General features: G+C 36.0%; 1 long non-coding RNA gene across 1 annotated transcript; it reads left to right on the top strand.

Annotated features, from left to right (window-relative positions):
* The first annotated feature begins 13,925 nt into the window (after positions 1 to 13,925).
* Positions 13,926 to 71,740, top strand: LOC130231575 (uncharacterized). The gene is made up of 3 exons (XR_008838060.1): positions 13,926 to 14,125; positions 26,649 to 26,769; positions 71,581 to 71,740. It is a non-coding gene; the product is annotated as an uncharacterized LOC130231575 (long non-coding RNA).
* The last annotated feature ends 349 nt before the right edge of the window (positions 71,741 to 72,089 follow it).

Here is a 72,089-nt window from a genome sequence, read left to right as displayed (position 1 = left end):
TGACGTCATTATTGGACATCAAAATAATGTTGCTCTTAAATGCTGACTAGACGTTGAATTTTGGTCACCTAATATCACAACCTAAATTTAACCTAATATTAATGTCTCATGACGTTGTGTGCCCGCTGGTCAATAACTAAATGCACTACAGAATGTTATGTTTACACACATCCACAAATTACATGTAAATGCATCAGGTTTTCACAACGTTATACTCATTACTCACTACTCTTGAAAGGGCTGCTTTTTGCTCATACTTTGAGTAATATTTACAACAGATACTTTTACTCTACTTGTACTACAATTTTAGGCAAGTAATGGTACTTTTACTTAAGTATGATTTTTCAGTATTTTTTCCACCACTGCAATTAAGTGAATCTAAACTTTTATGAATGTCTTTCTTCTGTTGAACACAAAACTAAATATTCTGAAAAATTATTGACATTCATAGTAGAAAAAATCCCAGTGGTTGCTACTATCCCAAAATTTGTATTATTTCTTCTTTTGTGTTCAACAGAAGGAAAAAAATAAAAAAAATAAAACAGGTTTGGACCAAGTTATTTTTGGTTGAACATCTAACAGTGACTTTTATCATAATTTAATTTAATTTAATTTAATTTAATTTAATTTAATTTAATTTAATTTAATTTAATTTAAATTTTTTTTTTTTTGTCATTCATTCTAGCACATCATGAAGCATTTTAAACATTAACTATTCGCTGTCAGATCAATTATTTTTAAAAGCATTTCTGGATTCTTCAACGTTCCTTTAAAGCCTCTTTCTGTAATTCCATATTTTCCTTTTAAGCAGTTTTAAAGTGTGTCTCTGTAAGAGATACGGACTGCTTGCTGAAGCTGCAGAAGTAAGAAAGAGGTTTCCATTTTTTTGATCAGCTCTGTGTGCTCTGTTACCATCCTGAAGGATTTCCAGAAAGTTTAATATTGGCTCATACATTTACAGCTTCTCTTTATATGAAAGAAAATCCTCTCAGAGTTCTATGTGAACTGTTCACTGACAGTATACACTACAGTAATGAAATCAACTAAATAGGAAAACAAACTTTGATAGTGACAATGTTCTGAAGCCAAAGCTAAATCTGTGCAATTAACACTTTTTATAAGGATGACAATTATTTTCAAGTAGAACAATTTATAGCATATGCAGTATCAGTGTTAATATACCGGTACCTTCACAGCACAGATGTTAAAAAAAACATCCACACGCTTTTAGGAAGATTTGTTATTCCATTGTTTATATTGCATTCTTACCCAGCATAACTGAGGTCATTTCACTGGGGAAATAAGATATTGACATAAACAAAAGTCAGCTGCTTGGGAGGGCAACACCGATAACTGTGATTTCAATAATTCACAATGCATAATTGATAACAGACAATTTGCTCTCTCTCCACTTGCACAAGAGTTAATAATTCATATAATTCTGAGGAATAAATTATACAAAAATGTTTTGAAATCCACAAGGATCCTGCCTTGTTGCAACTATTGAACTCTAAATTGTGTTTTATTATCATTTCATGAACGTCATTGACTTCAAGTTGGAAAGATTACCGACAATAAATTTGCTGGGCAAATAAGCATAGCCCTCCCTGGCCCATAGCCCATAGCCCATCTCATGCTGTGGCAGAGCTCATCCAATATCCTGAAAAAATACAAATAAATAAAAAGCAACAGCTCCATGGTAGCTCATGGACAAACTTCTAAAATTTAATGTGATGCACCGTCGATGTTTGTAATGCATTAAAACGTTTTTTTTTTTCCAAGTTTTCATCCTTTACTTCATTCTCAAAATGAAGAGTTCAGATGCTACAACCTGTAAGTGCCATCTGAAATTTCTGTTAAAAATGAGCCTTATTCTCAGCCTCCTTTGTTTATGTTGAGTTATTTCACTTCGAAGACCATGAAAAGAACTTAATCTTTGTCATAAAAGTGAAAATACTGATCCTACACACAGGAGCCTGATAAAAATGCTAATAAATAAATAAAAAAAAACTATTTCAGACAGCATTTAGAGGTTTTTGCATCTGAACTCTTCAAATGTATAGTCTGTCTGAAGTGATACAAACTACAGTATATAATATACAATAATATCTGTATACTGTATATAATATGCAATGATATACAGACATACAGCAATACACTCAACCAGCATAGCTTTTCCTCCTCCAGGAGTACTGTATGAATATATTCATGCACATAAATTCTGACCAATCAAAAAGCTTTGATTGAAAGTTTAAGGAATATGTTTAATGACATATCTGGCCAACTAATGATGTGTATGTTGTAACATGATTGCATTTTGTATCACAACTGAATGTGAAAGTACCCTAACAAAGTAAAGGCCCAGAATATGCACAAACATATTGAAAAAAAAAATGTTCGGAAATGCTTCACATTGTTTAATTTATCCACATTAGATAAGTGCAATACTTCAGGGGAAATTATTGTTTTTATAATTTATCTTACAGTCAAGAAAAAATAAATAAACAAACAAAAACAACAACAAAATTATTTGATTATATTATCATTTATATATAAATAATACTTTTAACAGCTATATGTTGGAATCCATTCATAAAGCAAATAATGTTACGTTTACCACACAGAATGATAAAAAGCCACCACACATTTTGCAGGTATATTAGAGGAAATTATCATTGCTTTGCATGAATAGTGAAGGACCACCTAAAAATCTTTAATGTTCTCTTTAAAAGAGAACTTTAATCTTTAAAAAAACGACCCATCTTGAGTGGCCTCAGGGCAACCCAGTTTTATTCTGAAAACATACCTCTATATACATTTCTGGAGACCTTTAAATTCACCCCAGGAGCTATGTTTTTTGCAGATTTTGTTTTTGCAAATCCACCAGAGGTCGCTGAGTACGCTTTTTGAGATCTTAAATTTCTCTTGCGAGTGCCATTCGTGCCTGCTGTTCGACTGACTGACTGATCGACTGACCCACCCTCCTTCACTAAAACCAACCAATTGTTTTTATTGACCCACCCACCCACTGACCTAAACCCAACCAACTGTTTTGATTGACCCACTCACCCACTTCCCTAAACCCAACCAACAATTTTCAATGCAATCCAGAAAAAGAAAAGTCCTCGTTCGATTTTCTACCGCGTTCCCAGCATTTACCACATTCTAATCCTGTTTTATACTTATTTATTTAATTTTTTGGCTTCTGTTTTTGTCTTACCTACTTTCTGGAACCGTTCTTCACCAGACTCGAACACCGTCATTGTGGTCAACTCCTCTTTGTGTCTCAAGTCTGCAGACGTACATAGCAAGCTAACAGGACAAACTGGTAACAGCAGGAAAGCTGTTCATATGAAGGTAAGCAGTCAGCTGGTAAGCGCGAAAAGGAACGGCATCATAGTAGCGTTCATTTTAAAATGAAATGCAGCCATACGTACTTCTGGCTATATAATTTGCGATCTCCAGAAACATATATAGGGCTACCATTTTAAGAATGAACCTACGTTGCCTGAGGGTGAGACAATTAACAACAAATGTTTGTTTTTGGGTGAATTATGTGGTAATGGTAATGTTGAGTGAGTATCATGGGAACTCTATTTCTTGGAAAGTTGGTTTATAAGTTTGTCTCTTAGCTGAATGAATTTTTTGTAACAACAGAAATACTTATGGTTTGTTAAATAAGAGTTTTTCTGCACATTTATATATACTTTGTTTCGTTATTCAACACTTTTCAGGAGGAAACATGTTAATCCACTTAAAATTCAACCATTCAGAAGAGGTCTTCTACATAGATATACCTCTAAAAACTAGTAAAATTCAGACACACTCCACTTTCACAGCATTACAGCTGGCTTATATGTCAAGATTAAACGCTTTTGCTTAAATGCAAGAGAAATTTCCTATCAACATCCATCCTTGTCATCCAGTAAAAGCTGTCTGCTCCACAGATCAGAGTGTAGAAAGACATTCTAAACACTGACTTTCAAGCACATACTCGCTCTAACCTTTTGTTCGCTTCAGACTTGGCCATTTCCCCAGACTTTTATATATAGTTCCCAGGAGTGCACTTGTTGCTCTGGCTTCTCTGGTCCAACCTGAGGGTCAAGGAAAGGAGAGACCAGTTCAACCTGGATCTCTGCCCAAAACCACACTATACCCTTTTCTCTATGAAAGCAGCTCCAACATGCCACATAATCACCTTTTTAATCTCTGCAGGTCAAAAGAAGTTCACTTCATTCTGAGACTCTGAGCTGCTCTTTGACAGATAGTGCCACCAGGTCTAATTGAGGGCTAAAACACTTTTATCTTTTTTTATTCAGTATAAAGTATCAAAAACATGTTTGATCAGAATGGAAGGCATCCAACTTAAAAGACTTTTTTCATTGGAGGAGGTGAGCAGCAACCTAAATAGATCTGAGGGATGAAGAATTTATCTTTTTTGTGGAGAAAAAAAGAAGAGGGATGCATCAATTGAGACGAGGACAAGGTATAAAATGGCATTAGTATGAAAAATTATGGCTCTTTTAAACATCAAACAAATCATAGTGTCATGGTTGTTTGCAAGAAAGTGGACCTAGTTGCAGCAATGAACAAAACAAAGGTGTTTATTGACAGAATTAATGCACAAGTAGACAGACAAGTGGATGACAAGATCCAAACAGTAGTGGACACAACCGGAGCTAGATACTGGGAGCATAAACACGACTGGCAGGCTAGGAAAGTCAAGACACAAGACAGGACGGGAAAAGTATAGTGATAGTTAGAAAGAAGACTAGACTACTTAGAAAAAGGTCTAGACTGACTTGGTCAAAACGGATAGTTAAAGTTAAAGAGGACTACATTTACATTTAGTCATTTAGCAGACGCTTTTATCCAAAGCGACTTACAAATGAGGACAAGGAAGCAATTTACACAACTATAAGAGCAGCAGTGAACAAGTGCTATAGACCAAAAGTCCCTTTAAGGCAAGTAATTTCACTCATCTTTTAAACACCTCTCGGGCAGTATGCGTCATTCTGTCTGAATGGGAAAACATCAAATTCTCCAAAACTGTTTGCCAAGCTTATGGTTACATTACATATTTGGAATCACCCATAAAATTACACAAAAACTGTCTCTTAAGTTTAATTCCAAACGTTCGAACCAAACTAATTCTGCATATTTTCAGGTTGCCTGAGCTAATGCGCATGCACACTCGAGAGAAACAAGATCACGACACCAACCTCATTTATGACCGTGTTGCGCATTATCATCCTTTGAATAATGTTTCGTTTGATCAACTTTTGTTTTCAAGTGTAGTTTGTTAATTTAAAAATACAGATTTCAAGCTTTGTGTGGTTATATTTCTTGTCTGTAAAGCAAATATTCGATGAAATGTTGACCACAAAAAAAGCACAAGTTATAAAAGCACACGTCTAGTTCGAGCTTCTCCCCTGGAGAATCGCCAGTCTATAGCGATTGATGATTGGCTCTTGTACTATACCATTCAAAACTATGCGAGTGACATGTCTTGTGTATTCTACAGTTTTTGACTAGATTGCCTTGGTCAATATGGATGAAATAGAAAATGGAAATAAAGACTTCTATAATCTAGAATCTAAAATAAAGAGAGAAATTAAACAATCAAAAATACAACTAATATTCAATTACTAAAGGCTGATTTATAGTTGCACGTGTATGGTCCAGTGCAGCCTTCATGCAGTTGCATAGCCCTCGCCGTGGCTGACACCAATGCGCACCTCTCAAAAAATGTAACCACACTTCACATGATGCATAGCTCAAGCTTTGTGATTGGTCGGCTTGGTAGCAGTGACAACTGTGGGCAGTGCTGAGAGCCCCGAGCCTGATGGAGCTTCTGAGTTTCGAGTCCCGTGAAGGAGCTCCAGATGAAAACTTTTGTTTTATTTTTATCTTATGATTAAAGTTGTTGCACGTCTGCCAGTTCCCGCCTCTGAATGATGTGTTCAGAAAATTCTGACAGAACAATTGAACAAAACGGTTATAAGGATAAAAGCAAGACAATGATTAGAACACAAAATTAAGTAAACACTAGGAAACAACAAAGGAAAGTGGTAGCTATACAAACAAACACTAAATAGACAAGAGAACTAGAAGAAAAGGCTAGATGAAATACTAGGTAAGGATACAAGATAAGCGAAGACAAGACCACATGGAACAAACCAGCAAGGAATGAGAACACACAGCACAACATACAAAACAAAGCACACGAGAGACAGGTGAAAACAATCACGATAACAAGGTCTAATTAAAAGGGTGGGTAACTGAAAACAATGATGAAAGACAAGAGTAGCACATGGCCAACACAAATGAAGGCAATGCCATGTAAACTAGCGCAGGACGAACATGAAAACATCAAACATTGCATCCGAAATTGAAATTTCTAGTACTCTAAAATCAGTAAGTAGTAACTCATAGAATTCGAAAAACAGCATATGAGAAGTACCCAGATGACCTATTACTTCCGCCGAGATTCTGAAGTGCGCATCAGATGGACGCTACGCTATCCTATGATGCACCATTAGAGAATTCATGAATGGGAGTGAAGCGACGCAACTAACATGGATAGGCCACGTGATGATGACAAAATGGCGGATGTAGTACATCTGAGTTCCATTCTTTCAACTGTATGGAACGTACTTTTAGAACGACCGAGTACGTTAAAATTCAAATGCAGTACCTATTGAGTAGTAGGCAATTTCAGACACAGCCATTGACAGGACAGATAAGACGGTCAGGTCAGGACCTTGACCTATATATTAGCTGCAGCATGTTATTTGTATGGTTAAAAGCCATCTGTTATACAGTCTAGAAACAAAATTAGCAATTGTGTGCATTTTAATTATGGATATACAGTTGAAGTCAGAATTATTAGCCCTCCTTTGAATTTTTTTCCCTTTTTTAAATATTTTCCAAATGATGTTTTACAGAGCAATGACATTTTCACAGTATGTCTGATAATATTTTTTCTTCTAGAGAAAGTCTTGTTTGTTTTATTTTGGCTAGAATAAAAGCAGCTTTTAATTTTTTAAAACCCATTTTAAGGTCAAAATTATTAGCCCCTTTAAGCTATCTTTTTTCGATAGTTTACAGAACAAACCATTGTTATACAATAACTTGCCTAATTACTAGCCTGCCTAGTTAACCTAATTAACCTAGTTAAGCATTTAAATGTCACTTTAAACTGTATAGAAGTGTCTTGAAAAATATCTAGTCCAATATTATTTACTGTCATCATGGCAAAGATAAAATAAATCAGTTATTAGAAATAAGTTATTAAAACTATTATGTTTAGAAATGTGTTGAAGAAATCCGCTCTCCTTTAAACAGAAATTGGGAAAAAAATAAACAGGGAGGCTAATAATTCAGGGGAGCTAATAATTCTAACTTCAACTGTACATTGCACAATGAACAAAGAAACAAATTAACCAATGAACAAACAAACAAACAAACCAACGGACGAACAAACGAATCAATCAATCAATCAATCAATCAATCAATCAATCAATGTTTCAGTTAACGTATAATTAAAACCATAAAAATGTTTAAAAATCTCAATTTCAGATACTTCAACAAATGTACATAATTATAATGTTTAGCAAATGTTTAGCATAATAGTGGAAAATATATTACTATTACTAAAAAATAATAACAATAATAATATTTATTATTATTATTATTATCACTATTATTATTATTATTATTATTATTATTATTATTATAGTAGTAGTAGTAGTATAGTGTATTTTGTAATGCAGGTTTGTGTAATTAAAAAGGCAATTTAAGGTTATACTGACATTATTTTCCTGTTCTGCATATGTGCAGAGATTGGATGGTGAGATTGAATGTGCTGAGATTGGATCTGCATAACCAGATCTGCATAATCACTTTTTCAGTTAAAAAAAAAATCTTCTTACTTCATCTTTCTTGTTATTCTTTTTCTTTCTTCCACTCTCCCAAACTAAAGTGTTTAATAGTGTTCATCTTGCTTCAGAGCTGGGCAGACCATCTGTGCATCACTAAGATCTGTGCATTTCTCTGTTTTTCTCTAATATATTTGTGTTTAAGTGGATACGAGTGAACCTGTAATAAGAAGCTCAATCTGTTATGACAGCAACCATTTTTCATTCATTCATTTCTTTTCGGCTTAGTCTCTTTATTAATCAGGGGTCGTCATAGCGTAATGAATCGCCAACTTTTCCAGCATATGTTTTACCCAGCAGACGCCCTTCCAGCCACAACCCATCACTGGGAAAACCCACACTCTCTCATTCACACACATATATACGATGGACAATTTAGCTTAGTCAACTCACCTATAGTGCATGTCTTTGGACTGTGGGGGAAACCGGAACACCTAAAGAAAACCCACTCGAACATGGGGAGAACATGCAAACTCCACACAAAAATACCAACTGACCCAGCCGAGGCTCGAACCAGCGACCTTCTTGCTGTGAGGGGATCGTGTTACATCCTGCACCACCGTGACACTCCATATTAGATAATTATTCATACGTTCATTTTCTTTTCGGCTTAGTCCCTTTATTAATCCGGGGTCGCCACAGCGGAATGAACCGCCAACTTATCCAGCACATTTTTTATGCAGCGGATGCCCTTCCAGCCACAACCCATCTCTGGGAAACATCCATACAATCTCACTCACACTCATACACTATGGACAATTTAGCCTTCCCAATTCACTTGTACCGCATGTCTTTGGACTGTGGGGGAAACCGGAGCACCTGGAGGAAACCGACAGGAACACTGAGAGATCATGCAAACTCCACACTGAAATGCCAATTGACCCAGCCGAGGTTTGAACTAGTGACCTTCTTGCTGTGAGGCGGTCGTGCTACCCACTGCGCCACGGTGACACCCCATATTAAATAATTAATAAATTATAAATCATATTATTAGATATCTCCCAAGCACATTGTTTTCCTAAAAGATACTGTCTGTGAGGGTTTTGCTGACAGATCAAAGTGAGTGTGTTTTTGCGTTTAAATCTGTAAAACTTTGTTAATAAAAGCTAATGCATCTCTTGCTATTGTTTGAGCTTGAAAGTAACTGGCAGATTTCAATATACTGCTTTTAATGAATATAATTCATCAATAATTTATATTTCTCAAACTTATCAAAACCTCTTTTTGCCCATTCATGCCCATAACACTTTCAGGCCTATAACTTTGCCATATAAGAGCTTTCCAAATAGCCTTTATGCTATTAATTATATGTTCAATGCAGATAAACCATTATCTAGTGAACATAGTAGTCATTGGCCTGCTTATAAAGTAAGGAAAAATTATTAAGACCAAAAATATTTTCACCCTGTGCTGCCTTAAGAAGAAACAATGTGGAAAAAAGCTGTCATTATCAATGGGTCATGCTGGTCACTGGAAGAATGTTCGAGTTTGATTCTTTAAAACAGTTTTTTTTTGTGATAGTCTTTGTGCCTTTCAGCTTGGCCATTGTGTCCTTGAGAGAGGCACTTAACCTCTAGTTGCTCCACTGCAATTGTGTGTAATATACAGTAAGTGCACAGTAAGTTCCTCTGAATGAAAAAGTTTTCAAAATGTAATATGAAAAGATACAGAAAGATCTTTTCAATGATGACGCCAGTTCATTCTATACATTTTCTTGGTAACGTTTTAACTGAATGATCAGTTTTTATCTGGTTTCTGAATATAATTCCGGATGGTATTTTGTAACAACTTGCAAAATAAATGTAAAAAAAGGAAAACTGAGTGAGTTACAATATTTTATGTTGTTTTATGCATAAAAAACAATGAAGATGTTTATTTAAAAAAAAAAATAAATATATATATATATATATATATATATATATATATATATATATATATATATATATATATATATATATATATATATATATATATATATATATATATATATATATATATATATATATAGGGCCAGATAAAGATAAAGTGTTCCATTCTCAATAAGTGTTCTATTCTGCAGAAAATTCTGGCTTTTTAGATTTAGACTGTTATGGTTAGCAGATTAAGTTGACATGTTGGGAGACCATTAACATTTTTTAAGAAACTGAAATTACTAACCTCAAATTACATCAAATAAAAAATCTATATTTGATACCTCATAAATGATTCTACACAAAAAGGGCAAAATTTTGGCACTTTTTAATTTTACTTGTGATGCACTTACTTTCTGCTCTCAGAAATAAATGCATGTTTCTGTATGCATGCAAAGGCAACAGTGCTTTCTGTCAACTTTAATGTTTAAACTGACAAAATCTAAAAATTCACATGGAGCTTGCAGTTTCAGCTATAAACTGTGCTGCTGAAAACACAATAAAGGAAACTGTAATCGAAATTGAGGTGGTGGGTCACATTAAATTGTGGAAACCTATAACCCCAAAATGCTTCAACTGGACAAAATGTGTCATCTCTTGAGACCATTTGTCTTCGGCTTACTTCCAAAACCCTTTCCTTTATTTCGTCACAGTCAAAATTACTTTCACAGGAGCACACAATGGGGACACATGAGTACTCAATAAACAAACCCATGTTATGTGGCTTCAAAATAAGCAAGAAAGTAAGCAAAAGAAAATGATATCCAATTTAATTTCAATCTGTATGATTTTGCACAATGCAGTGAATGAAGAATACCTTGTTTTGATAAACTTTCTCACACACATACCATAATGATCATTGAGTTTTGATAAGTCCCTCAGATGAATTAGATTCTTGGATAGACCCTCCTATGATAGTTATTTAACACTTAGCGAGCTGTTTATTAGTAATGAAACAAAGCATTTTGATTTCTGTAATATATGCAAACATTAACTTTACAATTAACTAATTATTTATTTTTTTTAAAAAAATCACCAATAGGATTCCACTATAAATGCCTTCTTTCAGTTATTGTCACATGTGTAATTTCATCTGGTGTGTGTTGAGTGCATGATTTATTGTGGTATTGACTGAGAGCACTTCAGAAAGTCCACTATGTTTTTGGACACCGTTACAAATGGCTGCTACCTTGTTGATGCCGGAGGTCAGAGGAGAATGGCCAGACTGGTCTGAGCTGATAGAAAGGCAACAGTAACTCAAATAACCACTCGTTACAACTGAGGTATGCAGAAGAGCAACTCTGAATGCACTACATGTCAAACCCTGAGGCAGATGAGCTATAGCAGCAGAAGACCACACCAGGTGCCACTCCTGTCAGCTAAGAATAGGAAATCGAGGCTACAATTCACACAGGCTCACCAAAATTGGAAAATAGAAGATGTTGCCTGGTCTGATGAGTCTCGATTTCTGTTGCAACATATGGATGGTATAGTCAGAATTTGCCGTCAACACCTTGAAAGCATGGATCCATCCTGCCTTGTATCAACGATTCAGGCTAGTGGTGGTGTAATGTTGTGGGGGATATTTTTCTTGACACACATTGGGCCCATTAGTACCAATTGAGCATTGTGTCAACGCCACAGCCTACCTGAGTATTGTTGCTGACCACGTCCATCCCTTTATGACCACAGTGTACCCATCTTCTGATTGATACTTCCAGCAGGATAATGCACCATGTTATAAAGCACGAATCTTCTCAGACTGGTTTCTTGAACATGACAATGAGTTCACTGTACCCAAATGGCCTCCACAGTCACCCGAGCTCAATCCAATAGAGCAGATTTGAAATGTGGTGGAATTTGAGATTTGTGTCATGGATGTGCAGTCGACAAGTCTGCAATTGTGGAGGGAAAAGGGGGTCGAAGCCGAAACTAGTAAGGTGTACCTAATAAAGTGGCCATTTATTTAAATGCATTCCACCACATGAGCATTTAAAGCTACTTGATTAAATGGGATTTTGAGTATCACAGGAAAAAGTAAAAAGAATCAGAATCATTTTTTAGAATCATTATATTGTGTGGTCCACTTGTCATCAGACTGACGAAAATGCATCATAATTCCAGGTCTAAAAGGTGCTCAGACAAAATAGTGAAAAGAAAACTATTACCATTCATATTCTTATTATTAAAGTGCTGATATTTAATGTCACATACAGTGTTTCATTAAAAAAAACAAACGTTAAAAAAGTTTAAACCAATGAACATCTTAATAGCATTCATCAACCACCCGCTGCGTGCACTGAGGCATAGATTCAATCTGTCAGTGTCAATGAAATCATCACTCAAACAGCATCATTTTCTCTTTTCCACAATCTATTACACAGATAACCACAAACAAATTCAGTCCCTACTACACAAACTCACATTCTCGGTCAATAATATCCTGCCAAATGTCAACATGTAGGCTAAAATTAAAATCCTTGTAAAAGCTTTTATGGTCAAATGATTAAAGGCCCTTGTAACACTCCATAACCACGCCATTTATGTAAATCAGGCTTGACAGTTGCACTTGATCACAGAAAATGGTAAATTATTGTTTGTCTTTGTTAAAAGTGATCGCTGTCAGTGGTATATGTAATTAGCCAGCATGAATCCCCTCCTATTGGACTGTATCTGATTTCTGTCAACAGGCCTTTTTACATAGTTATATCCTGGCTACTGCTTTGAACTGCTGGTAAAAGGCTAATAGTGCTCTGGAGAGAATGAATGCTATAGAATTAGTAGAAGAGAGAGTGTATGTGAAGTTTGGTCAGTCATGAAGAGGAGTAATGAACATCTTTCAGCACTGTTGATATGAGAAGCAACATTTAGAGCCCTTTAAGGGAACACAGGTGCAGAGAACATGACAAAAATATTTGTTTGAAGAATATCCGTGTCACTGCTTATTCATATCATTCATTTGTGCATTGCATTTCAAAAATGACACCTGTTTAACCCTTTAACTGCCTGCTCTACCAAATGGTTGACCACATTTTGACTGTTTTATATAATGACTGTTAAAGTAATTTAAAGAATGACTGTTTTAAATATTAGTTTGCACTATACAGCATTGTTGGTTTACAAAAAAAAAAATCAAACAAACATATTCTTGTTGCACTACTACACTTGATTTTGGTTTTATTGTTAAAAAATGAACACGTTAAATGAGAATCTGAAATATTTCATGCCATACTTTAAAAAATAAAGTCAATTTAGTATTCAAAAATGTTTTATTTTGATTATTTTTTTTAAAATAAATTGGTTCTACACTTCATATTTTCAGAATTTTCATAGTATATGCATTAATTCCAGTACTTTTACATTAGGAGTTAATAAATGCAATACAATTTTTTTTCTTAGTGGGGCAGTTAAAGGGTTAAATTGATAGTTCACCCAAACGGAATATTCTGTCATTTGCTCACCCTTCAAACCTATTTGAGTTTCTTTTTTCAAAACACAAAAAAAGTTGAACACAACATGTTTTTGCTTTATGAGGATTGACTTCCATATTTGTTTTTCTTACTATATTAGTCAGTGGTTACAAGTTTCTAACATTTTTCAAAATATCTTCTTTTGTGTTTAACAGAAAAAGAAAACTCATGGAACCACTAGAGAGAGAGAGAGAGAGAGAGAGAGAGAGAGAGAGAGAGAGAGAGAGAGAGAGAGAGAGAGAGAGAGAGAGAGAGAGAGAGAGAGAGTAAATGGAGAGGAAATTAATGTTTGGGTGAACTATTGTAGCGCTGCCACATAATTGAGTTATGCTGACTGTAAAATTCATTAAATGTGTGAATAGGCCATGCGGTTAAGCATACTCGCACTTAGTTTTTGTAGCCTAAATATATAATTGAGTAATGGTCTTATTTTACAGTCTTTATTTTGAAGTGATAAGGTGAAGTGAATGTGTCTGTAGTCTATTTCCTGTTCTAACTGTTGCCGTTTTTTTTTTATAAATATACATTTACATAACATACACACCACAAGGGGGAGATAGTGGGCACATGGACACTGCTCAGTGTGTCATCTGAAGAAGCCAGAGGAGCACATGGAGTAGGAGTTTGCCAAATCTACCTTGCATTTTTTTTCTTGATTCGTGGGCAAAGGACAATTGTTTTGCGTGGATTTTTTGCTCTTTTAGGACTCATTAGTCTTGCAGACCCACAGTCAAGACTATCCTTGGAGGACCTTTGAGGTACAGCAACAAGGCATGGTTCCTATTATCTGGACTCAAACTTTGGGGTAAGCGCGACCCATTTTGCACGTACACTCATCCACGGACTTTTGGACTTTACACTCACACACACACACACACACACACACACACATGGGGATTCACCATTTTTGTATTGTGTTATTGTATGAATGTTGTTTGTTTTTATGTTTGATTGTAAGGACATTTTCAGAGAACTGTGTATCCTTTATCAATCCATGATAAAATTTGAAAACAGGAACTAGAGAATTGAACCATTTTTATTTTTTATTCTTGTGTATCCCGTTGATTTAAAGACGAGCGTTACACTATCCCTTTTATACAACCCAGTCTTATTCTGAAAGCCTACCATTATATACATTTAAAGTATTTACATACATACATTTTTTGCAGTTTTTGTTTTCATGAATTTACAGAGGCCGCTGTGTGCTTTTTGAGATCTCAAATTTCTCTCGCGAGTGCCATTTGGGCCTGCTCTTCTCACGTAAATTTACCAGAGGGCATGTCGACTTGTCGACTGACTGACTGAATGACTGATTCACTGACTGACTGACTGACCGACCGACCGACTGACCCACCCTCCTCCTTCTCTAAACCCAACCGACAGTTTTAAAAAGCAATCCAGAAAAGAAAAGCCCTCGCCTGATTTTTACCACGTTTTCAGATTTTACCACATTCTCACCCAGTCATTTACTTGTTTGTTTTATTTTTTGGCTTTTGTTTTTGTCTTACCTGCTTTCTGGAACTGTTCTTCGCCAGACTCAAACCTCTCTGCATCTCAAGTCCACCGATTTAAATAGCAAGCTAATTGGACAATCTGCTAACAGCAGGAAAGCCATCCATATGGAGTTAAGTGGTCACCTGGTAAGTGAGAAAAGGAATGGTGTCATACGTAATGTTGTTTAATAAATAAACGCAATCTCCAGAAATCGCAATCTCCAGAAATGTATATAGAGCTACGTTTTCATAATGAGCCTCAATATATGTATGAGTTCATAATATACAGTAAGAACTAATATGTATCATCTGCAATTCAATGCACAAATAAACATGAGCACTTTAACATTTGTACCAGAAAACAGATGTTAGTATTTAGTTTGTTGAAGTACAAATGAAAATGAATCAACTAACCTATGCCTAAAATATCCAATTTCAAATTTAGATATTATATTCTACATACTTTTTGATTACATTATATTAGACATGTAATAGACCTTATGGCAACTTTATGGCAAACATTATGGCAAATGATTTACATACTAATCATCACCTTAAATCAGGGGTGTCAAACTCAATTCCTGGAGGGCTGCAGCTCTGCAGAGTTTAATTCAATTTAATTCATCTTTATTTTTAGAGCACTTTTACAATGTAGCTTAACATAGAAGTTCTACAAAATTGAAATTGAAACTGTCAGTCCAGTTTTCAGAGTTTAAGTTCAGTTTAGTTCAGTTTAGTGTGGTTTAATTTTCACTGCTGAAAATCCAAACACTGAAGAGCAAATCCAGCAGCTCCACAAGTCCCAAACCAAGCAAGCCAGTGGCGAGGAACAAAACTTCATCAGTTGACGAAGCGAAGGAAAAAGCCTTCAGAGAAACCAGGCTCAGTTGGGAACAACCATTTATCCTCTGGCCAGTTCCAGCCTTGCTTCAACACATCTATCTGTAGGAATCAAACAAGACTAAAACACTCATTTAGTTTGATCAGGTGTGTTTAATTAGAGTTGGAACTAAATTGTGCAGAGCTGCGGCCCTCCAGGTACTGAGTTTGACACATGTGCCTTAAAGCATAACATTAAGCTACAGCTCCTAAGTTTGTTTACATACATCCAATGTTGAAATACACTTCTAATGTTGTCATAATGTAACATTGTGCATAATCTGAAATGGTTCATGTAATTAATTAGTCTTTGTAAACCCATCCTTTCTAATAGTTTGCTCTACTGTGATTGGTCAGATTGCCAGGTCTGTTGTGATGCAGTTCCAAAGACTTCCTCAGTACTTTTATACAGTGATGTTAAATAGTAGCAATAGTTCCAGTTTCTCTGTGACAGTTGTTACAAGAGTTCTTATCCTGCGGAAGTGCACATGCAAGGATGATTTGCTTACAAGAGGGCTGAAAACGTTGTTTTTTCAACATGTCGACAACTCTTCCAGGTCCAAGATTCATTAATTTATTTTCCTTTGACTTAGTCCCTTATTTATCAGGGGTCGCCACTGCGGATTGAACCGCCAACTATTCCAGCTTTTTTTTTTACACAGCAGATGCCCTTTCAGCCAAAACACAGTATTGGAAAACACCCATACACTCTTACATTCACATGTACAGTACATACACTACAGCCGATTTAGTTTATTCAGTACACCTATGCATGTTTTTGGACTGTGGGAGAAACCCAAGAACCTGGCGAAAACCCACACTAACACGGGGAGAACATGTAAATTCCACACAGAAAAGCCAACTGGCCCAGCCGGGACTCAAACCATTGACCTTCTTGCTGTGAAGCAACATGGCTAACCACTGAGTCACCGTGTTGTCTAGGTCCAAGATAATAATGGTTAAAGCAGATAATTTTGTGGTGACAGACTGGCATTGTGCTAATATGTTTGTTTCTTTGTTTCTATAACATCATCAACAATAAAAAAGTGTTTAAAGGCATGAGGTTTGTGTCATGTTTTTTGGTTAAACAAGCTCCACTTATTTTTTTAAACTTTGCAGATTTTTTAAATTCACAAACAGCTATGCTAAACACCAATGGTGTAAAGTAACAAATTACAAGTACTACTCAATTACTGTAATTTAGTAGTTTTTCTCAGGAATTAGAATTTACTAAGTAGTATTAAAAATGTGAACTTTACTTTCCCTTAAGTACATTTTTAGAGTTGTATCGGTACTCTATTATTTTCCTTCAACCTACAGTCACTACTTGTCTATGGGATTGGCTAAGTGGAAAAATCAGTCCTTTGTTTCCCGTCCAATCAAATCACACATATAAGTAACAACCTCAAGACATGGGCACTTTATGAATGCAGCAAAGTGTTTGGAAGCATTAAAATTGTCTAAGAAGATGTCCAAATTCTTAAAACGAACTAACTCAGAGACTGTTTAGGCACTGATGAGAAGATTAAGGATTTAAGTTAAATTAAGTTTACTGTATGATGACTAAAAAACATGGCTAAATGGCCCTAAACAATAACTAAATCCACTACAGAATGTTACGTTTACACATGCTTGCACAAATTGCATGTTAACGCATTAGCCACAGCATAATACTCTTAAGTACTTTTAAAAGGGCTACTTTTTACTCATACTCTGAGTAATTTTACAACAGATACTTTTACTCTACTTTCACTACATTTTTGGCCAATTATTGGTAGTTTTACTTGAGTTTGATTTTTAGTACTCTATCCACCACTGCTAAACACTACATGAAAAGTAATATGGATAGAAAAAGAATAGATATCCAACAAAACATTCAAACATTTTTTTTTCTGAAAAATCCAATCATTTAACTTTCCAAACCTGTACATACACAGAATTTTTTTTTAAGAAGTACTGTACTACATGTTTCTGTTCACACATTGCAAATCAGTAGAGTGGAATTACATTTTTTAAGAATGCATTACAATAAATGAAATACATTTGAGAATGACCATCGCAACAGATCAAGGTAAAAAAAAAAAAAATTATCAAAAAATAAAGGTTAAAAAGATAAACATTTATAATAAACACTCAACAAACTTTGAGACTACTATTAAAATTTAAATATTCATTATATTCATGAGCATATACAGTGATTAAATATTCAACTCTGTTTATTTAAAGTATAGGTAGGCCTCATTTGCTGTGCACTAAATTTGAAAAGCCAATACAACCAAAATGACTTCTGAGAGAACTCATCTAAACTTCTGATTTCTCATTATGATACAGTCATGCATAATTCACGTGACCATTGTTATATGCAACAAGCGCCGCTAAAGTAATGAGCGCAAAACTTCTTGACACAAATCATATATCTAGACATTTCTAGACATCCAGATGCATTTATTCACCAATAACTCTTTCATTTTAATAACAGATTTCAGATACAGATATCAAATGATGCTCATAGGTCATATGAGTTCACAAGCCCCTGTGGTATAAACAGATTTTAGATTTACATAAATTGTATTTGATGTGAATTGGCATGGACAGTTTTTCTGTTTTCATCTCAAAAACATGACAGGAACCTCACGCCTTGAAACACTTTTTTATTGTTGCAGTTAAATAATAGATGATATGTATACCTGAAGGCAGAGGTGGAAAGTATTCTAAGCTCCCGGCGCCTTATTATCGATCCCGCAATAGTTCAGTATTCAACGCTCTGGTAAACAGTCCCAAAGGAGATCTAGTCATCTCATGAATTTGTATGATTGAATTCCCTGTGAGATAACATTGATCTGCTATATTAGATGGACTGCAGCCTGAGTAATCTAATGTAGAGCCGAGGCCTGACAGGTGGAAACGCAAGATAATTCTAATCTTTTCTCCGCTTAACAATGGCTGCAAGCTATTTTCGTTCTGATCTTTAATAATGTTAATATTTGCAAAGCGAAGGAGTAGGGGATTAATATATAGTTTTGTGTCCATGTGGAGTTCACCCAAAAATGATAAATCTGTCATTTAAATACTCTGACATTGTTCCAGAGTTGTATGCTCTTGTTTATGTTTTATATATATATATATATATATATATATATATATATATATATATATATATATATATATATATATATATATATATATATATATATATATATATATATATTCATTCATTCATTCATTTTCTTTTCGGCCTAGTCCCTTTATTAATACGGGGTCGCCACAACGGAATGAACCACCAACTTATCCAGCACGTTTTTACGCAGCAGATGCCCTTCCAGCCACAACCCATCTCTGATCTTGAACCCATCTCTGAACTCAAATCTTGCAGTGTGGCATAGAACATTACCTATAAATAATGGCAATCAGCAGCAGGGAACGCAGTTGTCTTGAATGGATGAAGTGTTTAGATACATAACAGATGTCATACTGCTACTGGAATAATGGGTCACACTTTACAATAAGGTTTCACTAGTTAATGTATTTACTAGCAAGAACTAATTATACACAATACTTGTATCATAGTTCAATGTATACTGTAATTAATATATTGTTCATTGTTCATGTTAGCAAATGCATTAACTAACATTAACTAGTACAATCTTATTGTAAAGTGTTACTGAATAATGTAACCTAAAGTGTTCTATATGCAATAGTACATTCATGTGCTATAGCCTCTTTTGGTAATAGGCGTATCTGCATACTGGCATTGATGCAATGCGCCATGAATCTTGATTCATCAGTCAGGACACTATCTTCTAGTTATTCACAGTTTTGATGAAATTTGGTTCAGTTCACTCATTGTTGGCAATGTGAGCAGTTGCCATGTAGACGTGGCTGGGTCATTGGTAGGGCCAGACAGAATCTGCAGACATTTATTTTTTATATTTCTGCTGGGAATTTAGCAAAAATCTGCAGATATATGTGAAATTATTTTGGGAGTGTCGTAACTAAAAACTTAATATATGAAAAAAATAATAATTACCTTAAAAAAATAATAAAAACCTTTTTAACTTTAATTGAATGTTTACAATGCCAATTCATCTAGATCCACTTATTTGGTAAGCAAAGCAAGTCTATCATATAATACATCTACTAAAAGACTAAAAATATTACTTTACAAACTGTATTGTAAATAAATCAAATGAACACTTTTATATTAGCCAATATTATTACTGAAATTAATTTAAAAACTGAATAAACATAAATTTAAACCCATTTACAAAAGTAAATAAATAGACTCAACGATGGGCTAAAAGTCTGAGGAAATCTGCAGATTTCTGCACGTGCAGATTCTTTGTATACAGTTTTTTTTTCACAAATATCTGTGATTAATTGTGTGCTATTTGATACTGCATTGCCCTGGTCACCACTGTTGTAGCTGCTGGTGATTTGTTGAACTTGGCAATGCATTTACTGTGAATAATGCTTAAATGTGTGGATGACACACAGCTGGACGTTTGGAGATCAGTACACCGCTTTTAATACATACTCACTGCAGCAGCACAAGAACAACTCACATGGTATCACAGTCTGTCTTTTATCAAACTCTGATAAATAAGAGGTTTTCCCATTCTGACACCAAGCACTCTACTGACTGCAAGCCAGTTCTCAGGTGTTAAATATCTTGTTCTGTGAACCTATGGCACTCTTTAGTTCCTGGTAAAGTCATTGCTTTAGGATGTAATCTAAAATCGATTACATACTATTTTAAACCAGCAGGCATGTCTGAATATAGACGCATGTTCTTTTAAAAAAACATTTACATTTTCTGTTTGTTCAAACTACATATTTAAAATGAGCTGAATCAACACAATTCTTGAGTTTTTTTTGCAACAACTTAACATAACGTAATGTAAGCTCATTCGACACACTTCCCACATAGCAAAATTTCTCTGGCCCAGATCTGGCCCACACAATCAGCTTTTGCTTGGCCCACATGCTGCAGTAAATTATTGTACATGATTGAACCAAGTCTGGCTTTCATAGAAGGGCCAAACATGGACCATATCTGGGCCAAGTCTCAGCCAGATTAACAACTGAAAATTGGGTCTGAACTGGGTCAGATATGTTGGTGTGTCACGACTGCAATGAATTGGAAAAACCCATGAAGTATTTTACTTTAGGCGCGCTATGAGTGTGCTTTTTCTCAAAGCGACTTGATTGGTAGAATTTTTTTCTTCATTAAAAAATAATTTAAATGTATTTCAAAAGTGGGTCAAGATAGGTCAAACTTACGTGGCCCACATATATATTTTTAACATCAGGGCCAAATACTACATTTCATCTGGCACAAGTCTTATGTGCTGCCTTAAAGACGGTGCCACCTCTGCCAAACTGGGGCCGTGTTTGGCCCACATGCTGTATGCCAGTGCAGGACAAATGCCTGCTGTGCCAGCTTTATGCCAAATCTGGGCCAGAATTCTTTGCTACCTCAGTGTTGATGCATCCCACATAGCAAAATTTATCTGACCGAGATCTGGCCCTCACAATAAGCTTTTGCTTGACCCACATGCTGCAGTGAATTAAAGTACATGATTGGACCAAGTCTGGTTTCCATACAAGGGCCAAACATGAACCATATCTGGGCCAAGTCTTAGCCAAGTTAACAACTGATAACTGGGTCAGATATGTTGGTGTGTCATGACTGCAATGAATTTGATAAATCCATAAAGCATTTTGCGTTATGTGGGTCAAAAATGGGTCAAGATAGGACAGACTTAAGTGGCCCACATATACATTTTTAAAAACTGTGCCAAATACTACATTTGATATCTGGCCCAAATCTTGTGTGTCGCCTTAAAGATTGTGCCACCTCTGCCAAACCCAAGCCATGTTTGGCCCACATGCCCTATGCCAGTGCCGGATAACCGCCTGCTGTGCCAGCCTTATGCCAAATCTGGGCCAGAATTCTTTGCTACCTAGGTTGTTAGTCATGTGTTTTTTCTTTTAAGAGTTATCATTCACATGATTACAGACTCTCCTTTAGATAGTCTCAACATAGGCTCATTCTGAAATGTAGCCCTATATACATTTCTGGAGATTGCGATTTATGTAGCAAGAAGTATGTATGGCTGCATTTTGTCTTTAAAATGAACGCTATAGGGCGGTATGACGCCGTTCCTTTTCGTGCTTACCAGATGACCGCTTACCTCTGTATGGACTGCTTTTCCGCTGTTACCAGTTTGTCCAGGAGGTTTCCAGTTTGAAGGGTGAGTCAGTAGATCAGTCAGTCAGTCAGCCAGTCGACAGTGGCCTCTGGTGGATTTACATGAGAACAGAAGGCCCGAATGGCACTTGCGTGAGAAAGTTGGGATCTCATAAAGTGCACACATCTGCCACTGGTCTATTCGCGAAAACAAAAACAGCAAAAATAAAAAAAGACATACCTCCCGGGACGTATTTGGCGCACTCCAGAAATGTATATAGCACTAAGACTGCTCCTTAGAGCTGAATGAAAGAATTGCACTATCAAAAGTGTGACATCTTTGCTTAATTCTTTTTGCATCTTGTAACCATCAGATCATCACATGTGCATACGCATCCGTTCTGTTTACGGCTTGACGATATTCTAATTGAACAGAACATTCATACAGTAATCAAGCTACATTTGCTGCCATTAATCAAAACCATCCTGTGACATTTAGCTAATTGGATGGAAATTTGTGTTCATTATATGCAGAGAATGAGCAAAAAGACAGAGAACAAATTACTGGTGAAGTTCATGGTTTAACATTTGAGGGCCTTAGCATTTGACTGGATGATGGATGGAGTTCGATTCCAGAGCTCACTGAAGTGTCTGTTTAAATAAGTGTGGGGATGTAAGGAGTTTTTAATAATGCCAAGTGATGTGGGATTAAGTGTACATCTATAGCGCAAGGTGAACATGTGTGTGCAGGCTATGAGTGTGACTAATCAGTGACGTGTTTCTGTAACACGGTTTTCTTAAAACAAATGCAGTACTTTATGGCTTTAGGGAGACTCAGGGGTGGAACTGAATTGAATCTTTCATTGCTTTTCATTTACACCCTTTTCTAAACCAAATTCACACTGCAGATTTCAACAGGGGAAATCCCACTTGAGTTACCTAGGGTTAAGTGCTTTGCTCAAGGGCACAATGGTGGCGGTTCATGAATCCCCGTTTTGGGATTTGAACCTACTTTTTGGATTACTATAGCACAGATCATTAACCACTTAGCCATACCACCTTTAAAAACACTTACAATTCTCTCCTCAGGAGAAAAGATCTTTAAGACCAGGATATTTTCAGTTTTGAATGGAAATACCCTTATTGTGAAACATACATTCTGGTCTCCTCACCAGACTTTCTTAACCAACAAACTTCACCATGCAGAGATATAACGATAACAGACTAAGGGGACTTGAATTTGACACAATTTGGGCTAGATTCCTACTAGCATACATTATCATAGGCATTCTTGCACATTCTTGGATAAAATGTATGTGGGGTAAAGATCCTTTCTTTTTAGTTGAACTGCAGACACAATTTTATTAGATTAATTTAAGATAATACAGTAGTACTAACAAAGGATTAATAGTAATGAGAGAAGTCAATCTCTAATTCATCATTTGCAATGGAACAACAGTGCATTACTTAATTAAGAAAATAGGGAAACACATTTACCTGTTTTGAAATGGGTTTCCTTTGTTGACAACAGATTTAAAAACCAATCATATTCTGGAAGATATTTGTCATGTGTTGTAGTTTTAAATGAGAAAAGTTTTGTGGATCAGCATTTAATGCAAACGGAGCCACTATGAGACACACTATTACTATGAGCTGCTTATATATAAATGTACAAATTGATGTATATTGAAAATGTAACGCAAGCTACTTTTTAGTTGAATTAATTAGTTCTTAAAAAAATAAAGTGCTGAATTAAATTTAAAGTAGTCACAATGATTTACGCAGTCAATGAGAAAATTTGTTCATAATTTTGGACGCATTAAAGAGAAGGAAAAGGGAATTGTCTCAATGGACAGTGATTTTACATAAAACAAATAGCACAAAAGTAGCAAACACACTGCTTTAAACTTTCAAAATCTGCATACATATATATATATATATATATATATATATATATATATATATATATATATATATATATATATATATATATATATATATATATATATATAGTTGAAGTCAGAATTATTAGCCCCCCTCTTTATTTTTTCCCTAATTTCTGTTAAACGGAAAGAGGATTTTTCTAAACATTTCTAAACATAATAGTTTTAATAACTCATTTCTAATAACTCATTTATTTTATCTTTGTCATGATGACAGTAAGTAATATTTGACTAGATATTTTTCAAGACACATCTATACAGCTTAAAGTGACATTTAAAAGCTTAACTAGTTTAATTAGGTTAACTAGGCAGGTTAGGGTAATTTGGCAAGTTATTGGATAACGATGGTTTGTTCTGTACACTATCGAAAACATATATAGCTTAAAGGGGCTAATAATTTTGACCTTAAAATGGTTTTAAAAAAATTAAAAACTGCTTTTTTTTCTAGCCGAAATTAAACAAATAAGACTTTCTCCAGAAGAAAAAAATATTATCAGACATACTGTGAAAATTTCCTTGCTCTGTTAAACATCATTTGGGAAATATTTAAAAAGAAAAAAAAATCAATTGGTGTCAATTTTCAAAACTCTAAACAGTCACTACTTTTAACACATGCTCTCCTGTGTTCAAAACGTTGCATGCTGGATTCATTTCCATAAAGAAGCCTTGCAATTGCAGGATCATTGGTTCATATAATCCATTTATCATACAAATACTACAGGAACATTAATTTAGATCACCAGCACACAAGATACACATCATTTTAATAAACAAACATAAAATATTTTTGCTTGAAATATATGAGCTTTCATTATAAGTGTAGAGGTTACAGTACAGACATTAGAGTCACTGAACTAAAGTTTTATTCATTCAATCATAATGTAGGTTTACCATAAAACAAATCAAAACAGAATAGTAAAGTGTATCATATTGAAATGGTGATTTTAGTTCAATGAACAAAGTATCTTTGACTTATTTGTATCCAAGCATTTGAAAACAGAGTTAAGAGCTTTGTAAAAATGTGCAATTTTGTAAATTTTGTGTCTAGAGTTTTGAAAATTGACACCAGGGTTCTGAAATTTCATGGCAAAACGATTAAAAAAACTGTAAGTACAAAGTGAAGTCACCTGATATAAACAACCCAGGCTCATGGAAAATACTTGGCCCAGCCTACATTTTGGCAAAATGCAAAATAAATTACTCCGGGCAAGATTCACTGCACGTTTCAGAATACACATCCACTTGAAGGAGCTGTTTACAGTTTTGTGAATTTGTTACTTAGGATAGGTTTTGATATATGCCTGTCAGACACACGTCCTTCTTTTGCACACGTCCTTCTCAAGTTGGCAGGGCTTGTCATCCAGATCACCTTGTGAACCATTGACCTAAACCTTTCCTTAAACCCAATTAATAGTGTTTCAAAACAAAATGTAAGAAAAAAGTTGCAATGCGTTTATCTCTTTTGTGTAATTGTGCTTCACTGCACTCAAACCTGAACAAAAACATCATACAAATGGCCCGTTTCCACTGAGTGGTACGGTACGGTTCGGTACACTTTCATGATCGTTTGCACTGTCAAAAGGTACCTAAAAGCAAACCGTACATACCACTTTCTGGATACCCTTTGCACACGGTACCTAGCACAACAAAAGGGTACCAAAAGGCGGAGCAAGATGTTGTTTACAGAGATACGCCACTCGCTCGTGCACAAGACAGGAGAATGAAAACAAAGAAAGCGTCATTTTTAAATACACAGCCTAGACATTACAAAGTAATACTATATACTTTTAATAATGAGCCATAGCTTAAACTAACCTTGTCGTCGTCTTGATGAACAGCCACAATGCCAAGAAGAAGAGCAGAATCTACCCTGTGCCCCGTAGTTTTTTACAAGGCCGTCTAAAGCACGAGCGGTTTCGCTTTCTCGCATGAGCTCGTCGTGCATCTATATTTGAAATAAGGATCTTCTTGAACTGATGATGATAACATGCGCATGAATATTGAAGTGCTTCTGACATCCAATCCTTTTAGAAATAGACAAACGCCAGAGTGACGCGTAAAAAAAAAGGAGAAGGCGGAAAAAACAAAGGAGCAAATGATTCTTTCAGCAACCTAAAAGATGAATAAACTGCCATACTTAATTATTATCATCACCTTTTAAACTATTATGAACTCAGAATGACAGAACTACTTTCTAACAGAGGTTACATGTGCTGGTGAAGATAAAAAAATACAGATGAGAGGTTTGCACTGACTGGACTATATGTTGCGTGTTGTTTTTGAACCCAAATAAGGACTAAATATATGTTGTGTGTAGTTTTTCTGTAATTGGTAACATATCAGAGAATGTAAGGGTACTGTACCACTCAGTGGAAGCGGGCCAAAAGTTTGCTACAGAGCAAACTGACCATGCTAGAAAAGATGTTTATATGAAGATGGACAGGTGAAGGAAACATATTTGATAGTAAATCATAAACATCATTAAGTTGTTTAAAGGTATTCATTTTGTTGTGTTCAAAGAACTGAACGGAAATAATCCTTTATTTGTCAAAACTGTGTGAAAACTGTCATACAACCCCTTAGCATTTATTTTAAATTCTAGAAACTGCAATCAAACATATGTTGAAGTACGTTTTTGCATTTTCTCAAAAATGCAGACTGAAGAAAGTATTTCCTAGGAGCATTTAACATCAATTCAGACCAAAATGTTACAATAACAGAGTTACTGTACATCTAACAAAGGACTTTTCATTTAGTTTTAATGCATTTTCAGTTTAAACCCAAGCAACTTCTACATCTGAATAATATTTGTCATTCCAACAGAAGCAGACACAGATAATGGCTTTGCTGCACACCTCAGCCAGACACACCAAAGATTGTTGACTCCTCTATACACTTCACTTTCCTGACAAGAATAAGATGATATTCTGGACAAAATCAGAAGGTGAGTTCAATCCATCAGTCTTTTCCCTATGGCCCTGCTGCTCACTCACACACACAAACACTTGAACTGACATGCACTGACACCAATGGGCAACATGCACACCGAAATCATACGAAGTCTGAAATCATATTCATGCAACATGCTCTCGGGTGCTGCAAGCATGACCTCACAGAGGGTCAACAACATCCCAAACAGTATTCAAGGTGTTCAGTAATTCATCACTGTCTCTGTGTGATAGACTCTGAACTCTTGTCTCTGCAGCTGGTCTGAGCAAAACAATCCTTGGTGAAGTATGGGGTCTCAATGCGAAGATACTCTTGAATAATTGGTCTATCAGGAGAGCGGGGACGTTTCTGAATTCAGTGAATAACAGATTCTAGGAGTCGATTGTTTGTCTTGGTTTGTGGTGACCTCCAGTTGTCCCTTAAAAAAAGCCCATCAATATAAGGACTACGAAGTAGCAGAATAGTGGAGATCTGTTTTGGGACTTGCACCGCTTTGAATTAGAATTAGAGGATGGGTTGAGTCCTGTCAGAGAATGTATGTGTGTGTGTGTATATGTGTGTGTGTGTGTGTGTTTATGGAAGGGCACTACAGGGAAGACAGAAGGGGTGATTAAGAGATTTTCCCTTCTCTTTCTTTCTTTCACGCTGAACTCAATACACTCTTTGCATCAACACTGGGAGAATTTCCTAATTACCTTTCTTACTGTAAATCCTGTTGGATTGTGGTTTCTAGTGGGATGTAAATCTGAATCATCCCTTTCATTTTGGGGAAAATGTCAATTTTTCTTGTTTATTCAGTAAATGGTACACCAAGGTAAATATTCAAATGTGATATTGGCCTGCAGAAGTGCGTAAAGAATAATTAGATGAAATGAGAAAAACATACTTTAACTATTATTCTGCTTTAAGGAACACATGAACGTTGGGCCTAGGGGACCAATTTGTGTAAAGTGCAAGAAAAAAATAATAGTGAAAGAAATTCCGGATATAATTCAAGTCTGGAAGTAATTGTTTTGAATATAATTAGAAAATACAGTTTTTAAATATGCACATATCACATACTCTTATTTGTATGCTAAATTTAATATAAGCTAAATATATTTTAAATGCTAAATATTTTTTTCCGTCACATTCAGATAGTAAATACATTAATCACATACATCATATCTTATTTTCAATTCAAAACAGCAACATTTAAGAGAAAAAGATTCTTAGTTTGCATTATTGTACATTATTATTTACCTTATTTTTCATGTATGAGCGGACACAGCCATTTGAATCTTTTTGGCACGAGACTTCCAGTCTCATTCACTTCCGTTCATTTTTAGATGTTAAAAACAGCTCGTTATATTATTATTATCTTATTATATTATTCTGTTTTGTCTGTAAAGTCATGCAAACACTTGTTTGTGGAGCAAGTAGTTTGACCATTTTCTGCCGTTTGATATTCCTAGTAATTTCTCTCATAGGCAACTGAATCGAAAGTTCTAAAACAATCGCACAAACGTGCGCACTTCCGCATTGATGAGGTCAATAGGCTGTTTAACAATTTTATAGTAAAACATTTTTAGCTGTAGAAATCAACATAGGCTCATTCTGAAATGCAGCCCTAAATACATTTCTTGAGATTGCAAATTATGTAGCCAGAGTTACGTATGGCTGCATTTAAAACGAATGATACGGGGCGGTATGATGCCATTCAGTTTCACGCTTTACAAGCTGACAGCTTACCTCCGTATGGATGGCTTTCTCACTGTTACAAGTTTGTCAAGTGGCTTGCCACGTACGTCAGCGAACTTGAGATGCAGTGAAGAGTTGGTCGCGATGACAGGGTTCCATTCTGCCAAAGAATGGTTCCAGAAAACAGGTAAGACAAAAACAGAAGACAAAAAATTAAATAAACAAGTAAATAACAGGGTGAGAATGTGGTAAAATCTGAAAGCGTGGTAAAAATCCACAAGGCTTCCACAAGGACATTTTCTTTTCTGGATTGCTTTTGAAAACACTATCGGTTGGGGTTAGGGAAGGAGTAGAGTGGGTCAGTCGATAGGTCAGTCAGTCAGTCGACCTCCCAGGTTGAGAAAAGTCATTTACAAGGGAAACAGAGATGATTTGAGGGGTGGAGCGTGACGTATATAAAGAGCGGGGTGGAATGCGGTGGAGAGGGGTGTGCAAAGTATTTGAGGACAGAGCGGGAGATGCGTGATTTCCGGACGATTATCATCCGTTATATATGGGTATGGGTATGTTTTCAGAATGAGCCTGGGTTGATATAAATGTTGCTTCAGTCTAGAATTTGATCACTAACTCTCGCACCACAAACATGCAACCCCAGCTTCAAAAGCAAGGTCAAAACAAGCCCAATATCAGTAGTATCATGGTAGGTCAATGAGGATAATATAAATAAGCACATATACGGGTTATAAGTTTAATACATTCACAAGAGAAGGTATGAACTGTATCATCACACCAGGGGCATCGCTAGACCCAATTCACTGGGGCATGTGCCCCAGTAAAAATCTCCAGTGCCCCAGTAAATGCATTGAGATATGATTTACTTCATATGCAAGTGTATTTATTAAGAGTGGTAATTTCAAAAAAAAGACGTTATTCCCTATGTGCAACCGAACCAACACTGGTGAAAGCAATGTAATCAAAAAGCAAACTGACGCATCTCTGCGTGTGCGCAGAGAACACGCGTGCCTCTCGCACGCTGCTCTTCTTCTGAGAGTCCCGGTAGTAAACATGCACGCCAAAAAAGCAGGCTACCTGCTTGTTCCACGCCGCTCATGCGTTGTAGATCCAGCGTAACAGCCTTTTTTGTTTTGTAAGTGGGCAAAACTAAAGTTTAAACAATATGATGGTGATCTTACTAAGCATGCCTCCAGATAGATTTTTTGTATGAAGAAAAAAGGAGGGATGACGAGTCAGGGAGGTAAGACTTAACAAACATAATTATCTGCCATTATCTGCCATGTGTCACGTGCCCCAGTAGAGCTTTATGTCTAGCAATGCCACTGCATCACACTAAGGTAATCCACAACCAAAAGTGACCAGAGAAGGATTTGAAGGCACATAGGAACTAATGCCCTGTCCACATGAACATGCTATTTTCAAAACAACATTTTTTTCTACATTGTTTGGCTGTATGTCCACTCAAAAATGCAGCATTCAGCTAACTGAAACAAAACTTTTCTGAAAACTTCAGCTTGAGTAAAGAGTTTCAGAAAATTGACAGTGCATCACATTAATTTTCATGTGGAAAGAGATTTTATTTCAAGCAAAAGTAGGAACAAACTCTGTTTATAAAAAAAATCTGTGTACATGTGAACATGACCTAATATACACAGAGACTGATAATTAAACAGTCAAGCGAAACAAATGAACTGAAATGATGGTGAGAAACAGAACAAAAGAAAAACTAAACAAAACAGAAAGTCCTGAACTGACATTTTACAAAAAGATTTTTAACATCATCAACATTGTTTATTATCAATAATGTATTATCAAAAATATATAAAATTTCAAGTTGAAACCCTTTTGAGGTTGAAAAGAACAAAAGATATAGAATAAAAAATGCCCACAACCCTTGTTTTTGATGCAACATAACTAAAAAAAGAATCCCAAATCACATATTTTAAGCAGACTTTGCAACTTTGTATGTGAATTGTAAACCCCAGCTTCTTTGATTTGATTGTCTATCTCAATCATGTTGACACTGACAAGCGCTGCAGACGGCTGAAGCAAATCAGCCTAAATGTTACGACCCTACTGTTAACAGCACATACAGCACAAATATGAGCAATATGGCAGCGTGTGAGAAATTTCAATATAATCTGGTTGGGGATTTCATCTTTCTAACAGCAGGGAAACGATTTTCAAGTTCAGTTCTGCAAGTCTGCAGAATCCTGTATGTACAAAAGTGTTTAACAAATCCAAATAAACACTCCTACTTTAAACGGACCTACGTATTACAATCTTGTCATTAAATCCATTTTACAATTTTCTTAAAGGGGTGGTCCAGTGTGTGTTTAAGGCTTGGCTGTGTTTATAAGATGCAAAGCAATGTGTGCTCAGGCTTCATTTGTAAAAAAAAAAAAAAGTCACATTATTTTTTCTTATATCTTTAATTATATACAGCTTCTCAGCTAACATGAAAATAAATGTCATATTTTCTAGTTCCTCCAAAGGCCCGACCTCATGAGGCTCTGATTGGTCATCTAACATAATGTGCTGTGATTCGCAGATCAGCTCCACATCACTAGGAAAAGTGTTACGCTCCTTCAAGCATGCGCTTTCCCACTGCTCAGTAAATAGTCAGTGAAGTCGTATCAGTTTAAGCCTGAATCAGACAGAAAATGACAAAGAGGACACAGCTAAACCTCATGCCTGCTCTCTAAAATAAAATCTGATAAGTGTCTTTCACATATATTCGGAATAAGCATGTGCAAGTAATATGAAGTGATCACAAATGCTGTGTGAGTTGATTATTTGAAATGTAGAATGCAGGGAAATTGGCAGCATAGAGAGACACTGCAGCGCTGGTGAAGATTGTGGGTGTTTACAGGGGTTCGACAGATAAATATGAATTTGTAGTACATTTTTTAACAATGCCAAATGGCATTTCCTATTGTTTACATCCTTGTTTACGTACTTGATACAAAATACCATTAAAGCTAAACTCTGCATGTAATAGATCAATTTTTGTAATAGATCAATGTTATAATTGGATCCGGTGCTTCTTTGAGGAGTTTTTAGCCAAATCCAGCACTGAACTGAGAGAGATTCTGGAAGCAGTCCTTTGTCAAATGCTAGCTTTATATATTTTTTGAATTCTCTGGAAAATAATTAAAATTAAATTGTAAGCACTTCTCTCTTTGTGTCATGTTCTTTAAAAGCCCAAATACAGAAACAGAAGAAGCTCTGTGGAAATAGCAGTGTTTGGACGGCATTTTAGCTTTCTCTGCTATTACATTACAGCGCCTCTGGCCATACCCTTTCGCTGTGCGGGGTGTATGCGTATGGTGAATGCGCGTAACCTAAAGGCTTTAAGATTTCATTAACCCTGATGTATTTTTTTGTAGTCCCCAAACTTTGTTTGCTGTAGGCTTTGCTAGGCTAACTCTTTAAAAGCCAATGTCTCCCTTTGCATTGAACTATGAGCTTCTTACATTCAGAGATGTTGTTTATGTTCACACATCTACACTTCACATCAGCTAAAGTTTAAAATATGATATCATAGTGGACCACCCCTTTAAAAAAATGGAAATGATGAAGGTATGAAAAGTACATATGAAGTGTTTATTAATTTGTTTATATAATATTTCTAACTGATCAGTGTGATTTAAAAACAAATCTTTAAAATCCGCAACTACACTACCCTTTAGTTCCATTCTATGCATGATTATGCAACTACCAACTCAGGCTCAATAGACAATATAATACACTTTACCTACATTTAAGCAAGCCTAAGTATCTGTAAATGCATTCAATTGTGGTTTTGAGGTGAAATAAACACTAGAGGCAGAAAACAAATGTCCCATTTCACACAAACCGTAATTACAGGGGCAGATCATCAATTAATGAAGGTAACTTAAAACACTATATTTTTAGCATTGTGCATCACTAATAAAGCATAAGCAATGTAAAAACAAGCCATTTAAAAACGTGCTTTAAATATACACAACCAACATACAATGCTGCTACAGTTGCATTTGACATTTTGGAGAAAATAAAAGCTGCTGTTTAGCACCACGTGAACCACTGATTTGAAACTGGTCTGAAATGTGAAATCAATCTTTCTACCCTCAGGATTTTTTTTTTTCATGACAAGGTGCAGTTGAATAAATCTGCATCTGCAATGGAGAAAAAAATGGCTTTTAACACCCATTGTGGACATGTGATCATCTGAAAAATTTACCTAAAGCAGAACATTTCGGGTTTTGCAACAGTATAAGCAGAGTCACATATTTCCAATGAGCCTGGCTTGCCAGATGTCAGAGGCTGGAAACACAAGCTGATATCCATTTTTCTACATTCTAAATTTCAAGTTTGGGGATCATTGACCTAATTCCTACAAACAAATGATCACTATATCATTCAATGGCCTGTTAGTTGGTTTCAAATAATGGAAGTTGTATCTGTATAGTACTGAAGAAGACAATAAAGAAATAGCATATTTGAACAATTTTAATTGATTATTACTGATATTTGTTAAATGCTGAAATCAGGTTGGGTGGTGCAGTGGGTAGCGCTGTTGCCTCACAGCAAGAAGGTCGCTGGTTCGAACCTGCACTGGGTCAGCTGGCATTTCTGTGTGGAGTTTGACTGTTCTCACCCATGTTGGCGTGGCGTCCTCTGGGTGCTCTGGTTTCCCCTACAAGTCCAAAGACATGCTATAAGTGAATTGGGTAAGCTAAATTGGCTGTAGTGTTCAAGTGTGAATAAGAGTGTATAGATGTTACCCAGTGATGGGTTGCAGCTGGAAGGGCATCTGATGCATAAAACATATGCTGGATAAGTTGGCGGTTCATTTCTCTGTGGCAAGCCCCAAAAATAATAAAAGAAAATAAATGAATTCAGGTTTTTAATAAAAATGGTGCATAAAGTGCTGTATCACAACCTCTGCTCTATCTACAGTTCTGGGTACACTGTCTGTGTACACAAAATGTAACTGGGTACCATATCAATAGGTAACTAAAAATATAGAAGTGAACCTCTGTAAATGCTTTTGTAGCTTTATATCAGAGAATATACTAGACAATATCTTTAAAGATCTGATTACATCATATTAGTTTACATTCCGGACATAGCCTACAGTAGTTAAAACTTTTATTAATTGAACATGTTTATTGAACATTCATAAATATGTCAAGTAAAGTACGTTTGAAATTTCAGTTGGAAATTTATAAGTTAATTTAAATACAGCAAGGTCTTTAAATACATTTTGTTTATACTTAACACTCAATTATTTATTTATTTATTTATTTATTTATTTATTTATTTATTTATTTATTTATTCAACACACAAAAAACATGTTTTGGTTGTCCCAGAATTATACCATATATTCTTCTTCAGGAAGAATGAATGAATGAACGAATGAACGAACGAATGAATGATATTTCTAATTAATGGACTAAATGAACAAAATAATCAAATCAATACACCTAAACAGAAAAGAAAATATGCTTAGAAAGGAAACAAATCGGAATATGCAATGCTGCATCAATAATCATTTTAAAATTCCATGGTAAAGTTTAAAAAATAGGTTGTTTTCTTATTTCTTGCAATTTCAAGCTGCGTTTGAACACATATTCATTCAACAGCAACTGTGTCTTATAGATTGTTAGAATGTTTACTATTAATCAACTTGCTTAGCACTCTGAAAGTGTATAAACAATTAGAGAGCATTAAGGATTTAATTACTTCAGCATTGTCCTTTCAATTATGTTCAGATTTGAACTACAAAATTAAACTCTCTTTAAACAATACAACAATCAATTTGTTATTTCTACCTTCAGAAATAATTACAGTCTAAAGCCAAAAATCCCTTTGACCTTGTGGAATTAAAGCTAATTTAGAGCATGCTTATGGATTTCATTCATCCAGTCTGTATTTAAATACTACCCAGAACAAAATGCAATGCACAGAAATATATTTTGATAAGAGCGAGATGTCATCTGTGTGATCCTAAAATAAATTGTTATGATGTATACGTTCAGCATTTAACCTTTAGAAATTATAGTGGAGCAGACATCCACCTGTGCTTTGAATGATAAAGATTAAACTCACACACACACTCTCTCTCAAATGCAGTGTGATGGGAGCCCATAAAAACACATTTCTTCAAGTAATCCTCTTGTTCCTCATGGGCAGTGTAGAGCATCATAGAAATTAATAAGTTTGTGTGATGGAGATTAACTCGAAACATGGTAACATTCCATCAGAACGTTTTCAATACAACAAAATGTAGACCCTCAGGTTCGCAGTCATTTTGTTTATTCTCTTCTTTTTCTCCCATAAAATACAACTGCTATTGCTTCATAAACAATATAAAGGAAATAGACACATGTGACATTTTACTACATTCCAACCTGTAATTGAGCACAGAGGAAATGCCTCATACGCTTTACATTTATATTCTTCGCAGAAAATATCAGAAATGAGTTGTAATTTCTCACTGCTTGAGCTATAACTGTCATGTTTGTGCTTTCAATCAGTTTACAGTTACTTTTCCTCCACTTTCTGAGCACATGGAGAATAAAAATGGAAACTGGTAAAAGAAAAAAGTATGAGTGAGATGTTGCTCGTGATAAAAAAAATCTATAAATAAAAAGAAGCATCTACATTTTAACAGCTGCCACAAAAGAAATTGGATATTGGGCTCAAACATCATCTGAGTATTCAGCGGACACGGGCTCTGTGTGGGATTAGTTCATGGAAATTTATGTGTTCATATGCAAATTTGTGAATAGCTAACTGCTAAAGCTGAAGTGAATGGAGATCAAACGTTTATGTTATGACATGGGGACAATTAGCTAAACATGCCAACCTGATTTCACCAAGTAGGACATGTTTCTGGATTAACATCTATGTTGATCCTGGAACAACATTCAAAACAGCCACACAGAATTAAGGGATACGTTTACCATTTATGTTGAGTTTAGGCTTATGGTTAGGTTTATGCACTTCAACATGATTGTTATCCAACTATTATTCCCTCTGATTTTGGGGAAGATTTACAGTTACAGTATGGTTTGGTTTAGGGGTAGGGAATGGATATGGATTACATTTCTGAACAAAACCTATGTTCCAGGTTCCAGGAGGGCAACTATTTTACCCCTTTTACAAGATGTAAAATAAGCCTTTGGTGTCTCCAGAAAGTGTCTGTGAAGTTTTATCTCAAAATACCCTTCAGATAATTTACTTTAGCCAGAATATATCTATTTTGGTGTCTGAAAACATTGCAGCTGTTTTTGTAGTCTGTGACTTTAAATGCAAATGAGCTGCTTCTCTCCGCCCACCGTTCCCGTGTGCGTGTCTGCTTCTCTTCACGTGTTATGTCAGATAAACAGCATAGTGACAGAGACAGACTCGGATGAAGCTGAAATATAGCTCATTAGTCAAAAATATTAACGTGATTATAGCGGTTAAGAATTAGATAGCGATTTTACTCTTTATAACAAACATGCTCTGTTTTAAAAATGTTTTTAACTTATACAACTTATAAAAATCACTGAAAGTTGTAATAAATATTTTAATCCCAGTTTATTTGCAAAAAGAAATGTTCTGTGGACATGTGTATACATGTTTTTATAGAAACATGGCATCTTTAAATCAATTGGTGGGCGGGGACAACCGCACTCATACGTCATGTTGCAGTGGGACTCAAAATCACTGGGATTTGGGTCCTATATTAACGTCAGGACTTGTTGGGATTATATCATTCCAATATGGAAGTGGACACTATAACTACAGACAGTTCTGTCCAAACAGCTTACAAAATTGGATTTTCATCATAGGTGCCTTTCAATCCAGGATTGCATTGTACTTGGCAAAATCATGATGAGCAGCTATATAGCAAGATATGTAAAATTATTTTCAAAATAAAATCTAGCAGTAAGTTGTTTAGAGTAGACCTGTCATCATGATCAGGCATTAAATTGAATCTGGTTGATCTGTCATTTTAAACACACCTGGGGATTTCTGTGCTTCTGGAGTAATCAACAAGTTCAACAATGACAGAGTGAAAGATATTTCTAATGCTTTTTAAAGTTTTTGTTTATTTTTTGTAATTTTGTTCCTGAATGAGTTATATCAAAAACAAACAAATTTAAGTAGCCCCTATTATGGGTTTTTCAAAATGACCTGCCATGCAGTGTGTAACACAGCACTAAGTGAATGAAAACATCCAGCTGAGGTTTGAATCTGAAAGTGCACCTTGTTTAAAACTATTTAAAACTAGATTTTTTAGCGAAATAACTGACTCAGTTAAAAAAATAATCAGTTCGGATCTTTTTACTGAAAACATCGACGTCGATGCGGTACATCACCAAATATGAAGTGCTGGATCTGGTAAAACGTGAATGTACCTTTGCCTTCAGACACTAGTGGAATGCAGGAGATCACAGGACTGATCAAGATACGAAGATGATTCGGCAGTGGGTAATAAAGGGTTAAAGTTCATTTTCACAACATACCACGGTAAAGCCAACCTAATGCTGTGTTTGTTCCTGTAATTTTTCAGATTTTTGATACAATAACCTACACTGCAATCGTCCTATACCGATTTAAATGCATTTCTGAGCTTGTGATCCTCTGCCGTTTGTCTTTGCTATGGCCATCATCAGCTGTTCCTACACATGCACGGCACAATTTTCAAAATGGTTCAACTTTTTCCACTGTGTGGATTAATACCGAATGTGTGTTGTTGTTATTACTTGGGGTTAGATTTAGGAGTAGAGTAATATGCAAGTGTTTAATTGCATTGCTTTAATGCACTCCTGCATTGGGCTCTCACAAGCTATGTTTCCATCCAAAAATGCAAATAATCTTAATGCGCAAAACTGGATTATCACATACAAGACATGCTAATAAAGCAGCGTTTCCATCCAACGAGTCAAAGTGAACAAAACCATCACTTCCTGATTAACTGGCGCCAAATATCAACAGTAAAAATGGAATTTGCTGCAGTAGGAGAAGCTGCGTCAATCTTTTCTTCATCTAATTAATGACTTGCGCCTCAGAAGGCAATTCTGACATGCAGTGAACGCATGGTGGCGTTTGAAGTTGTCAGAGCACAGGCGCTCTTGATTCTGGAGGTCATTAGTAATATAATAACACTAATACTTAAACGGTAAGGCGTTTTAGAATGACCAAAACAACAGTTCAGATGTTTTACAGTGTGCTAAGCCTGCTGGTTTGTCCATTTACGCACATTTTCATCATCACATGATCTCTTATAACAGAATCACATGACCTTTTTTAATGCGCATACTGAAATTTGTGTGGTAAAAGTGTTTCCATCGTAGTTTATGCACATCTTTTCTTATCGAATTAAAAGTTTATCCTACTTAGTTATGCGCATACGTTTTTTATGCGCATTTTCAAAATTTATGCTCATCATGACGTTTCCATCAACCAGTTTTTTTATGCGCATAACATAGCTACATACTCTGTGCTACTTCATAACCAGAGTCTGCGTTTCTCTGAACCCAGTCCAAGAATCAAAATCACAGCAGATCAGCCTCACGAAAAGGAGGAGTTTGGGAACAAATGAATCGCTGAACAAATCATATGGAAGACTTTTGGATAATTAGGTAAAAACAAATGCATATTTTAAGACAATGAAAGTGTTTTTTGACCTTGCATGCAAGACAACCTGTTGTTGGAGACCCCCAAAAATCAAAATATGACTTTTTATAATGCATAATAGGGGCTCTTTATCAAACATGGTCGGTTCAGTGGGTGATTGTAAAAATTATTATTATTTTTTTTTTAGATATGTATATTAAAATGAAAGCAACATAACATCCACTATACCAATGCTGCTGTCTGTGCTGTCAATATGAATCAAACTACAAAACAAAAACAGAAAATCCCTCACTGTACTTGAATAAATATCAGTAGTAGCTTAATAAGAATGTGGTAATTCTTATTTATCTGTGCTAATAGGGTATCAATAGGGCATTGGTGCTAATAATCATTAGTTTATATACTTAAAACAAACATTCCATTTCAGTCTTGTACTGTAGCGTGCTTTAGCATAGTGTTTTCTGTCGCATTTCTTTTTCATCAGAAAAGTGTTTAAGCGAGGAGCGATACTTGAGTATGTCTGTTTTATAAAGCTAAAGAATTTATAGCTTGAAGGCCGAATATCATTCTTCTCGACAATGATCTTTATAGACAGATTGGCTATTAAAAGATGAATTGTGTGTGTATAAATCAGAGCAGTGGCCATATTTCTACTTACGGGCTGTGCGCAGAGAATATATTTGGGTCTGTGTAACTCAGTGGTTGTCAAAAGATGGATAATTGGGTTAGAGGTTTGCTCTGATGAAAATGATAAGTGCATGTATTAAAAAGCAGCTAACCGCATAATCATGCTACAAATGCATTAAAAAATAAGATCATTTGTGCTGACCACACAGCGAATACACTGTTGAATTGATCAGAGAAGGGCATTTTAGTCTAGCATTTGCAATCTTAGACAATATGGTTTTAAAATGACCTTGAATTGAATTGTGTAATGTAGGCTGTCTATTAAGAGCTGTGTGTGTAAACCTCATTTGCATGATCTAAAGAGGTGAAGTAGACACTAGAGGCACAGTCTTTATCTAGAGAATGGATGCTAGAAAATCTAGTTCAAACCCTACTAAGGCCCCGTTTACACTAATATGTTTTAGTTTTAAAATGCATATGTTTTGCTACGGTTTAGCCTTCTGTGCACAATACCCCAGAGTTTTCGACCTCTGAAAACGGATCATTTCCGAAACACTGAAGAGGTGCTCCGTGTCAGTGTGGATGGGGGAAAACAGAGATATCTGAAAACTAAGGCATGGCAGCAGACATTCGCCTTGCTGATTAGGTAAGTTTAGACTTTGCAAGTTTGATACGGAAAACAAACTCCCGAGGACTCGTTGGTAAATCTTTCAAAGGAAACAGTGTACTTTATAACATCATTCACATAACATTAGCTACGTTGTTTCACTATCTTAACAATAAAATGAAAACATGATATACTGTAAGGAACTGCCTATTTTGCTTAAACTTCATTCCTTATCTTCGTTTTCGGAACCCCCCCAATTCCCCCCCTATCCTTCCCTTCTCCCTCCTCCTCTTTCGTGATCGGGCAACACGGTGGCTCAGTGGTTAGCACTGCTGCCTCACAGCAAAAGGGCCACAGGTTCAAGTCCTATTCGAACCAGTCGGCACTCCCTGCGTGGAGTTTGCATGTTCTCCCTGTGTTTGCGTGGGTTTTCTCCGGGTCCTCCGGTTTCCTCCCACAGTCAAAAAACATGTACATAAGTGAATTGTAATGCAGTCACAAGCACTTAACATATACATACTTAACCAATCAGTACCACCTATTAGCCAGAGCACTCATCTATCTCCGAGCTCAGGGTTCTCTCCCAGGACAGCGTGCCAAACCTGATACCATAGTTGAGCATTATCTAAGTGTGAACTCTTGAAATACAGATTTTTTTTACCTATTTTGTTTTCTTTTGTATTATAAACAGTTTGGGCCATTATTAAATATTCTAAATTTAGGTGCTGATGCAAAACAAGTGAAGAGCAATAGTTTATTGCGTTTGTGTAGTGATTATTGAAACTGTCAGTAAGATACAATTGCACACTCTTTAAGTGTTTACTGAGTGGGCTGATCCTCCGCTGTGTTTGAGATGCCTCTGTTGATTTCATCTCGGGGAGGGATATAAACCAAACAAGCCCATTTAATGGAAGTTTAGGACTCTGCTTCACAGATGTTCATTACTGCACACATTTGTCCACTCTCATATAAATGTGTTTATTAATTAAAATACGTCTGTGTGTGGAGTGTAAATGATGAAAAAGCAGAGCATATGGTTCAGTAATTAAGATACGTGGTCTCTCTCTCTCTATACGTACTGCCAAACTATCAGGTGCAAATGGAAGTGATTTGAAAGCCAGGTGTCCACTTGTACGGTGGTCTAAAACATTGCATTACATTTGAAAGTTTCTCCATGTTCACATGCTGTATTACAGTTTGGTGATCCCAGATGAGCTTGTGATTTTTCTAATTTAATTTGCAGATCATAACAAGTTTACTTTCTGTGTGTGGTATCAAACAAGCATTTTAGAGATTCAAATGAGAAAGCTGGGCAAAAGAGCATGCGTTCAAGTGCATAATGGGTTTTGGAGTGCACGGTTGAATATGTTCATATTAGCAGGGCAGTCCTTTAAAAGGGGTTTAGGACAGACTGTACTTTCATAGGCTGCTAATGGAAAGGAAGTTTCGGTTGACATTATTAGAGAAGAATTGCTGCATTGTTTTAATGACCCTTCTACTGGCTAATGTTAAATAGATTTTGAGTGCTAATTATGTAGGAAATTTTCTGATTCTTGAAAACAAAGAAAGGGCGATTAAAAACTAATTATATAAATAGGCAAAACAAATAAATTACCATAGTAACTCAAAATCAATGACATACTAATTTACAGTATCTCTATTCGGCCTGTAATTCTACAGGGATTTTAAGTCATGTTAAGTTCTGTCAAAGGTTCCCATGTTAATAAAATGCAGAGAGTGTTTATATTCATGACGAAAAAAGTTTAAATTATATTATTATTTAAATGATAACATAATTTACAATTAGTATATACTGTACACTCACTGGCCACATTATTAGGTACACCTGTCCAACTACTCATTAACAAATATTTCTAATCAGTCAATCACATGGCCAAGATGATCTGCTGCAGTTCAAACCGAGCATCAGAATGGGGAAGAAAGGTGATTTAAGTGACTTTGAACGTGGTTGTTGGTGCCAAACAGGCTGGTCTGAGTATTTCAGAAACTGCTGATCTACTGGGATTTTCATGCACAACCATCTCTAGGGTTTACACAGAATGGTCCAAAAAAGAGAAAATATCCAGTGAGAAGCAGTTCTGTGGGCCATACCTATCAACAATGGAATTTGAAAATAAGGGATATGACCATAATAAGGGATCTGATAAGGGATCCCCCACCACCACCCCGAAAACATCCCAAAATTTGTAAATATGTTCATTTGGAGCTGTTTCATTGTAAATAAACAGTTAAATTGTCAGTAATATGTTTTATTATTATATACAAATATAAAAATAAAAATACATATTAGAAAATAGTTCAGCTTATTAAAATTAATAGCTATAATGAAATAGAATCAAGCTATCAAATCTCATTAGCCGTTTCTTCACTGTATAACTTACACATTCTGATTAAAGAGCAACGAATGAATCTCTTATTTATTTAGATTTTTTTTCATTTGATTACATTCAATAACAGTTGTCACTTTAAAATGCACACATTTAACATTATAATAAAAGAATTCGACTGCTTTCCTAAATTTTTATCGACATTTTTAGATATAATAATAATAATAATATATGTCTGTGCAAACACGCACCCAAAACCTACACTTTCGCTCAGTTTCAGCATCTATTTATCTCTATGGAGCGCGTCAGCTGACAGTCATGCACCACTATATGACTGCTTTGAGGATTGCATATCAGGGGAGACAGCACCTGTAATGAAAAGGAAGGGAATCCCACCTTTTTTATATTTATTTTAAAGTGTTTTCATGCCTAAACAAAGCGAAAGCACAGAACAGACTCACATTTAAGAGCAAGGGTGGCCCCTGGTGGTTCGGCGGTATGGTTTGCATATAGGGACGATTGGCTCTTTAATGTTTATTTGCCACCCTGTTAGAGAACGAATGAAAATACGGGAGAAATATGGGAAAATACCTTTACGGGATGATAGCGGGATACAACTGTAAAATACGAGAGAATCCTGGGAAAAACGGGAGGGTTGATAGGTATGCAGTGGGCACAAATGCCTTGTTGATGCCAGAGATCAGAAGAGAATCGCCAGACTGGTTCAAGCTGATAAAAAGGCAACAGTAACTCAAATTGACAACAGACAACTGAAGTGTGCAGAAGAGCGTCTCTGAACGCACAACACGTCGAAACTTGAGGTGGATGAGCTACAGCAGTAGAAGACCACACTGGGTGCCACTCCTGTCAGCTAAGATCAGAAAACTGAGGCTAAAATTCGCACAGGCTCACCGAAATTGGACAATAGAAGATTGAAAAAATGTTGGTTGGTCGGATGAGTCTCAATTTCGGCTGCGACATTCTGATAGTAGGGTCAGAATATGACTGTTGGTGGTGGTTTAATGGTGTGGGGGATATTGTCTTGGCACACTTTGAGCCCATTAGTACCAATTGAGCATCGTGTCAACGCCTCAGCCTGCTTGAGTATTGTTGCTGACCATGTCCATCCCTTTATGACCAGAGTGTATATTCTGATGGCTGCTTCCAGCAGGATGACGTGCAATGTCATGAAGCGAGAATCATCCCAGACTGGTTTCTTTAAATTGAAGTTCGCTGTACTCAAATGGCCTCCACAGTCACCAGAACTCAATCCAATAGAGCACCTTTGGGAAGTGGTGGAATGGGAAATTTGCATCATAAATATGCAGCCAACAAATCTGTAGCAACTGCGTGATGCTATCATATCAATTTAGACCATTCATCTCTGAGGAATATTTCCAGTACCTTGTTGAATCTATGCCATGAAGGATTAAGGCAGTTCTGAAGGCAAAAGAGGGTCCAACCCGGTACTAGTAAGGGTGTACCTAATAAAGTGGCCAGTGAGTGTATACTATTTTTTTTCAGGTCAGAATCTTATTTTACAAACAACATATGTTACTATGCAAAAAAAAAAAAAAAAAATGTTACTTATTAAAAAAGTTTAACCCAGCAGTCACATGATGTCAACATGATGTCAGGTTGAAGTTGTACCCTATTGTCGTGGGGACGTTGCATTTTGTTTGGAAATGGAAATCGGGTTGATGTCAGAACTCAACTTCAGGTCAACGTCAATGTTCAACATCCAACCTAAAATCAACCAAATATCAACGTCTAATAATGTTACAGCTTGACGTTGTGTGGACATTACCACTATGACATCTATCAGACGTTGGATTTTAGTTGCCATACCTAACGAATGAATGTCAGTATTTGACATTAATATGATCTTGATTTAAAATGTTGGCTTGATGTTGGATTTTGGTCACTTTCCAATACAACCTAAAATCAACCAAATATCAATGTCATTTGATGTCATTATTGGACAACAAAATAACGTTGTCCTTAGATGCTGGCTAGACATTGAATTTTGGTCACCTGACGTCACAACCTAAATCTGCATGCAACCTAAATGATGCTGTGTGCCTACTAGGATAATGCTGTAAAAGTAAAATACACAATATATTCTCAAATAAATGCCACTCAATGTCCACAGTAAAATAAATAGATTAGCTCAAAGAAGTCTTTCTTTTTTCCTCTCAAAAGAAAGGAAGTCATTCAACATTTGACTAGAAAATAAGGAATACAGGGCTAACACAAAATACATAAAGGGTATAACTCTGAGTAATTCAACCTTCAGACCCAGAACTATCATTTCAGAAAATAGTGCATCATCTTATTCCATTTTCAGACAAAAGAGAAAGTATCTGAAAGGCATGAAGAACAGACTTGTTTGCTTCTTTTATGATTTACTCACACTTATGTTGTTTTCCTTTGAAACATCAAGAAGATTAGCAAACAGACTTTTTTCATTCAATGAAATGTAATGTTTACAATGTTTTAATAAGATAATTAGATAGATAGATAGATAGATAGATAGATAGATAGATAGATAGATAGATAGATAGATAGATAGATAGATAGATAGATAGATAGATAGATTGATTTAATTAAACCATTTTTAGAGGCTACATTTCCATTTACAAATTGTGAAAGTTTGTATATTCAATACAATTGTAACTGGGTCATTATCATTATAAAGTGATGTCTTACAAGATTGAATCAGTCCCTTATGAACATTATGCGAAATAATGAAATTCTGATGTTTTATTATAATTGGTTAAACCTTTAAACACAAGCAGGCAGAACTATAAGTGTTTTGAAATATGTTGTAGTCAATTTTTGCCATTCTTTCATAGAACGGATGAGATTTTGCCATGTCCCACACACTGCTCAGTCAACTTCAGTGAGTAGGTAAAAGTAGGTAAATTAGATCGAATGAAAAAGATTTAAAAATATTATTATTGTCTTTAACATATTATTTGATAAAATAAGTCATTTTAATAACTTTTATTTTGTTTTCATAATATTATCAATCATTTTGCATGTGTCCTTGAGATTGCTGTACACCCTGTCATGATGTGGTAAATGCCTTTTTAAGAAAGTCTCTGATGTACTCATTGGCATGCCCATTCCCATTTTGCATTTCTTCAGAGGAGGTTAAAACATCTGATGTGCACACAGTAACTATCTTCACATATGTTTCCTAATTTTCTAATTTGTAATAAAAATAAATGCCAATGTCCACTCTGTCATCTTGTTTTCCACCGTCATGTTCAACTTTTATTAAACTAAACAAATTATTTATAAACTTAGCAAAAAATTATATGTGATTCTTATTTAACCAAAAGGGCCAGTGACAGTTTTTCTCAGTGGCTTTGGCGCATTTGTCACAACACTATTTACATTTGCACAACAGTCAATGCATTTCTCAAAACAATTAGTACAACCTGCAAAACCTAGTTGATAACCTGCAAAAGCGTGCCACTTGCTCAAAATGGATAGCTCGTTCCTCAAAAGCAAGTATTCATGTCAATGAAAGAGTCAGAAGTCACAAGATGGTCAAATGGCTTTGTCATGTTTTCATTATGACAGTTTAGTCTGTACATTTATTCCGATGCAAAAAAGTCAGATTTTGATGACACTTCCTGAAAACGCTCAAGACAGCAGTACATACTAATTGCACAGCCATTTGAAAACTACAGTAAAGTTAGACATCACTGCATTTAGTGAGGTATCTGAGTACAAGACACTGAATATGTATGTTTCACATTTGTACTGCATTTGCTATTTGCAATACTAATTTATTCACAGCATTGTGAAAAAGAATAAATACACCCTTATTTACAAAAAACATAAACTTCCTTTGAGTAGAGCTCTGCACAACTGTAAACTATATTGGAGTGCATATTGGAACTGAACCTCCAAGATACATAGGTCTGTATTCATGAAATTGTTCATTTTAGTACACATTTTCAGGTAAAAAAAAAAAACATTAACATTTTAAAATAAAATTTGCTTGACAGATTTTGATAACTAGTTCAACATTTTTGTATGTAATGACTCAAGTAATGAAATGAAGACTATTAGTTTTAAATGGAATGACTATTCAGCATTCACAAGTCTAGTTAATTTTGACTGACATGACATACGCAAGTGACAATGTTATAAAAAAGCAGAGAGTTGTATGAAAGGAATTGAAGCATGTTCAAAAGCATTTGCAATTTGTTGGAAGGAATGAGAAACTGCTACTATGATGTGCACAAATGACTAATTGCTTTGAGAAATGCATTAACTGTTGTGCAAATGTAAATAGTGTTGTGAGAAATGACCCAAAGCCACTGAGAAAAACTGTAATATTGTTTGAGAGTTTGACAAAGTATATTAGATCTTGGATTTTATTTTGAAAAGAATGTGCAACGAGTGCATATTTTAGTGGGAAATAAATGTTGTCCATTATTTCATCATTATACGGTAAATAGACCTTTTCTATAATTTAAAAAGTTGGGTTGATAAAAAGACACATAACTTTTCTGAAAATATACATTTTATAATCACATTGTAATGAAAATATACTTATACTACTTTAAATTTGTCCATGACAGGGTTGGCACAATTTGAAGTTTGTTTACTTTGAGGTTTGTTTGTTTGTTTACAGATTATTTATGAAAAGTGCACAAGCTTGACCAACATTAATTTCTTACAGCCTAAGGACTTTTTTTTTTTTAATTATCACGTCTCAAAGCACTTTATAGTGATAATGACCCAACTTTACTAGCAATTTGCTCTATTCCACTAGTGGGACATGTAGAGATGTAGGCCTACAGTATGTATTTGAATTTGATCAGGTTTGTTAGTGTGTGTGTATATGTGTATCAGGTTTCTGACCCTATAACCTCCTGTCCAGAATCTCCTCACTCGGCTCCACAAGTCTGCAAGTTAGCTCTTTAAATAGATACACACACATATGCTTCAATCCAGATCTTGGATTTTGAATGTACAGTACGTGAAAAAGTTGTTGCAAAAAGACCCCTGAGTACCTTAGTGGAAATGCAAGTACTATAGACAGAACATGTATTACATGCATGCTTGAAAATGTACATTACATGCATGTATGTGGCTCTCTGCACATCATTGAATTTCTGCACATATTGCAACTGAGGTCAAAATGACAATTGACCTTTGATCTGATCATACGAGCTGAAGGCTGGTCTGCAATCATTCAATTCTCTTCCAAGAACAGATGATGGGGATGATGACAGTCTAAGGCACTAAGGCAAGGCAATCACTATTACTGGAGGCTTTCATAACTTGTACCTTTTGTGCCTTGGACAGGAATGATACCTCAAAATTGTGACTTATAGAAGAGGTTAGCTATTAGACTTTGGCCTGGCAGAAGATGTCTTACATTCAAGGAGGAACCTAAGCCAAAATCTAGAGACCAGGATATCATAAAAACTTGACAGCGGCCTCCTTTGAAGCAGGAAAACACTTAGCAACTGCACAGCAATGCAATAACAAGCACTCAGCACACATTTGCAACCACATACCAATGCACTGGCAGCCATCCAGAACACTAGCAGTGCAGCGGCAGGTTTTGCAGGGGTAAGCACCACTCACATTTTCTGCACGAAATGTAAAAAGTTAACCATTCCATGTGTGCAGGTTCCCATTTTAACTAAACGCCCGGTATTTTTTGTGATGCTACATAAATTGCGTCATGTCCTTTTTATTGTAAATCTTGCTGGCTTCTGTGGATGTATTGCTTAACTTAAAAACAGTAATAATGTGCAGAAGAGAGACTCCCAAAGAGCTTGTTACACTCGACCAGTAAAGTCCTCACAGCGAAACAGCCTGACAGCTACCGAATAAAAGGAGGTAATGAGACCACTTTACCCAGCCCCTGGTACCACTTAGAGTGGTCTGTGAATAATGGACATATATACAAAATCATACTAACAAAAGTAGGAGCACAAATAAAGCTGCACTCAGGCTTTCTTGCATCATCTCTGTTCCCCCTCTCTTTTTAGTCATTTTCTTTCTCTTGATGTCTTCACTCACATACACACAAGCATGCACATGTGCACGCACACACAATTACCCTGTTTGGAGGAGTCTTGTTAGCTGCCAACTCCTGAATTATTACTGTAGGTCATTCTATAAACAGCTTTAAAATGTCTCTAGTCTGTTTTCTGTTTGTGTGTTTGACTGTTCAAAGCAAAAAGGGGGTCTTTTTGTGTCACATACAGCTAGACAGGTATTACTTTATGCAGCACAGAACAAACCTTATGGCACTTTAACATTCGCAGCTTCACCAAAGGCAACTTCTGCATGCAATCTCAAAAACAAATGTTAAAAGAATGTTTTTGTAATGTCATTTGAAAACCAATCTGGCTTCTCCTGGACCTGGGCCTGACCTTCCAATGTTCATTTTTAGTCTAAAGCTCATTTTAATAATCCAAATAATCACTTTAACCCTCTATAGGGCATCGTCATTTATATTTATTGAAATTATTTATTAAAATTCCATTTTTAAAAACACTAATGATATTTAACCAATAAAGTTAAATCTTAGTAATGTCACATGACATTCCTTTAGCCAAAAAAACTAAAAGATAGTTGCCATTTGCTTTACATAATTAGAAAACACAAACTAAATGAGACAGCACACATTAGGTGAAGTGCTGTAATAAGTGCAATAATTCTGACTTCAACTGTACCTATATGGTCTCGCAACTTGAGAGAAAGTAGGAGAGCATAGGGCCCAGAGGTTAGAGGGATCTACAATATGGATTTGGTCTGGTTGTTTTTACAGAGGGGAAACCCCCATTCAGTTTCTTGTATAAGTCAGCTGTTTAACTTCAATGGACCTCAGTGTATTGTCAGGAGCCACATGCATTAATTTTGGTTTCCCTGTTGTTGTTAATCTCTAGATGTCAGTAGCCATTGACTTGTTATGAATCACCAATGACCACAGTTTCAGCTAAAAGTCTTCTTTAATGTTCTACCTAAAAAAAACCTCCTCTCCTTTAAGTGAAAGCTAACTTTACCATAAAAATACAGCTTATTTAACTGTTTCAGTAGTGTGACTCGACCAAGTAATTCAGTAGTGTTTTGACCAAGTAATTTAATTGCTGTATTTTCAGTCATATTTGATCATCAACAGGTTTCCCAGCAGGGGAGAGGGATCTGAGTTTAAAATTACCCCCAGTGAGAGAGAGAGAGATACGTTTGAGTGTAATGTCTAGCCCAGCCTCAGAAAAACAGTATGTTCCTGCACAACTGGAAAACTTGAAAGCATTTTTAGATCCGCATTTCTAGGACCCTAGTTTTACCCCTGTTGTTCCTGATTTGTCCAATTGGGGGTGAAAGATCTAAATAGTGAGGAGCATACATGGAATGAAATAAGAGAAATATGATGTTTTAAGAGAAGATAAACTCGAAAACAAAACAATATTTGAACACAACAATTAATTATTATATTTACCAATTATTATATTTATCTCCATCATTTACCATCAGTGTTGGGGAAAGTTACTTTTGAAAGTAGTGCATTACAATATTTAGTTACTCCCCCAAAAAGTAATTAATTGTGTTACTTAGTTACTTTTTTGGAAAGTTATGTGTTATATTAGTTTTGAGTTTCTTTTGCATTACTTTTCCTTACCTGGTTACCTTACCACCTCTATAGCCTACACCTTCATTTTCCTTTAAAAATGTAGGATAATTTTATATTTGAGAACTTTCTGAGCCTAGAGCTACAGTATAAATGCTGTATATACAGATAAATGAAAGCATGTAAAGTAATGTGTTTGTTACTTTTGTACATTGTGTTATTAGTTAAGTAAATTCTCTGTCCATTGAGATAAAAATTGCAATAAAGCCTTAGAGTATTAACATGAAATTATTTATATTAAGGTAAAAACAGATTTTAAACCATAATAACAAAATGAACTGTAAGACGATAAAAAACATCCCAAACCAAAATAAGTATTTGAGCTTTGTGAATAAATTGCTTCACGTGGCCTCAACAAATGATTTCCCAAAAGAGAAAAAAATCATACTATGTTACAAAACAGTAGTTGCTTTTACAGTAGACAGTGGCTGCATCTCCTTAACAGTAAAAGCAATAACAATTTTTTTTTAGTTTAGTTAAATTAATTGTTTTTACTGGGGAATGTGAGCTAATGTCAATCAATTGTTGTTTAGCTGGAGGTATTCGATGTTGTGTTTCTTGCAGTTGTCAAGAGATTTACATACACATAATCTACATTTAACAACAGTCCACTTCTTTGCTTCGATGAGTTCAAAACAACAAAAATATACATTTCCAGCCTGCCATTGTTTCTGTTTCTAAGTGTCTGTAGTGATGACGGGCAATTTGCAAATGAATAATTTGTTTTAATAGGATCTTCTAAGTGAACCGGTCAAACCAGTTCACCAAACTAAACTGAATCGGCATGAAATGGTTGTGTCATCATTAGGCTAAGTAGTTTATTACTTACTTTTTAACATGCCGTATACCCCCCTCTGACTCGAAATAAACCAATATCCTGAGTTATTCAGTTACTAGAACAGTATGCTGACTCATCTGCGGTGAAAAAGGAGCCCTGATGATGACGATGAGTGCGAGCCAACTGTTCCCTCGCAGCACGCTCTCTCATTGAGTGTGGGATTCAACCTCACTTAGGTAATTTTTATTACTCAGTATATTTTGTAGAAGCCAATTAAGCAAGGTAAAAAGTAAAGTTCCATTTTTTTAAACTTAAATAATATTACGTATTTTTAAAAGTAATGAGTTACTTTACTTGTTACTTTAGAAAAGTAATATTATTACGTAACATGCGTTACTTATAACACTTTATAACCCCCAACACTATTTACAATAAAATATTATCAACCCCATTATTTGACTTGTGGTGGAAATACACTGTTGTGGGAGTTTAATGTTTTGAATGTATAACTAACTAACTAACTAACTAACTAACTAACTAACTAACTAACTAACTAACAAAAACATGAACATAAAAGCAATTACAAGAAACACCTATAATGAACATGTAGAACTTTAGTTACATAACATTAGTTTATCATTTAATAACTTACAATGTATTGTAACTTTAATAGTAGCTTGGAAAGTGTTGCACTATTGAATACAAAGACAGTTGTGTCATGTGAAAATGATAAAAATGTTCATCCACTGACCTGTATAGTATCTTCAAGTCTTATCTAGTGCAACAACAATCACATTTCCATTTACAATTCTTTACCTTTAAAGTTCATACTGTCACTATTCATCAGAAATCAGAGATTTCATCAGAAGGTTACATTGCTTACATTAGTCTTTAATTGGTTGGTAGGTGGTTCCTGTCAAGGGCTGACATAAAACTGACAGTTACATTACTCTTATTTATAAGTAATTAGTTGAAAGAGAAAGATGTCTCGACTGATGATGAAGAAACTGAGTGTGTGAGAGAGAAACAAATAAAAGAAAATAAAAGAGAGAGGATGCAGAACAAAGCAACACTGACTGCTTGCGCATAGTCATCCTATCAGCATGCGGGCTGAGTGAAAGTGAGAAAAGGAAATCTATATGAAATAAATTGAATGACCTTTATACCAACTCGATCTAATATAGCAACTCTGTCCGCTGCTTCTGCTGTCCAGCTCCGTAAACGAAAATGGTATCGACTTCTGTGGGAAGTGAAATAATAACAGTCTGCAGGGGTTGCTCATGATCGCGCCGAGCTAATTTAACTCAGAAGGACACCCGGCTTCGAGAATCAATATCTTATGTCAACGGAAGAAATAATAAGCAATTTAAAGAAATTCTTGTGATGCTACAGCAAGTCCAATGGGCCATGAACCTTGTCGGCACCGATGGAAACTAAACGGCTGCGCTCGTGAATCAGAAATCATATCAGGCCAGTAAGACAGACGCTGGGGGATGTGACTGTTTTGTTTATGAAGAAAATTATGGATGTTTTAAAATGGAGAGTGATTCCGGGAAAACAGAATAGAGGTGCATTTCTGAGAAGAAGAGGGGAATGAGCGAATATGCAGTGCGTCTCTCCACATGCGTTTGTCCATCCTTCATCCTCACAACAACACAATTACCAGAGCTTATCCTTCAGTACGACACTACAATCAGCAAGACACCTCACTCTCTCTCTCACTGTACAATCAAGGGTTTGTTTGTCTCGTCGCACTAGAAAATCTCTTAAAAGCAAAGAGCCGGAGAAGCACCTCTCTTCGCTAAGTCCGCAATTACATATTTTTTCTCACTGTCAAAGGTACATCGACTGCGCAATCAATGCTTTTATTTAAACTTTTCTGAAATAAATGTTGTGAGGAGAGCAAGAAGTGGCATTGCTGAGAGGGCAAGACTCTTTCAGATAAAACACATCTTGCTCTTTAGCTAAAGAACTACAGAGAACTTCCTGGTCAGTAAGGATAGAGCTGTACTTTTCATGATTTTTCACAACAGACACAGTGTTTTATAGTTGATGCATTACCAAATTTATGCTAATTGCCTTGAACAGTTAATTAATTAAAGAATAAGTGTTTAATGTTTGTTTACAGCTTCCATTATACATTTGATTATATTATTTATCTCAGCTTGTTGACTCAGATGCTATCAGAGATGGCGTTATGTTTACGACATAAATAATTCACTTAATGGGCGTCACGGTGGCGCAGTGGGTAGCACGATCGCTTTACAGCAAGAAGGACGTTGGTTCAAGCCTCGGCTGGGTCAGTTGGCATTTCTGTGTGAAGTTTACATGTTCTCCCCATGTTCAAGTGGGTTTCCTCCAGGTGCTTCGGTTTCCCCCACCAGTCCAAAGTCATGTGGTATAGGTGAATTAGGTAAGCTAAACTGTCCGTAGTGTATGAATGAGTGTGTGTATGTTTCCCAGTGATGGGTTGCAGCTGGAAGGTCATAAAACATATGCTGGATAAGTTGGCATTTCATGCCGCTGTGGCGACCCCAGATTTATAAAGGGACTAAGCTGAAAAGAAAATGAATGAAGGATAATTGACTTAATATTGTCACTACACAATATTCCAAAGTACAAAGTATCATTGAGCAAATTAGATTAAGGGTGTTTTCACACCTCAACTTTTGTTGCGGAACCGGTCTCGTTTCCCCAGTTAGCTCGTTAGTTTGTTTGACATATCCAGCAATCACACTCGGATCCGCGCCATAACAATGGGTCCGAGATCGCCTGAATAAGGTGGTCTCGGCTCGATTGAAACAAACTCTGGAGCAGATTGATTGTAGTAAAAAAGCAAACCGAACTAACGAACCAGAATGAGAATTATGAGCAGGGCAGGATGTCATTCTTACCAGTAAATGTGCGTACATTAGGAAAATTGACCGAACTACAGTATTGGTTTATCTGTTATTTCACTCTATAATGTAAAGTAGGGCTGTGCAATTAATCGAAAACGTTTGAAATGTTGCGATTAGCTAATCACAAGAGGCTGTGATGTGCAATATATATTTAATTTCCCCTGCCCAGAGGAAATTCGTGCATGGCGTCTGTGTGTGTCTTAGTAGCCAACTGAGTGAGCACAGTTTCATTCTCCCAAACAGAATTGAGCAACCAAACTATGCGGAACACATAAACAAAAACACAAACAGGAAACCCCAAATTAGTGGGATGATGGCGTCTGCTCCTTCAGAAGCATTTATAGACAAATTAATATCAAACATGACATTGGTAATAAAGGCATATTTTGGTTTCAAAGTCAAAAAAAGTTTAAGTTTAATGTTTAGATAACTTCATGTGTATTTTGTGTCGATTCACTGCTCGCGATGCAGATATGTGCATCGTTTGGGGTGACTGACTGTGTAATGTACCATACAAATATAATTTGTCATTTAATTTTCATAGGACAGTTATTTATAGACAAATTAGATACAGAATTTTAAAACAGTTTAATGATTTAAATGCTTCTTATTGGATATTAGGTCATTCAATTTGACTATAAGCATGACTTTATGGAGAGCTTACGACCTACTAACTACGGTTTGCTTTACGAACATGATAACAAATTTAGCTACAAACTAGCTATTAGTTACAGAGCCCCTAGTGTAGACTTTACCTTTCAGTTTAAGAAAGGACTTACAAACGGCGGGTGCAACCCTACCCAGGAGATAACTAATGCCATAACGCTCTACCTCGCTAAAGACATTGTGCCTTTTAATGCAGTGACCAAAGAGGGATTAAAAAAAACTCATCTAAATGCAAGATAGGAGATACACACTTCCATCTTGCACATATTTTAGCCATTTTGTGTCCACAGCTGTACGTTTAACGTCATGATATTTTGTGTAGCATTTTTGATAATTATTTTGTTTTAGACGATATACTGTAAGCTACAGAGAGGCTCTTATCAGTATTATATTTTTTTGAATAATATATAATTGAATATTATATAATTTTATTATCAGCATATTAGTTTGCTGTGTGTTCTGTATGTTTATAATTTTTTTTTTCGAATAATAAGCTACACTTATCTATCTTATACTAACACTTATGCTATCTCCATAATTTCAGTTCAACTTGTTTACAGAAAGGTAAGGTCATTATATTTGTGTTTGCTGTAGAGAAAAATGAGTGTGTAGTTTCTGAATATCCAAAAACAAATTTGAATAAATTTTGAAGTTAATATCTTTCAGTTTCTTTTTTTAACTAACACTCACTGCATTTTAGCAGTAAGAAGCTACGATACAGAATATTGAGCTGAAGCTTGACTACAAAATTAATTCGCAAATCATATCAAAAAAGCAATATCTGAAAAAATAAAAAAATAAAAAAATAAAATATTGCGATTTGATATTTTTCCCAAATCGCACAGCCCTAATGTAAAGCCTATAATTCATAATTCTAGCCAACAGCTATGAGAAAGTTTTACCTCCGATTTATATTTGGTGAGGATGTCTGTGAGTGTCACCATTCAAAATGAAAGCACAGCTTTTCGCTTATAATGTGTTATTGCTCATCAACATAAATTAAATAAGGACGCATGACAGCTGAGCGGGACAGGTGGGACGGGAAACTGTTGAACTCTGACCAATGCAAACAAGTCACGTGCTTACCCGCACGTGAGTTGTTTTAGCTCTTTTGGTCCATTTAGAAACTTTGCCGTGTGAAAACGAACCACACCAAGAGCAAAGTGCAACATTGTAGCAATTTTAATTCCTGTTTCGGAACAAAACAATCAATCTACAGGTGTGAAAGCACCCTAAAATATTAACATGAAAATATACATTTTTGTGCAGTTTTGCTTGACTGTGTACACACAATTAATCAAACATCTTACCACTTTCTCACAGATACACAATGTCAAAACTACAAACCATCATGTTAAAATGTATTGTTAAAAATAAAATTTTGCCCAAATTTAGCAAAATCTTTGTGTTAAATTAAAAATTCTCAGTGTTTCCCCCTTTTTTTCTAACACAATTCTTTAAAAAAATAAAAATAAAACAACACCGTTTACAGTATTCCATAATCATTCCATTATAAACAATATAAAAGGAAAAGTTGAATAAGATTGCTAGTGAAGAATTACAGAGCAACTACAGAGCAAATTACCTAGCCAAACAAAACTTTGATGTCACTTAATAGTGGCGAATAAGCTCTCTGTAAACAAATATTGATTTTGAAGAAACTTGAAATGACAGTCTTGAGAATCTGATGGCAATTGCAAATATAAACCAGATGCTGAATGTACTGTACTTTGGTGCACTCTAACAATGACAGCTAACAAGGATCTGCTCACACTGAACCCTTCCAAGTTCCAGTTGCTAGTCACTAAACACCATTTTCTTTTTCATTCCTTTGCTACTATTTATGTTATTTTAAGATTCTGATTGGTACAGTATGTTATCAACAAGGTAAGACAGAATCTGCTGAATTTTTTTTGCTGTTTGTGCTCAGACTTTTATAAGAAATCTGCAAATTAATGCAGAACAATTTTGGGAGTATAGTAACTAAAAACTTGTGGAATGTTGAGATCTTAGGACGATGTGATTTTCCTGATTTGATTCACCTGTGGACAGAGTATAATAAGACTCTTTAAAAGAGGCATCCGCGAAAGAGACATGAGCTCCGAGGTGGTGTGTTGTGAGTTCCGTTGGGCTCTCGGGGGCAATATGCCCTCCGGAGATGAAAATAGTTAGTCAGACAGGACTTCATATGTGAGAGTTGAGTTAGAGGGGTTATTTAATGTTTAGTTGACCACTACCTCGGCCGAAGCCTCTCTCCGAGTCATTTGTTGGGGTGAGTCGTGGAGTTCCAGTCCTGCCTTCTCTCCACATTTTATGTGAGAACTATGGCCCCGCCTTCAGACTGCGGACGGAGGAATCCTATAGTGGGCATATGTGATCATGGATGTGCGCTCTTTCCTATTCTGTGTGATGAGGCTGGTGCCTTTCCACTAGCAATTTTAATTTATGCAGTTATGCTAAAATGAAAGTGATTTGATGCTTCGCAAAAGTTGCAGACACCTTTACCGATATCAAAATTATTTGATGTAAAATTAATTTAAACAGCCTGTTATTCCTTACACTGATTAAGAAACTTGATTAGACCTGGGCTGCTAGAAAATTCCCTCTAAATGTGAAACTAAATAGCCTAAATTGCTAAATACTCTTGACATATGAAAGTGTAACACCTGCAGCCCACAACACAGGTGTAAAGTTATTGCATATCATATTTAACTAACTGTGTACTATGAATTGCATGTTATTTTGCTGACATGGATAATTGATTAATTATTATGTCCTTAATCATTATTAATCCGATGATGTCATTAGGCTGCTGTGCCATCAGTCAATCGTAAAAAAAACCTTTTATTTTACTTTCCAGATTATAATAGAACCCCAGACCACACTTTAAAAGCCTCTGGGCTAAAATAGCAGACAATAGGCGGAATCTATGATCAAAAGAATACAAAGCCAGAGGCATCACAGAAGAACTTTTTTTAATGCTCCAAACATGGACACACTGGTAGGTAGCCAAGATAAGTGATGAAACAATTAATAAAATGATTATTTTCCTGAACGCAAAACAAAAACAAACTGTCAAAACCATTACCTTGGTTTGAAAAGAATCACTATGCAGCAGTGGAAACACTGAATTACTACAATACTTGTTCTTTTACATATGATTACTTGTTATTAATGTTTTAAAAGAGATTTTATTGTTGAATAAATTGTATTATCATTCGCATTTTTGTATTGTTTTCTATATAATTATTTTTATTAGATACATTTTATTGTAATGCAATAGTATAGATTAGCACAGTAAAAAAAGTGTCAAATGCTGTACAGTTAAAGAGCCCCTATTATGCATTATAAAATGTCATATTTTGGTTTTGGGGGTCTCCAACAACAGGCTGAAATGCATGCAATGTCAAAAAACACTTTCATTGTCTTATAATATGCATTTATTTTTACCTAATTATCCTAAAGACTCCCAAATGATTCGTTCAGTGATTCATTTGTTCCCAAACCCCTCCTTAGTGCGATGCTAATCTGCCCTGATTGGTCCGATGACCGAGTCTATTGCAATTGGTCGACTGTGTTCAGCATGAGACAAAGACAAACGTCCACCACGGCTTATCAACAATTTTGAAGTAGTTAGAGTGCAGAGTATATGTGTGAGCCCAATGCAGGAGTGCATTAAAGCAATGCAGTTAAACATCAGCATATTGCTCTATTTTTAACCATGACACACATTTAGAATTAATCCACACAGCGGCAGAGCTGAACAATTTTGAAACTTGACCACCACAGGTGAGTAGGAACAGCTCACAGTGGCCAATGCAACAACAAACGTCAGTGGATCACGAGCTCACAAATGCATTTAAATCAGTAAACAAAGCGGAATGCGTTGCATTTTCAACATGGTTTAAGACGCGATATGAAAATATAAAAAGTTAACCAGATACAGTACACACCATGTGGAGCGGTTACAAGTAACAAAACACATTTAAATACATAATTTGCAAGCTAGAGAAAACAAGGATGCAACCATTTTAATCACACTTAAGTTAATTACACTTGTGAAATGGAGGAAGAAACTGGTCCACGAACTGTTTCCATACATCAATAGTGTTTTGATCCTTCCTTTAACAAACTGCCAAATGTCCCATTGTAAACATGTAGATTGCTGAGGCACTTGTCAGAAAAATTTTGCACACATAATGCCAAGGTATTTTTGCAAAAATAAACTTCAACCACTGACTCCTCATAGAATCATCTTTGGGTAGAGAAAATGACACTAACTTTCCCTCCCACTACAGAGCACAGCATCTTCGTGGATCTGCTATGTCAACCAGGATCTGCTACAGTGTTTGTCTTCCTCTTTTTCTTTCTACATTGTTTGGGGCGGGGCCAGGGGGTTTCAATTTTACCGGGTCTGCGCGTGCAACAAATGGGCAGGACTTGAGTTCCGTATCGACGTCACGCCGACACGGCTAAAGATTCGTTACCCTGATCATTCATTAGATGCACTTTGGGTCGGCTCTTTTATAGATTAATTAATAGTTTTAAACACTGTGCACTTTGAGATTTAAGTCTTAGCTGGATATTTGGATCTGTAACCACAGCGGTTCGAACTGTATCAGTATATTGGTAAAAAACTGTACATTCTAGTCAAACCATTCTTCTGCAATCTTTTACCAAAAATGGAAATAAGGGCAGTATTAATTGCTAAAAATGTGGGAGAGCGTTGATATTATGTGATTGTATTGTATTGCAATATGGAGCAATTAAGTGTTGATGTTAAGTTAAAAGAAATTCACAAATACTTGAAAATGAAATGGTTTAATGACAATAATTCTCTATGGTTACAACTGAATTAGTTACAAATAATTGTCTAAAATGATAAAATATAAAATGATAAAAACATATGATAATATTTGTACCCAGCTTAAATGTAAAAATAAAGTTACCTGAAAGAGAGAGAGACAGGGGGAGGAAGAGAGAGAGAGAGAGAAAGAGAGTAAGTAGGCCTCAAAGACAGCCTGATAGCACTAGAGTCAGAGAAGATAGACTCCAGATCAGGAGAGGACTAAGAAAAGTGCAGAGAAGGAAAAGAGACAGAGCAAACTTTACCACCTATTTTCTCTCTGTCTTGACCATGTGACCAAAGCCAAAATACTGAGACATTCAAACTGAACAATCAACATGTGACCACATCGTAAAACCCCCAAAGTCAACACACCAGGCCCTGATCTAATCAGTATCTGCCTTTGGAGTCAGTATGGACCTTCTTTGGTGAAAAAGACATGTTTTGCCATATAAACAAATGCATATGATAATTTTCATTCCTACAGATATATTGCAAGGTCATTTTCAAAAACGCATTATAGGGGTACTTTAAAAAAAGTATTTTTTTTTAGCAATGTTGTTCTTTAAGATCGTCAACAATATCAGTAAATTTCTGTTTAATTCACTCTATGCTAAGTGATTATAACTTGTTACAAAATATGGCAACTACGAGTTAAGAATATTTCTGCACAGATACCTACTATCCTGAGCGCTGCCGAGAGCCTCGGTGCCGCCGTCCTCCACGTGGGGACGAACGACACCGGGCTCCGGCAGACGGAGATCCTGAAGAAGGACTTCAGGAGCCTGATCGAGACGGTTCGACGCACTTCGCCCGCCACGCAGATCATCGTTTCTGGACCGCTTCCTACCTACCGCCGAGGAAATGAAAGGTTCAGTAGACTTTTTGCTCTGAATGAATGGCTATTAACATGGTGTGAAGAACAGAAATTGCTCTTTGCCAATAACTGGAATCTTTTCTGGGAGCGTCCTAGGCTTGTTCACGCTGACGGGCTGCACCCCAGTCGAGCTGGAGCTGAACTCCTGTCGGACAACATCACCAGAATACTTCGCTCTATCTGACTAGTAAGTAAAAATTCACAAAATTCACAATTTAGCCACACAGACTCCTATTCGTCCCACATAAATAACAGTAATGCATACCTAACTAACCACATAGAGACTGTGTCTGTTCCTCGTATTATTAGATCAAGAAACAAACGTACTGTGTGCTCCAAAAATAATCTATTAAGAATTAAACCAGAAAAAACACTAAAAAGTGAAAATACAAATTTCATGAAGCTTGGTCTCCTAAACATCAGGTCACTAGCACCTAAAGCACTTATCATAAATGAAATAATAACAGATAACAATCTTAATGCACTCTGTCTCACTGAAACCTGGCTGAAACAAAATGACTATATTAGTTTAAATGAGGCAACTCCTCCAGGATTCTTATATAAACATGAGGCTCGTCAAACTGGTCGTGGTGGTGGAGTCGCGTCAATCTTTAGTGATATTCTTAATGTTAATCAGAGAAACGGACTTATGTTTAGCTCCTTTGAAGTACTAGCGCTTAATGTTGTCCTTCCAAACACTATGCAAAAACCTATGTTATCTCTCGCTCTAATCACCATATATAGACCTCCAGGACCCTATGTCAATTTTCTAAAAGAGTTTTCTGATTTTATCTCTGACTTACTAGTTAAAACTGATAAAATACTAATTGTAGGAGACTTCAACATCCACATAGATGACGCTAACGACACATTAGGGCTCGCGTTTACGGACTTGCTGGTCTCACTAGGAATAAAGCAAAATGTTATTGGTCCAACTCATCGCCTAAAGCATACACTAGATCTAATTCTGTCTTATGGAATTGAGGTCACTGATGTAGACATTATACCACAAAGTGATGATATTACAGACCACTACCTCTTACTATATAAGCTGTGTTTACCTGAAATTAGCAGATCCGCTCCGATATATCGTCCTAGTAGAACTATTGTTCCATCCACTAAAGATGAATTTATAAATAACTTACCTGATCTTTCTCTACTTCGAAATGCACCCGCAAACGCAAATGACCTTGATGTAGTAACCAGCAGTATGGATGCCATCTTTACTAGCACTTTAAATACTGTGGCACCCATCAAACTAAAAAAGGCTAGAGAGAATAAAACTACACCGTGGTATAATAGTCATACCCGCGCTCTCAAAACAGCAACCCGTGCCCTGGAACGTAAATGGAAAAAAACTAATTTAGAAGTCTTTAGAATTGCATACAAAGACAGTATGTCCAGCTATAGGAGGGCTTTAAAATCTGCCAGGGCTGAGCACCTCCGCAAACTGATAGAAAATAATCAAAACAATCCTAGATTCTTATTTAACACCATCGCTAAATTAACAAATAATCGGTCATCTTTGGAACAAAACGTTCCACCGCAAATTAGTAGTGATGACTTCATGAATTTTTTCAGTGATAAAATAGAAGGCTTTAGACAGAAAATAGGAGATATTAAACTTTCTGCACCGCCCTATACTTCAGATCCAGTAAACACGCCTCTGAATCTAAATAACCTACAGTGCTTTAAAATCATAAAACAGGAAGAGCTAGACAAAATTATAAATAGCTCTAAATCAGCTACGTGTATATTGGACCCAATTCCAACAAAGTTACTGAAAGAATTGCTACCTGTTATAGGAGAACCTCTTCTTAACATTATCAACTCTTCTTTATCTTAAGGCCATGTTCCAAATCCCTACAAGTTAGCTGTTATTAAACCTATTATTAAGAAACCACAACTGGAACCCAGCAACTTAGCTAATTATAGGCCTATTTCAAACCTTCCATTTATATCTAAAATACTAGAAAAAGTTGTTTCTGCTCAATTATGCTCCTTTCTGCAGACCAACAATGTTTTTGAAGTGTTTCAGTCAGGTTTCAGAGCTCATCACAGTACAGAAACTGCATTAGTGAAAATAACCAACGATTTACTCTTAGCTGCTGACCAAGGGTGCATCTCGCTATTAGTTCTACTCGATCTTAGTGCGGCATTTGACACCATTGACCATGGTATCCTTATTAATCGCTTAAAGTCTACAGGTGTCCAGGGACAGGCCCTACAATGGTTTAAGTCATACTTATCTGACCGTTACCAGTTTGTAAATATAAATGGACAGCCTTCACAAATCAGCCCAGTAAAATACGGGGTGCCTCAAGGATCAGTTTTAGGCCCTTTGCTGTTTACAATATACATGCTACCCCTGGGAGACATTATTAGAAGACATGGGATCAGCTTTCACTGCTATGCAGATGATACTCAATTATATATTTCAACTAAACCTGACGAGACGTCTAATCTGCCCAAGCTAACTGAGTGTATTAAAGATGTTAAAGACTGGATGACCAACAATTATCTTCTCTTAAACTCAGACAAAACAGAATTATTACTTATTGGGCCTAAATCCTGTACACAGCAGATCTCACAACTCGATCTACAATTAGAGGGATACAAAGTTAGCGTTAGTTCTACTATAAAAGATCTGGGTGTCATATTAGACAGCAATTTAACTTTTAAAAATCATATTTCCCATGTCACAAAAACTGCTTTCTTTCATCTGAGAAATATAGCTAAGTTACGAAGTATGCTATCCATCTCAGATGCAGAAAAGCTAGTCCATGCTTTTATGACTTCTAGGCTGGACTACTGTAATGCTCTGTTTGCTGGCTGCCCAGCATCCTCTATTAACAAACTTCAATTAGTACAAAACGCAGCTGCCAGAGTTCTTACCAGGTCTAGAAAATTTGATCACATCACCCCAATTTTATCCTCCTTACACTGGCTGCCTGTTAAGTTTCGTATTGAATTTAAAATATTGCTTCTTACATATAAAGCTCTAAATAATCTAGCTCCTGTTTATCTAACCAATCTTCTGTCTCGCTACAATCCAACTCGCTCTTTAAGATCTCAAAACTCAGGGCTTCTGGTAGTACCTAGAATAGCAAAGTCGAGTAAAGGAGGTCGAGCCTTCTCATTTATAGCTCCTAAACTCTGGAATAGCCTTCCTGATAACGTCCGAGGCTCAGACACACTCTCCCAATTCAAAACTAGACTAAAGACCTATCTGTTCAGTAAAGCATACACTTAGTGCACCACTTAGGGGGCTTCCACACAGGTTATGCATCTTGCTGATATACACTGTGAACATCAGCTACGCTAATTATTTTCTTTATTCTCCATTTCCACCTGGGGATACTCTTCCCGAGGCCCTCAGACTATGCAGAGTCACTGATTCGATCCAAGACCAACGACGAGATGATCCCAAGGTTTCCATATCCTGGACCTGGCCGAATCCTGAACAACTACTGCGATGGTCATGGAAGAGTGGAGAACATGAGACTGTTTCCTATGACGCTCCAGAGACAGACGAGTCTTCGCTGAGGCCAGCTTCCAGCCTCCGCCACTGAGACTGCAGCTCTGCACAAGACGTTTGGCCAGCGGAGAAATTAAAATGGTCGTGCCCAACTGAGCCTGGTTTCTCTCAAGGTTTTTTTTCTTCACTTCCGCCTTTAGTGAAGTTTTTTTTCCCTCTCCGCTGTCGCCACTGGCTTGCATGGTTCAGGATCTGTAGAGCTGCGCATCGATGGATTTGCTCCTCAATATTTGGACTCTCAGTAGTGATTATTAAACCACACTGAACTGAGCTAAACTGAACTGAACTTAAACACTACAAACTGAACTACACTGTTCCTATTTACTGTGACCTTTTATGTGAAGCTGCTTTGACACAATCTACATTGTATAAGCGCTATACAAATAAAGGTGAATTGAATTGAATTGAACTACTAGATAATTGTTGCCAGTAAATTACTGTTAATTCACTCATTATTATCATTTTATCTCATTTTTAATGTAATGGGATGGCTTTCAAAACAACCAAACATAAAATAACCCATCAGGCTGCATCTTTTGCAGTGTAGAACATTCTCATCAAAAGAAAGAGATAAGAAAACAGCACTATTTCTGATTCTAAATGAAGAGATGGAAATATCTGAAGAGAGTGCATCTTAACAACATCAAATAACCACTGTGCGCCATTGCAAGAGCTGGATAAATTGCCTCTTTAGCTTTTCTTCAGCCCACCTATGGCAGCCCCAGAACTTTCTCTAACATGCACACATTCGTAATAAGCACAAATCAATAAAAGCACTAGCAAACAAAAGCTCACTTAGACCTCAAATTCAGCCTTCTCTCCTGGAGCATGCAGTCCTTCAGATACTATTACTGGCATTGATGTGCGTCTTAAATGAGCTGGGACTCTATCAGTCTGCTCTCAGAGAGAGAGAGAAAGACAAGCCACATTTGGACAGCTTTTTGCTCGCCTTCAACACCAATGAGGCTTATGAAATACCACCTTTATGGCTTGCTCTGGACATGTGATTAGATTAGTGTAACATCACAGAATGCTTTGCTGCTGACGGTTCCTGGCACGGTACATTGATTTTGTTGTAAACACTAGGCCACGAGCTCAGACAGCATTTGGAGTGGATTGGTTGGGACAGCGTGCTGAGATGTAGGTGGTAGTTTGGGATGAGCCTTGGTGGTTGCAAATGCTGATTTTGGATTTTATTTGTAAGTGTGTGTGTGTGTGTGTGTGTAACCCTCCTACTGTCTGGTCAGAGGCCAGAGTCATTATAAAATGTTGATGGGGAGTTGCCCAGCTGGAGAGCTGCTTACTCATCGTTCTTCTCTCTGTGTGGCAGAGGAAGAGACTTACAGGCAGGAAGTTGAGGGTGTGCGGATTTGTGTTTATGTGGAGGAGTAAAGAAAACATTCCTTACCATGAAGGTAATGGTAAAATAGTTCTGGCCTGAAACATTTTTGTACCAGACAAAATAAAGTACTTTAAATGGTAGTCTTAGAAATCCAAGTTTATAAAATATGCACACATGGTAGTAAAGAGTGGACCGAGTTGATTCGGTTGGCACATATGGTTATGGAATGAAACAAGTAGTTTCAAACCAGTGAACCAGAATGCATATCCATCCGGCAAAATTGGATGTTTTAAACATTGTGAAACTTCTATGGTTTCTTACTAAGGCTGCTTTTACATGCAACCCAGGATTATTGGAGTTATGTTCCCAGAGATACATTTTTGAGAACCAAGAAATATGTATCTTGGACTATGTCTTGTTGTAGTTTTTGTTTTCACATATCCACTACAGGCCACCGTGTACATTTTTGACAATCTTAAATATGTTACTGGGGCTTGTTTTCACATATGCGCCATTTCTCATAAATCCACCATCAAGTCTGCTGTATACATTTCTGCCCACCTCAACGTCCTTCTTGTGCGCATCTATGAGAGAAGGGCTTGTTTTCATGCATAATATATCAGGTTGATATTGACTGACCCACTCCCTTCCCTAAACCCAACTCATAGTGTTTTTTTTGTTCAAAAGCAAACTAGAAGAGAAAAGCCATAGCAACCACATGCTTTTACTAGCAGTTTAGCTGGTTTTTGGAACCATTCTTGCTTGCCAGCCCACCTCCCAAGTCTGGCACCATACATGGCAACTACGAATGCTACCGTTCTTTGTAAAAAATCGTATTGTCTTGTTGTCCTCCCACAGTTCGGTGTGTCCTGTGATCCCTGTGCATAATAATATGCATTATTAATATTGGTTCGGTGGTAAAACAACTGCAACAACGCAAAAAGGTCAGTTTTTGTACGCTTCCGATTACCTTTCACATGCACTGCACATGAGAAGACCTGTCCAATCACCTCTTAGACATCACGTTTCTTCACATGTCACTGTGTGTGGAATTTCTTGGCAAGTGAAGGGGATACAGCACAAATGCGCAGCTGAGGCCAAAACACAAAGCATTGCCAACAGGCACTCAATGTAAATTCAGACAGACACAAAAAAAATAACAAATGCCGATTATTTTTTGTTATCGTTGCAAAGATAGCCTAGATCAGTGATCACTAATAGGCGAATCAATGTTTCGTGTCCAGAACCAGAAGTGAACCGTACGGACTCTGACATACATCCTATAGTTTGCGCAGGTCTGTTACTTCAGTCCCACTCCTGCTGGGCGTTATTCTGCACCTGATCGCTCCTGCAAAAAGAAAAGTTTTCCTCTCAATGTACTGTTCCCACTAAATTAAGTGAGAAGAACGCTCACTCTTTGCTTAAGAGAGAAGATTCATTCACTATGCTGGTGCTGATAAGTGACATCAGAGCTCTGTGGAATGATTGTTAATAAAAATGTCGGGGTAAAGGTTAGATCGCTGATGATTGTGACAATGAGTGATTAAAACAGATTTCTTATGCCGTTTTCACACTATGTACATTTGCCCTGATTCGAGCTGAAGCACGCTTGTCCCCCCTCCCGTCTCCCCTGACGGCCTGCACTCATAATCAATCATAAAGTCCTGAAGCTGCAGGAATTAAGAGGTTTGCTAAAGGTGCAGCTGTCGTGCAGTGAGGGGTTTGCGTCTTTAATAATCTACAACAGTTTGCATTCATTAAACAGTAAGAATGATTGATAAATCCATATGAAACAGTCCCTTAAAAGTCACGTCTCACCTTCAGTTTCGGGCTCATGTGTGCTTTGCACTCATGCTACAAGCATACCACGCCTGAGACCAAGTGAACCACGCTCTGGCACACCCCTTTCAACTAGGCCAAGGGCCTGCCAACTGAACCGTGCCTGAGCCAGGTTCAGAGCACTCACACAATTCAAACGATCCGGGAAACGGGCCTGGGCATGGTTCAGATAGCAGAGTGTGAGTGCCTCCTTACTATAAGTGGTCAGATAAATTAAGCATAATGATATGTTGCAATATTTATAATTTATTTATTCTATATGCAGTCAAATTAATATTTATTCATTCATTTATTTTTTTAATTAATTTATTTATTTTATTCCTAGAGATGGGTTGCAGCTGGAAGGGCATCCGCTGCGTAAAACATGTGCTGGATAAGTTGTCAGTTCATTCCACTGTGGCGACCCCGGATTAAAAAAGGGACTAAGCTGAAAAGAAAATGAATGAATAATTTATTTTATTCATTTATTTATTTAATTGTTATTTATTTATTAATTCATTTAATGTTTTAAACAAATGTCAGCTTTGTATACAATAGGAACAATTAGTATACAATAGGAAGAAAATGCTTAAATGAAGAGCCTTTAATCAAGTATGAATGAAACAAATTACATGTGGAAGTTTAAAGCTCCATAATGGTGCTGGCACTGGATTATTTTGTGTCTTGATCACATATTATTCTGTTTATAATGGGCATATGGTCATTGCTAAAACTAGTTTGTTGTGACACTGCTAATTACTACACCCGGCTCCTATTTAATATGATAACAATGTATTAATTTTTAGTATCACAGCTTTCCCAATTATTATTAATATTGGTTTTCACAACACTCCAGTACAATATGTTCTTTAAATCGTCTTTATCTACGTTTCACAAATAAAGTCACCATGAGGGTGTTTAAAAGACCATTTTGATTTTAGGTCATCTGCTCTGTAAACGAATGAATAGTGTGTAAAGGTGACCTCTTTCTTTCCATCACTCTCTTTCAGAATTTGTGCTGTTGCAGCAGTAACACATAATGCAATGAAGTATCAATCCTGAATGGCAAACAAAGAGAAAAGAGAAGAGAGGAGAGAGAGAGGAGGTGGAGACACAGTCAGAGCAGAATGTTAATGCTATCACTAGACTCTCATTCACTATGACTTCAGAGTCATTTTCAAATAAAGCAGTCAGTTTCATCGAGTTCACACCATGAGAAATATCAATGAAAGATTTCGCTTATACTGTAAGTCTGAATTTGACATTTTTCTGTAGATGCTCTTAGATGCATGTGTCCTTAAGATTAAGATTATGTTTTAGGCTTAAAAATATTTTTACGCTAATTTATTAGTGCTTTGGCTGACTTAAATCATATCTGAAAAACTTTCATTCTGACTAACTGAAATCCTTATATATAATATATAATATATAAATAATAAATTATATATATATATATATAATATATAAATCTTCTATATAAATTTCTCCTTCTTACTAATTGGTGGAGATGAGAACAATAATATACAGTCAGAGCCAATCACAGAGCATCTGGACCTGAGCAGTTCAGACGTTGGAATCGCTGAATAAACATGCTGCTTTTAAAGGAGGATTTTTTGTTTTATACTGGAATATAACATACAGGCTTGTAAATGCAAAACCAAATGAATATTTAAAGACTGTAACTTTGTTTAATGAAACATGGATGTGATAATGTCCAAAGTGTGATAATATAAAACTAGATATTAAAGTTTGAGGACAAACTTTATGGTGGCTTGAAAAGCCGAGTCTGAATTAGCATGTTACTAGCATGAATTAGCAAGTAACTAGCATGATTCTAACATAAATTAGCATGTAACTAGCATGATTCTAGCATGAACTAGCATGTTACTAGCATGTTTCTAGCATGAATTAGCATGATTCTAGCATGAATTAGCATGTTACTAGCATGTTTCTAGCATGAGTTAGCATGTTACTAGCATGTTTCTAGCATGAATTAGCATGTTACTAGCATGATTCTAGCATGAATTAGCATGTTACTAGCATGTTTCTAGCATGAATTAGCATGTTACTAGCATGTTATTAGCATGATTCTAGCATGAATTAGCATGTTTCTAGCATGAATTAGCATGTTATTAGCATGATTCTAGCATGAATTAGCATGTTACTAGCATGATTCTAGCATGAATTAGCATGTTACTAGCATGATTCTAGCATGAATTAGCATGTTACTAGCATGTTTCTAGCATGATTTAACATGTTATTAGCATGATTCTAGCATGAATTAGCATGTTTCTAGCATGAATTAGCATGTTATTAGCATTATTCTAGCATGAATTAGCATGTTACTAGCATGATTCTAGCATGAATTAGCATGTTTCTAGCATGAATTAGCATGTTACTAGCATGATTCTAGCATGAATTAGCATGTTACTAGCATGATTCTAGCATGAATTAGCATGTTATTAGCATGATTCTAGCATGAATTAGCATGTTACTAGCATGATTCTAGCATGAATTAGCATGTTACTAGCATGATTCTAGCATGAATTAGCATGTTACTAGCATGATTCTAGCATGGATTAGCATGTTACTAGCATGTTTCTAGCATGAATTAGCATGTTACTAGCATGATTCTAGCATGAATTAGCATGTTACTAGCATGATTCTAGCATGGATTAGCATGTTACTAGCATGTTTCTAGCATGAATTAGCATGTTACTAGCATGTTTCTAGCATGAATTAGCATGTTACTAGCATGTTTCTAGCATTAATTAGCATGTTACTAGCATGTTTCTAGCATGAATTAGCATGTTACTAGCATGATTCTAGCATGAATTAGCATGTTACTAGCATGTTTCTAGCATGAATTAGCATGTTACTAGCATGTTATTAGCATGATTCTAGCATGAATTAGCATGTTTCTAGCATGAATTAGCATGTTATTAGCATGATTCTAGCATGAATTAGCATGTTACTAGCATGATTCTAGCATGAATTAGCATGTTACTAGCATGATTCTAGCATGAATTAGCATGTTACTAGCATGATTCTAGCATGAATAAGCATGTTACTAGCATGATTCTAGCATGGATTAGCATGTTACTAGCATGTTTCTAGCATGAATTAGCATGTTACTAGCATGTTTCTAGCATGAATTAGCATGTTACTAGCATGTTTCTAGCATGAATTAGCATGTTACTAGCATGTTTCTAACATGAATTAGCATGTTACTAGCATGATTCTAGCATGAATTAGCATGTTACTAGCATGATTCTAGCATGAATTAGCATGTTATTAGCATGATTCTAGCATGAATTAGCATGTTACTAGCATGATTCTAGCATGTTACTAGCATGTTTCTAGCATGAATTAGCATGTTATTAGCATGTTATTAGCATGTTTCTAGCATGAATTAGCATGTTGTTAGCATGATTCTAGCATGAATTAGCATGTTTCTAGCATGAATTAGCATGTAACTAGCATGATTCTAGCATTAATTAGCATGTAACTAGCATGTTACTAACATGATTCTAGCATGAATCAGCTTGTTTCTAGCATGAATTAGCATGTTGTTAGCATGATTCTAGCATGAATTAGCATGTTACTAGCATGACTAGCATGTCACTATCGTGTTGCTAGCACCTTTCTAGCAAGATTAGCATGTCAGTAGGATGTTAAAACTGTTAGCGTGTGTTAGAATAGCTAGTCACAGTCTCTGGGACAGTTGCTAGGGTGCTGAAAATGGTTGCTAGGGAGTGGCTAGTAAGTTTAAAGGTAATCAGTGATTGGCTGCTGGCTAGACTGAGTTGAATGAGGCCAGACTCTAGTCTGTAGGACAGTCTGATGCAGAGTTATGAGCTCACAAAGGTTGATCCAATGTTAAGTAAATGGGAGTCTTTTACAATGGAAGTCTATGGGACAGTTGCTAGGGTGCTGTAAGTGGTTGCTAGGGAGTGGCTAGTAAGTTAAAAAGTCATCAGTTATTGGCTGCTGGCTAGACTGAGTTAAATGAGTCCAGTTAGAAGTCTGTAGGACAGTCTGATGCAGAGTTATGAGCTCACAAAGTTTGACCCAATGTTAAGTCAATGGGACTTTTGGGTTTTTTCTGGGTCGTTTTTCGGAAAACCCAAGGTCGGATCAGTTAGAAAAGATATAGCAACCCGAGTCAGACCAGTTCGAAGGTTTGACGAAAGTTTGAAGTATGTAGCTTGAAAGGCCTAGGAGGAGATACACTTAGAAATTAGTCTCAGAAGAATAAGAAGAAGAAGAAGAAGAAGAAGAAGAAGAAGAAGAAGAAGAAGAATAATAAGTTTAAGATAGATAACAGTATGCTGGCTTTTCAAGCCACCATAATTACACTGTTTTATTATTATTATTACTATTATTATTATCATCACTATTATTATTTAGTAGTAGTAGTGGTGGCAGTAGTAATAGTATTATTGTACTGTACCATTATTACACAATAAAACCCAAATGCCAACTTTATCAAATGAAAAGAGTGTAGTTAACTCAAAATTTACTGAAAGTTAATTCTACTCATTTGAAAAAGAGTTTTGAACTCAGTGTTGAAGCTAATGAGTTAATTAAATACCTCATTACTTCAACTTAAATGAAGTTCACAGTACTCATATAGGTTAGTTTTATTACCTCAAATGGTTTGTAGCAATCAGTTTCCTCAAACGGTTTGAGTTGCCTTAACTAATTGCATTTCACAGTATTCAGTTGGTTTGAGTTCTCTTCGTTTATTGGGTTTTACTGTGCTCACATTATCTAGTTTAGTCAAATGGATGAATTTCACTGTACTCATTAGGATTACTTTAACTTAAATGGTTTGTTGCAATTGGTTTCCTCAAATGGTTTGAGTTACTTAAACTTTTTGGGTTTTCTTTTGGTCTTTGTTCAATAGTAAATTACAATAGCCATGTCATAATTTATACCTTACATTTGCGAATATATATACAGCTCAGCATAAATGAGTACATCCCCTTTTGAAAACAATACATATATTTTTTAGTTTATCAGTAAATTTTGCCAATCTTTACTGCATTTAAACAAAACAGTTTTATTAACCAGTTTTATCCATTAAAATAAGTCTGGACACCCAACACTAGAAATAAAATACACAAATTTAACCAACAAATTTTGATATTTGTTTCTTTTGATTTTTCCTGTTAAATAAAACTGTATGCGGTATTTCCACCCAACATTAATTTGTGTGTGCTTGGGTTTCTGTTAAATTGGCTCCAGGTTTGCTTTTGGTACAGACAGTCACGATCACACAATGAAGACACGGATGGTTCTCTTTTCATCAATTTATTCAAAACAATGTGGAAAGTTCATTAGGATAAGCAGGTAAGTGATATTCTTGGATGGAGTGGACTTGTAACCTGTTCACAACGTAAACAAGGATCTTCATGCAACCACCAGAGTATAAAGTCACTTCCCTTAATCACAGCTTGTGCATCCACAGGTTTAGGAGAAACGTCCATAGGAGAAGGGAAAGCAGCAAACCAGGGAGGAGGAGAGGTGAACCATCTGACATCAATTCCAGTCGATGAATGACTGGAATCGAGGAAGCTTTATGGGGGACAGTGATTGCTGGTGCAGGTGTGTCTTATTAGAATTCAGGTGAGAGTGCTTGGGTGTGATGAGAGGTGGCAGGAGAAGGGGAGCGATGATTGGAGCTGAGGGAACAAGATGGTGAGGGAGACTGGTGATTGGAGCAGCAGGAACGAGCCGGGGATGTGACACTCATCTATACACAAGTATATTATTGTATAGAATCCTATAGAAAATGTTTATTTAAAAGAGTATTTAAATAAAACAAACATTTCTGAAATGATGAAATGCTAATGAAGTCAGAGATGATAACCAATTTGATGATGACTAACTCTAGAGATAAATTTTGTGTCATCATAAATAGATAGCAAATGTGGAAATCACATATTATTCCTTTTAACATGCATATGGTCATTGCTA

The sequence above is a fragment of the Danio aesculapii genome, chromosome 1 (genome assembly GCF_903798145.1).
Source record: "Danio aesculapii chromosome 1, fDanAes4.1, whole genome shotgun sequence".
NCBI lineage: Eukaryota > Metazoa > Chordata > Actinopteri > Cypriniformes > Danionidae > Danio > Danio aesculapii.
This window is presented reverse-complemented; position numbering and strand designations above follow the sequence as displayed.